This window comes from Neofelis nebulosa, chromosome 11 (genome assembly GCF_028018385.1).
Source record: "Neofelis nebulosa isolate mNeoNeb1 chromosome 11, mNeoNeb1.pri, whole genome shotgun sequence".
Taxonomy (NCBI): Eukaryota; Metazoa; Chordata; class Mammalia; order Carnivora; family Felidae; genus Neofelis; species Neofelis nebulosa.
Genome location: NC_080792.1, coordinates 23,669,571 through 23,741,659, shown reverse-complemented (window position 1 = coordinate 23,741,659; position 72,089 = coordinate 23,669,571). Strand labels below are relative to the sequence as shown.

Sequence of the window (72,089 nt, the reverse complement as noted above, 5' to 3'; positions counted from 1 at the left end):
AGCCTCTCGAGGAGGGCCTCCTGCTGCCCCAGTCCGGGGACTTCCTTTTCAAGTACATCTTAGAAAGCAGTACAGGCTTCTCAGCAGGATCTGGGGCCATGGGACCGGGAAGAGTTTCTTTTGCCCAGTCCTTGCTCTCAAACCTTCTTTGCACCGTTTGGGGGCAGAAGGTGATTCCACCCAAACCAGATGCTGCCACTGAAGCCACCTGCTAGTAAGCAGAGGAGTCAGCTTTATAAATTCCAAATAGTTAGGCTTGGATGTTCCAAACTGGAATCTCTGAGAGTCCATTGGGAAGTCCCCTTCCAGCAAGGCATCTCTTCGTATCAGAGCCTGCAACTTAACACTCTGGAAGGCAATGAGGTTGCCTGTAGTTCTATCTGCACATGATTCCTAGTTAGCAACTAGGCAGGAAAGTGACTGAGGCAGGAAATTATTTCCTTCTCTCTCTCTCTCTCTCTCTCTCTCTCTCTCTCTCTGCATGTGTGTGTCTCTCCCCTGGGTTATAATAGGCAAATGGAACTTGGTCCCTTATTTGTAAAGTAAGGGAACTGAAGATGATCTCCTGGCTTTAAAAAGTCTTGTGCTTCTATTTTTACTGTTTTCATCCATATGCCCTCTTCCATGGGCCCAGGGCTGCCCATCCCTTGGAATGTGTTTCTGCCCCAACAAGAAGTACATGAGCAAGAAACTTGCCTCATATCAGATTTACCACAGAACATGACTAGACACAAACACCTGAAGCAATGTTCTACACCGCTCTTATGGGCTTCCTAACCTCCTTCCCTGCATTCGGATACCCGCATTCTCCCCAACTTGTGCCAGTTTTCCTGCATTTCTGACCACTCCTCTGCTTTGGCCTCTGGTGACTGCATATCCTTACTTGTGCCAGACACTGGGAATTTGTAATCGCACTGGGAATATTCCCCAGCCCACATGTACCATCCTCTACAAAGATGCTTCAGTACACGCATGACAGCTCAGACTCTTCAGTACATACTCTGCAGTACATTCCATGACAACAGCAAATTCTGGGCTCTCCTTGAGGGGCTTTGCCTGCTTTTAGCACTTTCCTGGGTCTGGTATCTCATTCCTGACTCTTCCTCCTCGAGTAAATTCCCTCTCCCAAATTCCCTCTCCCCAGATCACAGGTGCGTTTTCTGGGCCTGGGACCGATCTCCATTGAAGTTAGTTGGCTATAGGGATGGGGGTAGTTTGTCAAACTGACGAAGAGTGGAAAGTCCAGTTCATTAGTAATGGCTAGGGTGGATGAATGAGGAGTCCGTTCAAAGTGACAGTGTGGTGTGCAGCAGGCCGACATCTAGAGTCTGTATAAAGGAGACCAGGGGCAGGCAGGAAGAGACACTCTGGTTGGTCTTGCAGAGGCAGGACCCCAGTTTTGGTAAAAACACACGCGAGAATGCTAGGGCTGGAACGTGTGCACAGGGGCATAAGGTTTGAACCTTCTTCCAAGGAGTCTTGTTCAATAAGGCTTAATTTTAGAAGATTAGATTGTAGTAGGCCAGTTATAAAAATCTGGCGATATGATGAGAACTGCCTTAGTAGCTGCAATAGATGAATTGTGTCCCCCCAAAATATGTGTTGAAGACTAACCCCTGGTATCTACGAAGGTGATCTTATCTGGAAATAGTGTCTTTTATAGATGTTATCTACAAGTTTGGGAACAGTTCCACTTGATGAAGGTGGGCCTTAAATCCAATATGACTTGATGTCCGTATAAGAAGACAGAAATTTGGACACAGATGCAGGGAAGAAGTCCACGTGAAGGCAGAAGCTGTGGTTGGAGTCATGTGCCTACTAGGCAAGGATTGTCAGAAACCACCAGAAACTGGGAAAGAGTCATGGAACAAAATGTCTCTTATAGTCCTCAGAAACAACTGGCTTTAATTTCAGACTTATAGCCTTTAGAACTATGAGAGAATGAATGTATATTGGTTTTGGCTGCCCAGTTTATAGTAATTGGTAATGACGTTCCTAGGAAACAAACATAGTAAGCAAGCCAATCTAATGGAGAACCGCAGAAGTGCTGGTCTGGTCCTTCTTCTATTTCTCTGCATGAGGATAGGATTGGTTTTAAAGACTGGCTAAGGGTTGACCCAAGGGTGTGATGATCTTCAAATATTAGGGGCAATGTGTCTCAACTGATATGCATGGCTGGGTGTTATGAAGCTGAGTGCAGTGTGTTGGTACATATCATAATTACCAAGACATTCTTACCGAATATATATATGTGCATGAATTAATTACCAAGATGGGATGAGTTTGTGAATGGGCTGGAGCAACTGGACACACTGTTTCTCTATCCCCTTCCCTGTCCTTTTAAGACATGGAATAGCAACTCCCCGACCTCCCTCCCCAACTCCCTGACTTGTCCTCATCACTCAGGTTGAGAAACATTATGTTACTGGGATATACCAGGGGCAAAGAGACGAGGAGATCACTGTGTAGTTTATCTGGCACCCTGTCTTATTAGGGAAATGCTAGATGATGTAAGAAATGAACCCTAAAATGTTAGTCTCTTACATAATAAAAGTGCTTTCCTCACTAAGGTGATAATTGAATATAGCTCTTCCTCGACAGCAGGCTGATCTTTTTCACACAGTGATTCAGGAACTCAGTCTATTTCCGTCTTGTGGCGACATCCGCCATGGCTTTGGAGTTCTCTGCTCTAGTCTTCTGGGGAGAGGGGGTTTGTGAGAGTCCCGTGTACTTCTCAAAAATGATGGTCTGTAAGTGAAAAATATCACATCCTTCATATTCTGTTGAAAAGGCAGCCACATGGCCCCACCTGAAAGCAAGTGGGGTTGTACTAGGAAATGTATTATTTGGCTATGAGTCTGTCTTCTGGCAACATTCCTCTTACAGATGGGCACAAATTTTTGGTGGTCAGCTATCCATCTCTGTTATGGTCCTTCTCATCACATCATAGATCTCAGAAATTTCCTTTTACTTTTAAAAAAAAATTTTTTTTACACATTTATTTGTTATTGAGAGGCAGAGAGAGACAGAGCATGAACATGGGAGGGGCAGAGAGAGGAGGAGACACAGAATCTGAAGCGGGCTCCAGGCTCTGAGCTGTCAGCACAGAGCCTGACGCAGGGATCGAAATCACAAACCGCAAGATCATGACCTGAGCCGAAGTCGGACGCTTAACCGACTGAGCCACCCAGGCGCCCCTCCTTTTACTTTTTGTGTGATTTCTTACATAGTAAATTATAAAATTGGCAGTTAGCTACAGTAAAAAAGAGACACAAGTGATACAGTAAGAATAAGATCTGTGTTTGAATCCTGGTTCCAACTTTTAATAATTGTGTAGATCTTGGGCAGTTTACCTAAATTCTCTGAGCCTTTCTTAGTTTCTAGACTTGTAAAATAGAGATAATAATATATCTTTCTAAGTTTAATGATTGGAGATGACATATGTAAAGGATTGGCATGTAGTAAGTACTTATTAAATGGTGGCTTTTATTGTAATTTCAATAAAATCACTGCCCTTGGATTTTTATCAGTCAACATGTTACTGTGAAACTCACAGTTTTTCTAAGTTTGAGATTTTCTCCTGTAACCTAAATTAGTTTCCACTTAGTCATAGAAGGTCAGAGTTCAAAGGCCCTTGGAGATCATCTTGTTTGATTTCTGGGGACTTTGAATGGCTTATTCAAGGTCACAGGGGTAATTAGTAGCAGAGATAAGATGAAACTTTAATTCTTTTTACTTGTATTTCAGTGTTCTCTCCAAGACTTCCTATTAAGTACACCGAAAATTGAGCATACCAGAACTGTAGTTTCCAAGTGGGAGCTTTTGAATGACCCATTTGTCTGGTTTCGTTGGGTATGAGTCTGGGATAACTGTAATTTTCCTGAATTCCCTGTCATTTTTAGTATTATCATACAATAATTATCTTCCAATAATGAATTTTGTTGTTTCCAGAGTGGTTACTTTGACCTAGTCTTTGAATTGTGACTTTCAATTTATTTTATCCTGAAAAAAAGGGTACAAAAAGTAGATTCTCTAATATACCATATTTTAAACCTCTATTTTTCTTCTTACTCTTCCCTTTCCAAATCATTGAGTGTTCTTTCTTCCAATGGTTTTCTGGTGATTAAGAACATACCATTCCTGTATACTTGTCTGTGGGGGTGTTTTCCCATTCAGTAAAAACATTATAATATTCTATAATGGAAACACCAAACAACTCAGCAACACTGTTTTCAGAGAACCGAATTTCTGATGAACATTAATAATAAAGATACAGACCTCCAGCTCTTACTGAATGGCATGGGTTAAATGTCAATAGAACAAATAGTCGTTCCTGGGCATTGTAGCATATGACCTTGATCCAGCACTGTCCTTTCTTTTTTTCTCTAAGGGGTAGTCTATGCCAGCCTGAGGAGGAAGGGCTTACTAATTAGAAATCTGATCTTACTGCCTTGTGTATTCTGAGCAGTCTTCTACTGTGTCTCTACCATGCAAGACAACCAGATGAGGGTCCTTTCCCACCTCACCAGACTTCCCCAGATCAAAATCTCTAGGCTGCGAAAAGACAAAAAAGAGTCTTAGCAGTACACGTCTAGAGGGCTAGAATGTCAGAGACTGAATCTGTCTGCAGCAGAATTGATTTTTCTATACCATACTTCCGAAGGCTAGTTCAGGCTTAGACCTTGGAGTAGAGGATATGCCATGAATGTTCCCTCTCCTATCTTTGCTTCTTCCCTGTTTTCCTGTATTTTGTCCTTTTAAACTCATCAAACTGGGTCTCTCCACCCTCAGCTTTTGTGAGAAAGGCCTTTTTCCTCCCACTTTGCCCCCGGAAGCAAAGGTGGGATCTTTGTTTCCTCAATTTCTTGTAAAATGAAATGCTCCATTCTTTAGCCAGATTTTAATAGTGTGCTCCTTGACTTAACTGTAATCGTTTGGGAAGAGTGAATTCTAGTCTCCACAGCTACCTCTCATTTCCTTATTGTTTACCCATAAAGCAAGTACATTGGACCAAAGTGAGTGTTCTGAAAGACAACATAGTTTAATATCACATGAGGAAAGAAGAATTCTAGGGCAAATGCGGAGTTAACCTCCCTTGTTCTGAAATATTAAACGCTTGCATTATTGTATTATAGAGACTTCGACACTCCCCACCCCCCACCCCCGCCCCCACCCCCTGCCAGCAGGCCCAACTGGCTCTTTTCTAAGGGCCTTCCCACTTGATGTACTACAATGATGTCTGGCCTGTTCATGTTGTGTTCCAGAAAGTGAGGCACTATTCCTAACTATTCTCTTCTATTCAAATACGCCTGTGTCCTCAAATATGGGGAGCAATGTCCAGGCTGTTTCCACTTCATTTTCCTGCAAAATAATACAAAGAAGTATAAGATTAATAACATAAGTTTATAATTAGATTGGGGAGATGTGCTAGTGATGACTCTTACTGTTGCAAGTGACAGAAAGTCAACTGAGACTAACTGAGAAGAAACAAAGGATTAATTCATGTAAAAGTTAAGTTCCAGGGGAATACATTTAGCTCCAGGTATGGCTGGATCCAGAGGTATCAAGAAGTATCCGCTCTTCCCACAGCTCAGCTCTACTCACCTCACTTTGGTATGCTTCACATGTTAGCATCATGGCTGCTGGCTGTCCCAGGGCTACACTGTTGTTACAGTCCTGAACTCTCTGGGAAAATGGCTCCAGAAGTGATCCTATCTTAGGTTACTTTTAATTGCAGAAACACTCACTGAGAAGGGAAGTAATTTCACTGATTAGCCAAATCTGGGTCTTCTGTCCACACTTGGGTGGTGGTGGTGGGGTGTGAGGTTAGTCCCACCCCAACCATAGGGATGGAGCAGAACAACCTTAGAATGGAAGACAGGATCTTCCTCACAGGAAGGAGGAATGCTTTGCAGATAGCAAATCTCACACTTCCCCTCTAGGAAGTATGGCATTCTAGTGGGAAATAATGAAACGATACCAGACCATGAGTAATTACATACCAAAATGCCAAATCTATTGGATAGGGTGATCCTAAAAAGAGGGAAATCAGAGAACGTTTCACACAGAGGTGTTCTTTGACCTGGATTTCAGTGAAAACTTTCAAACAGATAATGGTTAATAAAGGAAATAAAGACATAGGCAGGAAAACAGAATGGGGAAGTCTGAGACAGCAAGAATTCATGTCAAGGCAATAGCACAGCTCATCCAAAACAAAGGTTGGTCTAAAACCTGCAACTCCTGACATTCAGAGTTGATTTTTCAGCAAATTTACCTATGATGCTTTACTTCTCAGTGTTCCTGTGGCTTCCCCCAGGACTGAATCAAAGCACTGTGTGTATCTGGGGAATTTGAGACCCGTCAAACAGTGGAGGTTTTGGTGCCTGGAGATAAAGGCAGAGATCGGACTAGCTTTCTCTATCAGCAAAGCAGGGGACTGCCTGGGAGGAATGAAGGAGCCTTTCTCCTCAAACCTCTTCTTTACCTGATGGTGGATGTCTGCATCAAGGAGATAATGAAATGGCTCATGTGATCATTCCTGGAGAGAGAGAGAGAGAGAGAGAGAGAGAGAGAGAGAGAGAGGTTTTGTGACAAATTCTTTCTATGATGTTTATGAATGAGATAAGAACCTTGGGAGGTCAGATCAGGTGAGTAAGGTCCTGGTATTAAATAAATGCTAGAACTGAATGTTGGGGGTCTTAGGAAGTGGGAGAATGAGTTCAGAAATAGGAGAAAGGCTTAATCTGGGACGAACTACCCACTTTTACAGAGCAGTGAGCTGGTGCTGGTGATGCGCAGAGAAGTGTTGGGTGCTGATAAAGCCAAATCCTTCTGCTTTGTGTTATGGTAGAAATGACACCTCGGGTGACTCTTACTCTTGAAAGCAGTGTAAATATTTATTTGCAGGCACATCACATCTTATATGCTGTGAGTGAGTGAAGGGGTGGGTGTTTTTTGTGTGTTGTATTATCTCAAGAACTGTGTGACCTTTTGCTCTCAGTCACGTCCTGCCTGGGGAGGAGTGTCACAGTCTCATGACTGTGTTCTCACTCTTGTCTGCAGCACATGGCTCAGCAGGTGAATGGAATGAGAAGATTGCTCTGCAGAATGGAAGGGCAGCTTTGACTCCCTGGCCTCCTTTTGATAGATCATGAGAAAGGCTTTGCTCTTGGGGAGTTGCAGCTTACTCTGGGCTGCACTCCCATGTTTATTTTGGGAGCAATGGAGATGCAGAACCCAGCATGACACTTGCATGACAATTTATTTTTAAAGGAGTTATAAATATGTAATTCCTTCAGCAATAAATCAAAGCTCTTTGGGTATATTTTATAATCAGCTACCAGCATCCTCTTTCTTTGTGAAATAAGTAAGCTAGATTACATTTTAATGCAATTTGCATTGATGATTTCATTTTCATTTAATTATCAGCATTTTTTTTGCTGGCATGTAAGACATGCTCCCAACAGTCGTCTGTTTCAAACCCGTGCTATGAGGTCCATTACTGGGACCCCAGAGTGAGTGCTCTGCATTGGGGCTGGCTCAGAGTTAGTGTTCTCTTTCTCACTTCCTAAGACATTTATTTCCAGTTCTCCTTAATATAAGCCTTCCTTTCTAATATCATAAACAGAAACCCTGGTAGAGCAGAAAGGAAAAAAGACAGAATGATGGAAGTGGGTATATTTTGAGCAGTTTTCTGTGGTGGAGAGTATGGATTTGAGAATAAATGTGTGTGGTGGGTTCAATTCCAAGATCAATCACTTACTGCTCAAGTTGGGCACATTACTTGTTTTCTAAGTCAGAGCTTCCTTATTTATAAAATGAAGATAATGCTTTCTTCCTCATGGGGCTGTCATCAAACTGAAAAGACACTATGTAAAGCACCAGGCAGGTAGTAGTCACTTAATAAGTGTTAGTTCCCTTCTTTACTTAAAGCAGAGATAGAAATCATCCAACCCATGAAAAAGGTCAAACATTTATTTTATTTTGGGGAGTAGCTGTATCAGTCAGGATAGGCTCGATTATGCTTCAGCAACAATCTCAAAATCTCAGTGATTTACAAAAACAAAAGCTTACTTTTATTCATGCTACAGGTTCATTGAAGGTCAGTTGCATCGTTATTCTTTGCCGTGGGATCCAGGAGTATGGAGCAGCCTCTTTCTGGGACATTCTAATCGTGGTGACAGAGGGGAAAAAGCTAATGAATTATGAGCTGCTTTGATTCAGAGTGCTACAAAACATTTTGCCCACATTTCATTGGCCAAATCAAGTCAAATGGTGGACCATGATGTTGATGCTGGTATAGAGAAGTAGAATTCTTTACCCCTGTGTGTTTGATGGAGCTGACTTGTTGAAAGCATAAGCTAAATCCAATGTCTGAACCAGAATGTTGTATGAGAATCATCCATATACACAACAGAGTCCTAATGAATCGAAACCTTTTGGTAAGCCCCTGAATACACATTTTTTGCTACTTATCACAGGTAATTCTGCTTTGCACTGTCTGGTTATTAGCCACTGTGCTAAAATGTTAAGGTTGATATAAAAATTAAGAATATTAGTAAGATAATTAGCTTTCAAGGGAAGTGTTAAAAAGAGTTAACTTTGCCTTTTTTTGCTAAGTCTTATAAGTCTTTCTTTCTTCATTCTTTTCCCTGTTATTCTTTTATTGAATTGTTCCATGGCCTCCTTATTTATAATTTAGGAAGCAGGTGAGTTCAATACTTTCTCTTTCTCCAAGGGAAATAAAGAACTAGGTTGCTTTTTATTTGTTTGTGGCCCTCCATTGATTTTTCAGTGGGTCAGTGGTTCACAACAGAAAGCAGCATCACCACCTTTGACTTACATCTTTCAGAGATTCATGAAGATGGATATTGAGGAAGAGGCAGACCTTGATTATCCTTGTGCTTTGGGTACTATCTACCTTCTGCTGTACAGATAGTTTTCAGTTAACATTTTATTGTTTTTGTCAGTCAATCGAGAATATTGGATTTGCCTTTCCAGCATACTCCTGTTTTCTTTGGTGCAAAACAAGGCAATGAAAGAAAACCACTGGGGATGGGTGTGTGAGGGAGGAAGTCATAAGAAAGCAAAAGGGCAAGGGGGCATGTCTAGATTGAGCACTCTTATTCCAGATTGCCTTTTGGATGATGATGTGTTTCAGTCTTTATTAATCACATCCTCTAGTTCCAGATGTTCCTCGGACCAAAAAAAAAAAAAAAAAAAAAAAGGGTCCTGAGCCAGCACCTCTCCAGATACTACTGGAAAAGGACCCAACCTATGTGCCAGCCCTTGTAGGTGTTTAGTGAAGGTATCTTACTAAGGGGACGGAGCTGGCAACAACAATGTCCTTGGGTCTGAAAACACACTGAAGCACAAGACTGCAAAGAACTCTCAGTGCGATGATTGGAGTCATTGTGGCTCCCTCCCAATATTATGCTTGCTCTTGGGTTTGGGTTGTTCCTCCCATTTCAGAAAATGGAAAACTGGATTGCATAAAGTTCATGCAAGTGTTCAGATACCCTTAGAAGTTAGTGCACACCAGTTGCAGGACCTTGATGTAGCATTACTTAAAAAAAATTTTTTTTAACATTTATTCATTTTTGAGAGTGAGAGAGACAGAGCATGAGTAGGGAAGGGGCAGAGAGAGAGGGAGACACAGAATCGGGAGCAGGCTCCAGGCTCTGAGCTGTCAGCACAGAGCCCGACACGGGACTTGAATTCAGGAACCACAAGATCACGACCTGAGCTAAAGTCAGACCCTTAACCTACTGAGCCACCCAGGCACCCTAGCATTACTTTTTTCTTTGTTCTTGTTTTTCACAATTGTCTCTGTGGTCAAACGCCTAGGGAGTGCCTGACAGGGCTGACCTGTGTGTTGGCAGAAGCTCCATGCACTGAGGTGTCAGAACCACAAAGAAGCCCCCCAGCTCCCCGTGCACACTGCCAAGTGAGTCGCTGAAGTCACTGGCAGCCAGAATTCCCCTGGCTGAAATACGCTTCAGCTTAAGGTTTCAATTTTTGTTGAAATGTCTCTAGGAGGAGTCAAATCTCATTTTATGTGGCGTGTGTGTGTGTGTGTGTGTGTGCGCGCGCGCTTTTCGTGAAAATAAAATGTCCTGTGGATTGTAATACTGCTTTACCAGTGCTTGCTGAGTTTTCTTCTGGGAGTGTGACATAAGTGGCTAGCTCCTCTTCTATAATATAGATTCATCGCTGAAAGTAGCTGCTGGAGGTCTACCCTCTAACACACTCTCTTGTATCTAAGTGCGTATCGTGTGACTGGGTTCTAGCCATTAAAACGTGATTGGAAACTGCAGAGTACCACGCACTGGTTCCCAGTGCCTGAGGAGGACTCCAGCTACATGGAGGATAGCAAAGATCATCACAAAGCCAGCTGCCAGCAATAGGAGCCCAAACACTTCTGAGCACCGCTTCTTGGAGTCAGAATCACTGAGGAATACACAACACATTGGCTGCTAGGAAAGACTCACTGATCATGGGGACTGATGCCCACAATCGAAGCTGATCTTGCCCTGTCTCTTCTCTCTGTGAGCAAAGCACTCCATTCAGTGCTGGTATGGATGACAGAAGGAAAAAGGGAAGCTGGTTCTCTAGCTGATGGCATATGTGCATCAAAGGAGTTGAAGCTTTTGAAAGAAGAAGGAGGCAAATAATTTGAGAGCAGCAATGTGGAGCAAGGAGTGATCTCCCCAGTGTTCAAGCCTGTGGGACATAAGATCTAGGAGGGAAAATAGCAACAGCTTGAGGGTGTGGTAGAGAAGGAAGATTTAGATCAGGGCAATAACGAAAAGGAAATTAGGAGGTGAGAATGTGGTCCATACAGTGTCCGTCTAGTTCCCTGTATTTTTATCCGGAGAATAATTTGAATTGGGGAGTTCTGTACTGCGTGATTCCCATATCAGGAGGTACTTCCCCCCTACCACAAACATGGAAGGACTTTTGGAGGTCTGGGCAGCTGGTAGGCCCCTAAAGAGCGCAGGCCTACTCGATCTAATTGTGCCTCTCTGGTTAGGTTTCTCTTGAAGCATTTTGATATTTGTAAAGAAAATTTGTGTGTACACAATAATTTCATACATTAAAAACTGAAAACATATATATTTCATCTACTTGTTTTTTTAAATGTTTATTTATTTTTGACAGAGAGAGGGAGACAGAGCACGAGTGGGGGAGGGGCAGGGAGAGAGGGAGACACAGAATCGGAAGAGGGCTCCAGGCTCTGAGCTGTCAGCACAGAGCCTGACGTGGGGCTCGAACTCACAGACTGTGAGATCATGACCTGAGCTGAAGTTGGACTCACAGACTGTGAGATCATGACCTGAGCTGAAGTCGGACGCTTAACCGACAGAGCCACCCAGGCGCCCCTATATTTCATCTACTTCTGTAGGCTGGTTTGGGAGCCTAGCTATACAATGAAAACAAAGTGTGTGTGTGTGTGTGTGTGTGTAGTACATAGTAGATGGCCACATGGGTGTGGTTGTTGAGTCTGCATCTAGGCTCCAATATTTAGTAGCAGTAAAACTTTGTACAAAAAAATTAACCTCTGTGATCTGTTTTTTGTATCTATAACATAATGTTGATAATCCCATGCACTTGGAAAGGCTGTTGTGAGGATTAAGTGACATAATCCATACAAAGCACATGACATAGCATCTGGCACCGAGTGAACATATTATTGTTGTTATTCCGTTATTACTTTGAAAGGAAATTCTGCGTTGCAAATATTATGCCAAATAAACCTTGCCATGTAGCTCTAAAGTTAGCAAGTATCTGTTTGTATTTAAGAAAAGCAGACCTATAGTGTCTTTGTAGTCAGGGAATTGCTGTACCTAATCAGGGCGTATTGATTAGAGGGTATGGCCCGAGCTCTGAGAAGCCTTAGCAACCCTGTTTATAAATGGACAGTGAGGCATGAAGTGGTAAAATGTTTTATGGGAAAAACCCATGAAAACTTCAAGCCTTCTATAATACTGATTAAGAATAATTTAAATCATTCATATTTTATTGGAAAATATCAGTGGCTATGAGTTAATCAATTTCAAATAGATTTTATTTGTGTAAAATTGGCATTTTAGAAAGTGAATGTATTGTTCACAGTTACCTCTTCCAATGTGAAATTATTGCAATATTAGTAGTAAATGCACTCTGATTGAACCTATATCATTAATCAAATATTCCCCAATTGAACTCCTAATCATGTTTTTAAGATTAAATAAAAAGACCCAGAGGATGCTGGTTGCTTTTCAAGGCCTCAGTCAAGGATGAGGAAATGGTGACCGTAGAGGACATTTGCTAATTTTTGGCTGCCTCCTCTTATGTTGCAGGAGTGGTGGTAGGATGCAGAATCCTCCTTTTACTAGAGAAGGTGCTAGATGCTGAAAGGCTAGATGCTTTCCTAGTCTCCCCTGCAGCTAGAGTGGGTGTGTGACTAAGGTTCAATCAATCAGACACCACCACCCCAGACTTTGAATTGTTGCTAATGAGTCAGAAGGAGGCAGTGGAGAATCCATTCTGGAGGCAGAGGTAACAGTGGAACTCCGGGTCTAAGACTGGTGGTAGCGGCAGGGCAGGTGTCATCAGTGTTCTTCAGCTGGAGTAGAGTTGTCACTGTCAGTGAGTCATAAGTAGGATGACCACATATCCCAGTTTTCCTGGGACAGTCCCAGTTTATGCCCGGGAATCTCTTCATGCTCCCACCACCAAATACACTAGCCTTCTCACCTATTACCCATTTACTTAGCCGTCCTTCCCTGTATAATAGACTGTCCATATGCTCCGTGAATCCAGACCCTTCACGTGTGCATTGGATTCCACCCCCTCATCCACAGTCAACAGTGTTGCTCCTTCAATTGCATCCACTTGCTTCAGCATCATCAACATATTCCTTCCATTGGATCATTCCTGCCCTTGTATGCTATGCTTTCTGCCATGACATGAAAGGGCCAAAATGAGTGTGTGTGTGTGTGTGTGTGTGTGTGTACAGGCAAGAGTTATCTATGAATATCAGTATTTATTCTCCAAGGCCTTAATTGTAAAATCAGTACAAATAAACAGATATTTGTTTATAATCTATAAAATGAATATATATATATATATATATATATATATAGTAGGGAATAATGAAGTTTTAAAGCAATGTAAATGCTTATCACAGTCCTAGGTTATCCAGAGAAGTTCTGGTATTAAAGACTTTTACTCACTATCTGCATAACTACATCCATCCCCGCCAGCCTGAGTAATCAATTTTAGGTTCAAAAATAGTTAAATCACATAAGAACTAATGCAGTTCATTTGGGAGTATCATGCATAAAATGCTAAGAATTAAAGATGCAACATGAAGAGACAGTACCACCTGAATGGCTAAGACTTGAGTTAGAAAATTCTGGTTCTCCTGGAGAGGCTGAGATTCTCCTGTCCAGTCCTGAGGGTAGCCAGTGCTAAGCAGTGGGTGGTTTTGATTAAAGGGCTGTGGTGTGGTTAAAATTGTTCTGCACTGTAGGCAGGCATCAGCTTTGTTAGAAGCTGACATTGGTCCTCCGAAGTGGCTGCACCATTTTACACTCCCGCGAGCAAAGGAAGAGAGTTTCACTTGTCCTACCTCCTTGTCAGCACTTGTATTGTCAGCCTTTATGATTTTAGCCATTCGGATGGATATGTGGCAGGATCTTATTGTGGTTTTGATTTGCAATTCCCCGAGGAGCAGTTACATTGAGTATCTTCTTCGTAGGTTTACTGGTCTTTTGTATAGCTTCTTTGGTGAAGTGCCTGTTAAAATCTTTTGCCTATTTTTTGATTGGGTTGTTTGTCTTCTTACTATTGATTTGCAGGGGCTCTTTATATATCCTCGATACACATCCTTCATCACATATAAGCCAGGAACACTTCTGAAGGCAAATAACGGAACTTGACTCATGGTAATGCAAGCAATAGCAGCATCAATTATCTGACAAAGCAAAAAGTCTAGAGGCAGGCGGTGTGTGCCTTACTGAACGGATCTGTCATCCTTAGCAGGTTGGCTCCTCATGCCTAAGCTTGTAACAACTTGGTTGCAAAATGGCTGCCACTGCTTCAAGCACCATGCCTGCCTTGGAAGGCAGGGAACAGTGGGAGCACCCAGCGAGGCAATATGAAGAGGTCCTTATATCTCCTTCTTTCAATGGAGAGAAAAATTGTTTCTCAGAAGTTCTCTCAAGCTTCTATTTATTTCTTATTGGCCATAACTAAGTATTTGACATACATACCAGCAAAAGGGAAAATAAGCATTAGACAATGGTATGCTACCCTATAGCCATGACTGGATCAGCCCCGATCATGATTTGTGCCCTGGGGCTGGGCACACTGCATGAACACAGGCACTGTTAGTTAGAAGAGAGGAATAGCTTTTGAGTAGGCACCTAAGGTGTCACTATTAAAACAAAGCTATATGTTCCTGTAGTGAGGGATCCTTTGGAAAATTCTGAGAGACCTTGGTAAGCTTATAGACAACATAGTGTCAGAAAAAAAATTAGAAAGCCAAAAAATTAGAAAACCAAGTCTTTTGACTTAAATGCACAAAACAACAGTAACAACACAAACTCTCATTAAATATCTGATCTCAGAGAAGCCCTATTGGCATGAAGAGCTGAATCAGGTTGTTAGTTGTGGTCATATTTTATTGCTGCAAGAGGAAGACTGGATTCATCACTACATTGTCCAGGGGAACAAGGCCCACTGAGGTCTAATAGGAGTGCTGAGAGCAAGTAGGGGTTAAGGGTCCATGCCTTTGTCTCAGTTTCCTCTGAAAGTAGACCCTGAGGCAAGGACATTTTAGGAAGTGTATTTGGGAAGTGATCCCAGGAAGGAGTGAGGGACTGGGAAAGTGTAATATAGAAAAGGGAAGGCAATGTAAAAGCACAGTAAACATTGGTCATTTCTGTGGGTGGCTGGCCCTTGATTGGCTAGGAGTCTCTGAGGAACTATATAGAATACATGGCAGAATTGGTCTCTAAGTGTGGCCCTGGAACTGACTGCACTGACATCACCTTGACTGTGTTATTCATGCAAATCCATTTCCCCAGGTCTCCCAAGGTTCTGAATCAGAATGTTTAGTGGGGAGGGGGCCAGGATATTGTACTAATAAACTCTTCAGGTGACTCTTATGCATGTTCACATTTGAGAACCAGAGGTCTGCTGTACAGAGAGAACACTTATCAGTCAGCTCACATCCCCCAGTGGACAAATCGTGAGGGGTTAAGTCCCTTCTACTTTAAGGTTGCTCACGTGCTCATGCGTCCTTTACCATCTGTCAGAGAAGCCCATGGTAGAAAGTAGAGGTTTTCAGTACAGCTGAGGCAAAGTCTGTCTCGAACGTTCATAGGGTGCTGGTTTCCAGCAATTGCTGGAGCAGAAGGGTTCCAAGAGAATGTGACACAAGAGATGTCTGATCCAGGAGAGGAGAACAACAAGAGGCCAGTTTAGATCATGACAGCTCTTTCAATACCTGAACTTCATGGAGGAGGCCAGGAAATCGCTCTTGAAAGCATTAAGCTCTTTACAAAGGGCCTTAAACTCCTAGAAGGAAATATACCACGTAATTGCATAGGACTTGAGTGTACAGAAAACATTAACAAGACACATGAGAAACAGTAGCTATTTGTACTGTAGTATATCCTCTGGGCAGTGGAGTGTTTCTGTCTGTTGAAAGTGACCTCAGTGGCGTTTCCCTATTGGGATCAAGTTAAAGAAAATGGCTTTTTCACTTTATTGGGGAAGAGCTTCTTCTAAACAGAAGATACTCATCAGTCTTCCCTTGATTTCTTTGGGAATTTAAATCTGTGTAGATTTGTATTTTCTTTCCTTTCACCCCAGGAGAACATCTACTTTATTTATTTATTTATTTATTTATTTATTTATTGCCAGCCACTAGTTCCCTTCCAGTTTTTTACTTTCTCTGTGGACTCTAAAAATGTCACTGGTGGTCATGATCTGATTTAGGTAATTTGAAGAAAAGAGGAAAAAAAGCTTGTTGAGACTAGAATGAATGTGGGCTGGTGGGTCAGGGATGACTAATTTAGGCGCGGAGTGGAGAGTCATCCTACAAGTCCTTTGTACGTGACGTTTGATTCAACACAAGAAACTTCAGATTTTGACTCAGAAATACCACTAAACTGGAGAGGCAATAATATGAGCTACAAAGATTGAGAGAGAACATATTTTCAGTATTATTCTGCTGCGGGTGGGAGGTACTTTAAAACTCAATTTAAAAAGTTACAGCCATGGCAATTTGGAATTTAATAGTTCATGTGTGTAGAGATTTCCCTGGGGAAAAATGGCCACCTTTTCCCTATTTTCACCCCTTTAGATGTTTCATGCCAGTGCGTGTCTCCTAAATACCAAGTATATCTGGTGATGACACTTAGTGCATTCCTATTGGTGAGGACTGAAAAATTCCACCACACAGGTCATGGCATGGATTGACTTAATGTCTGAGAAAGAGTGATTTTCTAGCCTCCTTTGAAATAAGAGATAGTAGGATTCCAGAAAGAAACAATTCTCCATTGGAGGAAAACTCTTAGATACATTTTCCTAAAATGTACCTTTTATCATGTTCCTACTCAGTTCTAGAATCTACATCACTCATAGAATAGCCCAGATGCCAGTTTAGGCCTCTTCTCTCAGGATCTAGGCAAAATTAATCCCAAACTTTGCAAATTGTAGGGCTCTAGTAATGCCCATGGCCTTTGAATGTACGCATAGGATGGGATTGTCCAATCAGACTCATGCCAATCAGAGGTCTTACCCAGTATTCAGTTGTACTAATTCGTTTCCAGGATACAGAAAATCAATAGGTCAGAGTCTTTCCTTTCCTGGCTGAAGAAGTCTGTCCAGCCCAGAATAGATAAGGTCTCTGAGTGAGAGTGACAGGGATCCTCTCACAGAAATATCCCCATTTTTACCTGCAGAGAAAGGTTCAGCTCAAGTGCCAATCTCTAGGGGCCAGGCCTCACACCTGGGTTCTACTTAGTATTGGTGATCTTTAGCGAGGACATCCTGCTAAGGGCACTGCTAAAGAGTGATGAAATCTCCTTCCCAGCTCTGTTTGTGCTGAGTTTTCAACTTCTCTTTGGGATGCTCTTGCATCCATTACTGTTCCCCTTCTCTCGCTGGCCTCCATGAAGAGGGCAACATCACTTAGAGTTGTAGTCAGAGAGGAGTCTCGTCTTGTATGTTCCTTTTATCACAACTGAGGCACATCACTTCTCAAAATGGACCATTTATTCACAAATGAAACAAACAAGGACACACAGGGGAAATACTAGAAACCAGAAAACAGGTTTGCAAATGCAGGTTTCTGAAACTGCCTTTTCTAGCTCACTTTCAAGCTCCAAGTCTCTTTTATGTCCCCAGTCCTATCCTAGGAAATGGAGTTCACCACCATCTAGACGCCAAGGCTGCCTCCCCGCTCAGTGCCATCTTGTCTCCAAATTCAAGGATCCATCAAATGGCTTGCAGATCTAATAATGTGGGTTCTGTCTGCTGCCTGGGCCCCTTGATCCCTCAGAGTCAAGGAAGCAGTCTCCCACCCTGCTGTTATCTGTCTAGGATTATGTGGTCACAAGGAAGTTCTATCTCTAAAGAGCATTCCCTTTTCCCTATTTACGGCAGATCTGTTGAGACTAAAGCAATGAATGACCTTAACATTCCAATGCCACACTCCCTGTATTCAGGATATCTCTTGGAACCTAAAAGAAGCCCAACAGTTTTATGCTAAAATAAAAATAAAAAAACAAGAATATTACTCAAACACCCAGAGCTACAGTGAAAGAGAATTTATCTGAAGATCCAAACATTATAACCTCTGAAAAATAAAATTGTTCTAAAAGAATTAAAAGTGATTTTCTCTATTTGAAATTATATCGTTGTCATAACTCAAGATTCATTTTGTAGTCTAGTCCCCCAGGCTGTGATTGATCAGTCTACGGTTCCACGGTTGTTCAACCTGACAGATGTTTTGGCAGGCAAACGCTCTTTTTGAATTACAGTTGTGAAAATATAATTTATCCTTTTTATTCCTTTGTTCTATGCAAAAAGTAAATCTCAAAACTGGACTGGATCTCAGCTCTGTTTGGTTCCAAGTTTGGCTTAAAGTGTAGTTAAATTGAAAGTGCTACCAAAAGAGACCAGTCTATGAGATAATGAACAAATACCCTGGACACTTTGGAGATGGTTAGTAAGTCTGAACAGTCACTTACTCCCCCGTGTTAATTCATCTATTTTACCCTTTCTTTATAGTGAGTTAGAAGGAAGAGAGGACAGTGACACAGAAAGGACTGAGGGCCATTAACCTGATTGCTCCCTTGTTGATGCTGTCACCACAAGTTATCATTATGACCTTAATCTGCAATCACATCACAAATGTAGAGTTGCATTGGTCCCTCAAAATATTCTTGATATAGTTTTAACACTTCTCTCTTTCCCTTAGTGGGTTCAGAAAGCAAGTTTTTCCCTTTCAAATTCGTGACTGAGGGTGATGAAGAAGTGAATTCTGATTTCTTACCAGCATCTCAACCAGGGAATAGGATTTCTAGTAATAACATTGCTTTTATTTAGATCCTAGCAGATCTTGTAGGTTTTGACAGAACATGATTTTATGCTGAGAATTTCCTATAACTATATGAGGCTGGGTCTGCTCTAGGAGACACACAGCTTGGTCTCCCGGGTGGGGGGTGGGGCATGCAGGGGAAAACGCCAATAGTGAGAGTCTCAGACACTCCAGAGCATAGGCCCCAAGATTCCCAGCCCATAAAAGTATTAGAAGCCATAAATCCTATTGGTGAAACCTCATCACTGTTCAGTTCCCTGTGGAAAAGAAGGCAGGACCTCAGCCATCTGGGAGTGGGACAAAAACTCTGTCTTGGAAAGCACTGGTGGGGTAAGGTATTTCTGCAGAGACCCCAGATGATGTCAGGGATGCCGGGCTTATTCAGAATTTGCAATTAGGATTCTGTCCCATTCATTTCCTGGTCAACCACAACCAGGACTCAATCCATCAGAACAGTTAGAGATTCCAGACTGGGTGGGTGGGACAGGGCACATGAGGGGAACAGAGCTAAGCTTCCTGTTGACTGATGTCTATGATGGATGCATGGGACCTAAAGGTAGATTGGAGAGATGGAGGTGATAATGGCAAATTGGCACTTTTCTGGGCCCATACCAGGAAGCTTCTCTCCTATAGTGCCTGAGGAGAAATGACTGTGGCCTCAGCAAATACTTGAATTCTACAATAAATTTAATATAAACAGAAAAAATTACTTGTACACCATTTTTTGTTTAACTTCTTGGCAAACATAACATTTATTTTTGAGCATCATTTTTACCAATTTTGTGAGTCTCCAAAAGTTTATGTTTTCAAACTCAGGGATTCTCTTAAAAATTATACATTAATTTTCAACTTCTGAAAGTTTAGTTCTGAGAAAAAAGTGAACATACTAAGGATCAAGGGAGAAAAAAAAGGAACAAAAAGGGACAGCAAAATAGGTGAAGGGAATTAAAAGGTACAAACTTCCGGTTAAAAATAAGTCATGAGTATGAAAAGTACAATGTAGGAAATATAGTCAATAATATTGTAGTAACTTTGTAAGGTGGCAGATGGAAACTATGCTTCTGGTAAGCATTTCGTAGTGTATTAATTGTCGAATCACAATGTTGTACACCTGAAACTAATATATTATTGTATGTCAACTACATCTAAAATAAAATTTTTTTTTTTAATTTAAAGGGGGTAGCAACATGTTAAATCCAAGACCAGTAATATGGGTCCTGTTGTGAGGGTATATTTTCACTCTCAATGACTCTCAGGAGGCAGTGTTTACAAGTAAAAAGAATTCTGCGCTTTAAGTCCATTGGTTGTGTCATGCCTTCCTAACCAATTGTGTGATCTATCATTTTATGAGTCTTAACTTCTTTGTTTGTGAAATGATGGGACTACAGGAACACCTTTCTCTTTTTCACATACAAAAATCCAGACAATTCCTTTTGGATTTAAAATTACAACATAAAATTTGAAAAGGTACTATGTTTAATTTTGTTTAAATACTTAGTTGTATTTAACCCATCAATTTAATTTCCATTGAGCAAAACTTCTTAGCTAGGATATGTCCTTTTGATTTCACGTAACCCTTGACTTGGATAGTATCTGATCAGGCATGATGCTTTGCCATGTGAATGGAGGTGAAACTGTGGAGTCATTAGCTGCTTAGGACTTTCTTAAAGCTAGCCAAACAGTCTAGTCCTGTTCTTTTGCCCAAAGCCTTGTATACCCCAAGTGGCTCTTGTGTTAGGTATCAGCTTCTAGAATTCATCTCTTGTGACAATGAAAGCCAGGATAGCCAGACACTTGTGTCATTCTTTCCCACTTACTGGTTTAACCTGTGATGACACTGGGGCAAGGGCATATCTTCCAGAGGAGATGCACCATGTTGGAAGATAAATCAACAGATTAGATTTGTGACATGTACTCCTCCCAGAGGAGAGAACATTGCCCTATTTTCTTCCATAATATCATTTACCAATGGCAAGAAACCAGGTAGGCTTTTTTGAGAAGTGTGATTTTCAGAAACAGTTAGAGGAGAGAGACCTTGGCTGGAAGTTAGATCAGATCCCATCCTGATTGATGGATCAACTTGAAAAAACCCCTTCTCGTGCCTGTGCCCAAGGTGGTATGTTTGTTTTCCCATCAAGTAAATGAGGAATGAAGAGTATTTCAACATTTTCCTAACTAGAACAACATTTTCCAAAGAGTGTTATGCTTGAAGAGCTGTAAGTTGTTGCAAGAAAAAAAGACTTCCATGGCTAAATGGGAAATGGTGCATGAAACACTATTGACAGTTTGGGGTGTTTTTGTTTGTTTATTTTTTATTTTATTTTATTATTTTATTTTATTTTATTTTACAACTGATCTCTACTATGCAGATGTGCTTTTGACCCTCTAATAAGGGAGTTAAAATTAAGCTTTCCCCAAATTTAGTTGAAAACTATTTTTTTTTTCTTTTGGAAGAGCATCTTATGACATTAGTGTTCACCAAACTTCTTTCAGCTTTGTGAATACCATCATAAAAGAGTGCACTAATTATTATAGAAGAAGGATAAGAATGTCCATTAAACCCAATTCCCTTAGGACCCCAATGAAGATCTTCATTTTTGGGAATCCATTCTGTATTTTACTGTTTTCCAAGAGGAATCTTCTACTCCTCTCAATGGAGAGACCAACTGAAAAGAAAATTATCAAATAAAGTGCTTCCAAATAATTTGACGCAAGTTTCTTTGACTTCTATTGACTCCCTCACTTTCATATAATGATTTTCCCTCCATTTTCTGAACTACAGCCTAAGGTAAAAGTCAGTACATGAAAATCTGAACACATGAAAAATTAAAAATTAGAGAAAAGCTATTCATACAACAGAATTATTCATTTAAAAATGATTTTTCTGAGTCTATTTTAAAGAGAAAGAAAGTTGTAGACGCTGAAGGAAATTCAATGGTCTGACAATTTTCTCTAAGTTCTATAATATTTGTTTTTTAGTAACCTTAACCTTTAAAAGTATTTTTTTTTTGATGCCTGTGTTTACCCTGCCATTAAGATTGAGAACTTGAGTCCCTTCCCTCACTCCACTGGACATGAATGGGTTGATTTAGCATATCTAAACTTAGAAATGGCACACCTCCTCTCTCATTCTGCCTAGTGGCTCATTCCCAGAACTTCCTGCTAGTCAGGGAGGACTTACTCACTAGCAGGGGACTGCTGGTATTAACAAGATAGATAAGCTCCCAGCTGTAACCTCATTGTCCATTTTTCTAGTCTTACTTGTAGCTTGGAGACTTATTGTGGAAATTATCTTCCTCCATAGAAAATAAGTCTTTGGATATCATTTTTATGGCATGCATCTGAAATATGTGTTCTATTTTGCCAGCTGTTCAAGTTGCTGAGACTTCTCCTCCCTTGGTTGGGAAAAGGGTTTCTACTTTAGATAGTTACAGTAAATCAAAGTGTATACGAACTTGATTTTGAAGGGGTTTCCTGCCTTGTTAACCCAATCATTATGAAGACAAAGGAACAGTTGGATTGTTGCTATGTTGGCAAAAAGCATTAGTTTTCTTGTGAGGGTGATTTGCCAGTTCAGGCATAATTAGGCCACTTAAATGCTTATCTTTGCTAGTCAATGGACTGGGAAGTCTTTATCCTTATCATGAGTGATGTAGTTGAAAGACAGTCTCAACTCTAAATGGAGATGTTCTTTCAGTGCAAGGTAGTTTCTACTGGATTGCTGGACATTTTAATCTCCAGACCTAACCAACAGTCTTGTTTACATGCCCCTGGAAGACCATCACCTCTAAAATATTTCTTCAGCTCCTCATTAAGTAGAACTTCATATCCTTGATGACTCTGTTTTTGGATGGTAGATGGGTGATCAATGCCCTTTTGTAAACTTATAAATTCAGGGGGGAGGAGGGGCTGATTAAAATACTAAACCCTGACAGTGAATATTCTTTTCCAGAGCATCTTATGTTAGCTGTTTGAAAAAAGAGAATATAGTATATAGTAAGGGGTGGGGAGGAGACCAAGACATCCATGCATCTCACACACCCACGCTTTGTAGCTCAGGTTTGATGGGAGACACATGTGATGAAAGATGGGTATGTTTGGCTGATTTCTCCTATGATGATGAAGCCTAATGACCTGTGCTTGGGGAGCTGGGGATTCCAATCCTGATCCAGGCTCTGTTTCTCAAACCAGCCCTGTGATCACGGGGATCAGTCAATCTTTCAGTTCTCTCATAGCAAAGTGGGGATTTATCTCGGCCTCGCTTGGATACGCATAATACTGGGAGGTATTCTATTGAGATAATGAGCTTGAAAGTTAGACTATGATGATTTATATGGTCAAGGGGCATAGCTTTTTCTCTGCTTCTTTTATATTCTGCTTGACTTAATGTGGGAAGAGCATGGATATTAGAATTGGACCCACCTGAATTTGAATTCTGGTTTTGCTAATTACTCAGTTTCCTCATCTATAAAATAGAGATAGTGACATCTATTGCATAGGGTTATCTTGAAGATTTGACTGATTCTGCTGCTTGTAATTGTATTACCTGGCATTGTGACAAGCAATCTTTTCCTAATATCTTTTCCTCCCTGTGTGAGTCAGTGGCAGATGCACCTTCATCAACTCTTTTATAGGTCACTTATGGCACTTAGTTGTTGGGTTGTTGCTTTGTAAGAAAATGTTGAATTGTGACATGTCCACATTTCCTGCTGCTCTGTTTCTATGCTCTCTAGCATATAATTACTTCTTTATATAATCTTTTTGAAGACATTTTAAGCAATAATTAATAATCCAAGTTTAAGTTAAATTTTACTGTAGGTTAAAACCATAATGAGATACCAACAGAATATAAAAAAACCATCCAAACAAAAAACCAGAAGAAAACAACCCAAGAAACACCAAAATGCCAAATCATACCCCCCCCCACACACACACAGACACAATAAAAACAAAATAACCAACCAAACAAACAAACCAAAAACCAAAAACCAAAAACAAATCTGGTGATACCAGGTCCTGACAAGGATGTTGAATAACTGGAATTCTTATACACTGCTGGTGGGAATGTAAATTAACACCACCATTTTGGCAATATCTAGGAAAGCTGAACATATGCTTACATTATGGTCCATAAATAGATGCATATTTGCACCAAAAATGTACAAGGATGTTCTTGGCAGCTTTATTTATAATACCCAGAAATTGGTAGCAGAATCAGCTGTGGTGTATTTATACGGTGGAGCACTATATAGCAATAAGGGGGCAGTAGGAAACTTCCATGGTATTGGTGATGTTTTCCATCCAGTTGTATGGGGGTATTTATTTTTTAAAAAAAATATCAAGCTGTATACTTGGGATCTTTGCATATATTTTAGACTTCAGTTAAAAAATTTACTAAATAAATAAATAAATCATAAATATCTATGTCATTTTAAAGAATTCAATGCCAGATGACTGGAAACTTTCTACAATCCATAATCAAAATAGACTTCATAATTTAAGAAATCTTAAAATATAGACAAAAGAAAAATGCAACTTAAAATTTAGTACTCATGTATTCAAGCATTTATATATTGTTTTTTAGTGAGGAATAATTTGCAAATAAAAAATGCATAGATTTTAAGTGTATAATTTAATACATCTTGATACATGTATACATTAAAGTAACTATCACCGTATAAAATAGAACATTTCCATCACTACCTCAAGTTTCTTGTGCTTCTTTCCAGCCAATAGTCTAGGAAGCCAGCTATTCTTACTTATAGCACATTAGGTTAGTTGTGCTTGTCTTTGAATATGTTATACATAGAATAATGCAGTATGTATACTCTTGTGTCTGGCCTCTTTACCTGACATCATGTTTCTGATATTCATCCAAATTGTTGAATGTACCAATGGTTAATTTTTTATTTTATTAATATACCATGATTTATTTTTCCATTTCCCTGTTTAAAAAAATTTTTTTAAATGTTTATTTAGTTTTGAGAGAGACAGAGATAGAATGCGAGTGGGTTAGGGGCAGAGAGAGAAGGAGACACAGAATCTGAGGCAGACTCCAGGCTCCAAGCCATTGAGCACAAAGCCCGACACACGGCTCCAACCCACGAGCCGTGAGATCATGACCTGAGCCGAAGAGCCACCCAGGTGCTCCTCATTTCCCTGTTTTTAGATATTTGGTTCCCCCCCCACCCCAGTTTGGAATTATTTATGAATAAAATTGCAGTCAACATTTTGCATAATTTTTTTCTTGAAATATGTGTACTGTCTAAGAAATCCTTGCTTATCCCCAGGTCATAAAGATAGTTTCCTTTAAAAGCTTTGTTTTTTCTCTTATGTTTGTGTGTTTGATATACCTCAAATTAATTTTTATGTATAGTGTGAGGCAGGGATTAAGTTTCTTTTTTCCTATGGTTTATCAGTTCCAGCCCAATTTTCTGAAAAACAAAACAAAACAAAACAAAACTTGCTTTCTCTATTTGATTACTTTACATCATCTGTTGAAAATCAACCGCCTGTAGATGTGAACATCTATTTCAGGACTTTCTATTCAGTTTCACTGATCTCCTTACTCTTATGTTCATAAATTACTGTTTTAATAACTGTAACTGTGAAATAAGTATTAAAATCATGTAGTGAGTATTTATTTGTTTTTATCTTTAGATAATACCGATGCATTTGTGAACCTCTTTACAATGGAGATAAATGTCATCTAGTGTCCTAGATGGTAACTTGATTTTATGATAGATGAGGGAAAAAAAGCACTCAGATTTCAGAAACCTTTCAAGTAATGGACCCTAAAATATAGAAGTATCTTTGCTGTGCAAAAAAAAAATTTTACCACTGCCTTATCAACAGTAGTTTGTGAATTCCTTATGGCTCTATTGACCTTTCTGCCCTTATCATGAAGGTGGTGCCGAGTGTAAATCTGATAATATTACATAGTGGCTTTGGGGATATAGTAATTGAGGCATGTGCTTTTATTTACATTTTGGTCTCCAATATCCCTTTTAGCACACTTGATTGCCCCAGATATCCCCCTTTCTCTCTTTTCTCCTTTTCTATTTTTTAATGCTTCACATTCTTCTGGGTTTTTGTGTGTATGTTGGTTTGTTTGTTTTGGGAAAGGATGGGTATGCTGTAATCTCAGCCCAGAGCAAATACAGATTGACCTTAAAGTAACTAGGTGGTCTCATTTCCTTTTTGTGAATGATTGGTTGGGAATGTGGCACAATTATGGACAATGAGAGGTGGTGCAGGATAACTTTGGAGCTCTTGTGAAAAATTTTCTGGCTGGTAAAAGGAAACCAGGGATTAGGGGCAAGGTGACAGTTTCTCTCCTCATGCTCTTGCTGTGGAATGTTGTTGTGTTGATCTGTGATATCTGGAACTGTTGTAACCATCTTATGACCATGAAGAAAGCTATAAGCTGACTTGCTGAATTAGGCAGAATGAAGAGAAGAACGAAAACTGAGTCCTCAAAGAAATGAGGGAGCTAAAAACAATGTCCTAATATATCCCTACCTAGTCTTCCAGCTATGAAATTTAAAAAACTGTGTCTGTTGTTCATACCATTTGAGTTCGGTTTTCTGTCATTTGTTTCCTAATGTATGCTACCTGTTAAAAGCACAGTGCATCTTAGCAGCTCTTTAATGTGCTGAGAACTCATAATGAGAAAATTAAGTAAACATGGCATTAGAGTGAGAACCATGATTTATTGATGAGTTTTAGTCCCTCAAAATGTGTGATTCGAAGGGGAGGGCACTTACTTTTTATAAAGTATGATAAAATTGGATGGCCTCGATATTGCTGTGTCTTGAGATACAGTTACTCATGACTCAGGTAACTGCCAATGAATAGAATACAATGTTGGGAGTAGAAGGAGCAAAACCAACTGTAGACTTTGGGAGAAAGTCCATAATCATACACATCCCTGCCTGAAGAACCACTGGGCTTTAGAGACTTGAGTAAGGCCTAAGCTTATAAGAGGGATCAAGTAACTCAGCTAAGAAGACTGAAAGTAAGACAGGATCAGACAGTAGATCTCTTGTGTACGGGGAGCTTAGTAGGGCAGGCAAGTTGGGATATGGAGCTGCCATTGCAAAAAGAACTCTTACTAGTTGTCTGTATCAAAGAGTGGGGTGGGACAGCGGCTGTGGTATTGGTTAACTTCTTTGTTGCAGTGATTAAGGTCAGACTAGTTTTCCTGCCTTGGATGAAAAAACCCGAAATCATTAGAAGCAAGCCAACCTCAAAATCTATAGCTGCTTTATTTTGAAATGAAGTCATTATTTCAAGTTAAAAGTACATAAAGAATTCCTGAAGGGTTTCAAAGGCAGAGAATTTCAATTCTGGTGGGGTGGAAATCATAGGTAGTCCTTCAGGTTTCAATTTTATCAGAGATGATGCTCCATAATTTGAACTTTTGATGCTGAAAATTGAACTGATAATGAAATTCTTCATTCATTCAACCACTGCTGCCTTATTGGCATGATTATTATTAGCAGGTTATCTCGTCCATGTTGGAGGAGGTTGAGAGGCTTGCCCAAGGTACACAACCATAATCCTAGAAACTACCTTTTACCAAATAGCCTGTGCATGGTAGGGAATGGGGTCTTCCACTGGCATGAGTCATGGTCTTTTCCATTCCAAGCAGAGTCTTTTTTTTTTTTTTTTTTTGCTGAGTTTCTACTTTTTAAATTTTTTTCCAATGGGAAGGGGTCAATATGCCTGTCATAGAAGGGATGGCTGCATGGAGTTCATAGACTGAATTGCTTGGGTTCCTGCTCACCTTTGTACACAGGCAGGGTTAGGAATTTATTGGGAGACCTATGTTTCTTGCTAACTTGTTAACATGACACTTTGCTTCATTAATACATTTACATGTTTGCAGGAGTCTGGAAAAATAATGTGTAAAACAACTCATGTTTACCCTACTATGGGGTGAATTGATTTGTGTGTGTGTGTGTTTAAAGTAATGCATCATTAGCTCATTTAAAAACTATAGACTAAGGAAAAAAACCCACACCAAATATTTCCCGTTTTCAATTTAACACTAGAGGTTTTTGTGTTGTTAGGTTTACAGTGTGTGTGTGTGTGTGTGTGTGTGTGTGTATCTGTGTGTGTCTGTATGTGTCTGTGTAAGGAGTATAGCCCTTGAATAAGGATTTTTCTACTATCTTTGAGCATATTTTTTAACTTGAGAAAAAATGCTATTGGTTTTATAAAAAAAAATTCAGGCCAGCATCTAACTAATCTTAGAAAATTGCACAAGAGTTCAACCCTAAAGTATACGTGGATCATACTGAAGTAGATGCTCAGAGCCTTTCCTGACATGTTACTGAATCACTAATGGAATAACAAGTTAACTTATGCTGCATATTCATAATGTTGAACGATAAGTACTTTTTTTGCCCTTATTGTAAATTTGAAGCACTTCTGATCTAATTCTATCGCATATGAGAGGAAATGAGAATTGTTATTCAATACTGTTATGTGACAGAGGTGAAAATATTGAAGCATTGGTACTATGGCCTTTTCCCTTCTTCACTCTTAGGGAAACAAGTTTGTCTTCATGACTCTGTGCTCATCATGGTAGTGGGAAGAGGTGCAAATGGAGAAATCAAGAGATTGGACTGGTGATGATCATAGGTACTATGGATGAAGAAAGATGGCAGACAGGAGTCAGGGAAGAATGAAGTTCTTAGGGGTTTATGGGAAAGAGAAGAGAGATTCTGGGGAACAGAGGCCACAGTGAATGGGATACTGATAAATAGAAAAAGTGTAGTATTTAGTATGTCTTTCTTTGTGTCAGTTTATTTCTACTTTCTGAAATCTTCAGAATGGATCTGGTCACAATTGCCTTTTGCCACTGAGAACAACAGGAGATGGTCCAGTTTTACATTATGTATGATTATTTATTCCACTTTATGCAAAATGTTTCCACCACTTTCAAGCTTCCAGATTGGTTATTGAAAGGTTTCTTGAAATTATTCCTTGGTCTTGTTCAGCTATCAGGTAGAAAGTCCTGTAGCTTAGTGAAGGTCTATGAGAGGGCATGCAGCCTGGATCTGGCCAACTGGACACAAGAGAACTCTGTTGGTGGTGTCTGGAAAAGATGTTTCCCTTACATTGGGAGCATGTCACAAAGAGATCTCTCTCTGTCCTGGCCACCATTTGCTCTAGTTTTTTGGTGGCTTTTTTATGGCTCATGACCATGAAGTGGCATCCTAGGGATGAAAGGTCAGCCAAGGGAGGGCAGAAAGGAAGGATGGAGAGATTTGGGTCCTTTAGGACACTGTTGAACCATTGAACTTGTTCTATGTTGCCTACCTTTGGGGGTACTTGTTCAAGTCTTATAAGCCACCACATCTAAATGGTATCCTTTTCTATATTCCTAGCTTTTGTTAATCAATAGTAAATATCCTCTGACATTTAACTCTTTTCTTACATGCAGCCTAAAGCATTACTAACTGGCACATAGCACATTGAAAACGTTTGCCAGCTGTAAGCACTTCTTCATAAAGTTCAACGAAACAAAACAAATAAATTGGAAGTTAGAGCACATAAAAACCTGCAGTCGTCATCTGTATCATCTGATTCCAAATGTCTGTGTTTATCAGAACCATTTGGCCTCATTGACTGACTTCATCATAAGTAAATGTCATAATTAAACTAAAATTGTAAACAACCATTAATAACATCGTGCAATCGGTCTGTCTTATATATCCGTATTCCAACCAAGGTTTTATCTGAAAAAAAGCTAAAATAATTGAAAAACCACAGCAAAAGCCAAAGGGAAGCAGGGTAGTTGAATGTTGGCATTTGTGTATATGTACACGTATTAATCACCACATTCATCTGATCATTTAAATTTATTAAGCCCCTGTTATGTGGGATCCACCATTCTGAGGGCTAGAGATACAAGGCTAAATTTGACACACATTAGGACGTGTACAAGATTTTTTTAGTGGTGTCACCACTTGAGCACAGACTCAGGATGAAAACTATGTAGTTGTTCTTGAATCCTGTCTTTTGCACATGCTCCACATGCAATACATCAGCAGGTTACTTTCCCTCCGCCTGGGCAACACTTCCTGGCCTCAACACCTCCCCACCTCTCACTCCGGCTCCTCTAGCTCTAGCTCATGCCACCAGCACCTTCCACCTGTCCTGCTTTGCAGGTTGTGGGTTCTTCTCTATAGGGTAACAAGAGGGAGGTTTTGTTGTTTTTTTTAACATAAAAGAGATCATGATGTTCCTTTCTTTTCAGCTCTCCCATGGCTTTGCATCACTATTAAAAAAATCCAAAATCCTGTTCTCACACAGGATGCTTTATGATAGAGCACTAGTTCCCTCTCAACATAATTTCTACCCCGCTATCCCTCATTCATTCCTATCGAGGTATTCTGGCCCCCACCACTGTTGTAAACACCACGTATGTTCCCTTCTCAGTAACCTTGTATGCATGGCTCACTTCATTTACGTCTCTGCTCAAAGTCATCCCAGGAGGACTGTCCTCAGCTCCTATATATTCTTCTCGATCTCCTTACACTGCAGTGTGTATTTATTCATTTATGGTCTATCCTCACTTTAACATCAGCTCCATGAGGGCCAGGGCTTTGCTGTTGTAATGAATCCCAATGAATGAACGAGGGAGTGAATGAACACACAAACTATGGGCAAGTTGCTTTTTCTTTCTCATCCTGATTCTGTGTGACTGCTGATGTCTTCTTGGCCATTTTCGTCCACTCTCTGTGCCTCTCTGTTTGCATTTGTGAAATGAAGGGAGGTGTCAAGCCTGGGAGTGGGGAGATTTTCAAGGACAGACCTGTTGGCTTCCTCCCTTCCACACTGTTTTGGCAGCTTGGTACTTTGTTTATATACCAGAGAAGCCTGTTGCCAGGCAGGATAGGAAGCTGGACTAGGGGAAGGTGATGACTAACACAGGCGTCTCTCCCCTCACCCCTGGAAAGAAAAGCCAGCTCAGGCCACAGGGGCAAACACACATGAAGTCAGCAACGCTCTCCTCTGGGTTTGCATCTTTCCTACACCTTACCCCCCTGTTGCCACTCCCCCTACCAGAAACTTGATGGAATCCTGAAATCCTGAAATTCTAAGAAAGTGAATTAGAAAATTTAACATATCCACAGGTATTCAGCATATAGTTAATCCTCTTCCAAGTGTCTTGGGAAACACTGCTTCCAAGAGCAGTCTCCTTGGACTCTAACACTTCTGTCCAACTCCGACTCTTTTCTAGCTGTGTGAGCCTGGGCAGGTGTCTCTACTTTTCTGAGCCTCAGTTCTTTCATCTGCAACCTGGGGACAGTAGACCCGCATCACGTTGAGATGGCAGTTAGATGAGGTGACGTGCAGAAGGCACCTAGCACAATGGCGTCAGAGTAGAAAAAGATGGTAGCAAGCAGGCAGTGGACAACTCACGGGTACCTTGGCTGACTCTGCCTTTCTAGCATCCTTTCAATTCACTCTTTCTATATTTCTGTTCAAATAAATGGCCCATCTTGCATCTAAGCATGGAACTGGGAGCTGCTAGAAATGAGGCTGAGACAAATGGACAACAGTGAAAACATTAATACATCCATAAACCTGGGCCCATTTCAGCAGTGACCACAACCCGTATATTGTTTGCAGTGCCCATACCCACGGGCTAGAGGAGCTCTGAACCCATGGCCGGGTTTCCTTCTCCCCTTGCCCACTGTGATTTCCCTCCAGGAAGAAGGTCTGGTCTGGACTGCGTGTCCCTAACTGGAACCCCCAGCCTGACTCTGGGGGAGGTGGCTCCCTCCTCTTCCTTGCTGCTGACTCCCCTCCTTCCCTGCAGGGTCTGGGAGGGGATGGGGAATCCAGCTCACTCGTGATGATGACATGTGTCAGACCTGTGGGAAATGGGACACACTGTGAGTGTGTCCTTTGTGCAGCTCAGCTCAACCTTACCTTTCATGTTTTGAGCTCTGTTGAGGGAGTGTGGGGGTGGGGTGGGAGGGGGGACAGCCCAGGGACACATGGAATCTAGCCAACCCCTCTACTTGATTATAGAGTTTGTCAGCAACAGAAAACCTGTGTGGAAAGGCCAGGAATCCACAGCTTCCTGTCTGTGGGTGGACAAAAGCGTTTTGTTTACCTGGGAGAACTAGTCTTAGAGCCCCTGGCAACAGAAGTTTTGGAGTGGAGTTACTCTGAGATGTCCAATTCAAGCTAAGAGCTGGGAAGGCCCTGGATCTACCAGAGAAGGGGAGGCAGGCCTCTGGGCCAGGATGAGGGATTGGGATTCCACCCAAAGGGAGAAAGGAGAAAAGCCAAAAGGAGAGTCTCCTGTGTCCTGACATGTCAAACTCATTTCCATCTTAGAACCTTTGCAAGTTCTTTCCCTGGAATGTTCTCTCTCCTACATCTGTATGGCTTCTTTGTCATCTTGTTCAGGGCTTGTCCAAAGGACACACTATCTGGGAGGCCTTCCTGGAGCTCCTGTCTCTCAGAATGCTGAAATATTGTCTCCGGACATTCTACTTGGTTTATTCAACTTGCCTATGAAGTTCTAAGTTAATATTTGACAAATATAAGAGTGAATATTTTACCAGGAGTTCCCCAACTGCTGAATGTATTTCTTGGTGGTAAATTTCCAGGATATAAGATAGCTGTCTGAATTCAGAATAAACCTTAATAACTAAGCAATTCATTGGCTGAACCTCTCGTTTGGCCCAAAGGAAAACTACTCAGATGAGGACTGACAAGAGTGGCCTCCTCTTGCAGTGAACTGATGCTATTCACCTTCAGGTGTTTGAGGATTTCCTCTCACTTCCTCCAGGTCTATGGAGTTAAACACAGGCTGCTGTCTTTGTAGAGTCATTATGAATCCAGGGTGAAAGGAATCACAATTATGATTTCCCTTATACTTTAAACCTCCTTCTCCAAACAAAATGATGAAGACCATTTTTACTGGGACAAGAGGCACTTTTTTTTCCTTTTAAACTACAGGCATATAGCAAGCTTAGGTAGAATGGAAACATTTTGCTTTAGTTATGTATGTGTATTTTTAACTAAAGAATTTAAAAAAAGAAATGCTGTAGAAATGTCAATCGTTGTGTCTGTACATTGTATCACAGTCGGGCAATTCCTAACTAATTGAATTGATCACTGTGAGATTGTTCCACTTTGTTGGAGAGAAAAAGCAGGCAAACGGGCCATATCTAGTTCATTCATGGATCCTGTTTATTGAGCTGTAATCGTCTCAACCACAGAGCCAGGAACCTCGTAGTTTATTCATCCACTCTCGAAATATTTACTCATCGCCTACCATGTGCCAAGGTTTTCCAAAGGATTCAGCAGTGACAAATGAGACCAGCATGTGTGCCCTCGTGGAACTTTCGTTCTAGTCGGGGAGACAGACAATATCAAAATAAATGAAGTATAGTGTATGTCGTACTGTGGAAAAAAGGCAGAAGAGGGAAATGGGGGATGTAGTAGAAAATGGGATTGTCAGGGTGGCTCTCGAGTGACATTTGAGCAAAGGTTAAGGGAAGTCAGAGGGCTAACTGGTGGAGGGGCATGATAAGTGGAGGAAATGGCCCGGGGGAGGGCCTAAGCACGTTTGAAGAACAGCAAGGAAATTGCTGTGTCTGGACCACAGCTAGCAAGGGAGCAGGATAGAAAGTGAGCCAGAGAGGAAAGGGGGTTCCATTGGAAGGTGAAGCCAATCCAGGGTTTCACTGAGGAGTGACATGACAGGCCCGCAGTGTGAAAGCATTCCTGAATTGAATTCTTTGACAGCCTGTGTTATTTTGGTCACAACATCCAAATCCAAAAAAAAAAAAAAAAAAAAGCTGCAGACCAAGTCATCCCTGGGTACAGTGTGGAGCCTGATGCAAATCTCTACATGTGCTGCTAACACCCACCACCCTGGAAAAGCTTCTATTTTACCTCAGGAATGCTAAAGGTCAAAAGCAAGAACAATAGAGTTATGAGCTCTGGAACAATTTTGGCTCCACAAGGTCAAGATTCTTCACCCCCCACTTTTGCATGTCTGGTTGAAGGCAGGGGGTGATACTAGGAAGTAGGGCAGGGAGGCTTAGCCTGGGATATTCATGCCAATGGCCTGATGGTATATTCCTGGTCAGAGCAAACCTCATCTAGAGAATCTTATGCTAAGATTTCCTGAATCATTCTTCTCTTCTAAGTGTTTGGTATTAATGCACTTGTTCATTTCATGGTTCACGATCTGCTATTTCTGTAAAACCAGGGGCACTTTGTCTAACAGGATTTTTTTTAAAGCTATTTTAAGGTTTGAGAAACAGCCTGGGAGATGTTTGGAAGCAAAATTTTAATATTGGAATCACTGGGTTTTTGATTTGTCATGAAGACAAAAAGATAATGAGTCCTGGCCAGGTCTTTCTGACAAGTGGGATGGGCAGGAAGACCTATTTGGAAGGCCTCCGTGAGGCAGAGGAAGAAGGTATCTGAAGGCTTCGGGAGATAGGAATGCTAGAGTAGGTGTATAATATGACACCACCTCACCCATCTCCTGACTGTATTCTCCCCGAGGGTCCAGGGGGTAATCCTTTCACCAAACTTGGGCGAGATGCATTTGTCGGGGGAGAGGCCCAATATCCTTGAAAAGCACCGTGGTGGCTCTTCTCTATGGGCCAAGAGTGACGGTGGGGGCTGCTATCTTTAGACTAGACTCCCTGACTTAAGTGGGGATGATGGAACCTGGGAGCAAGAGGTGGTATTTAACTGCCAAAGACAAGGTGGGTGAGGTTGCTGAAAGATTAGCAGAGCCAAAGCAGTAACCAGAATAGTATAACCATGAGAACGTTGCTTTGCCCAGGTAGTTGATAGTGATATTCCTTGGGCTGAAACAGATGGGCAGGCTACTAAAGGCTTACATGATTTGCATGAATGGAAAAACTCTAGATGTGGTAAAGGTCAATAGAAGGTCATGGACCCGAAACCAATTCCCAGACTTGGGCTAGTTCTTAGACCCAGAGTCCCTTGAGTGATAGGGAGGAAAAGTCCCATTGAGGAAATCCTGCTGCACAGCCAACAGTGTACATTGTCAGTCTTCCTCCCAACCTTCCCTAAAGAGCCCACGGCTGCTCATCAGGGTGACGGTGCATGAGGAAAGGGATGGAACCAGACTTTTGGAAACTAGTGTAGCCTGTAGACCCAAAGTGCCACTACCATCCACCAATCAGATGATCGATGGATCTTGGTTCTGGTCCACCTCAAAGTCCCCAAACCCACCGTGTGGTTATTTCTGCGGTTCCGAAAATCATAGCTGGAAAAAATATATTACCAAGTGGCAGCACCCCCACATTGGTTAGCATTGGTTAGATGAGGAAGCATCTCTTCTTTCAGGTTCCTGAAGGCTCAGTTTGCCCAGCGCTCGGAACACTTCCCATCCATAGACAGTTACTCCCAGATGGTTGTCCCTTGGGGCAGTGTCTGCATGGGGTGACAACTCTGGCTGGTGGCTGGTGAGGTCTAGCATGCTGCATTTGCTGAGCATGACCTAGTAAACTGTAGCAGACCGTGAAGGACAGGGAAGAGAAAACAGGTCTCAGTTCTGCCGTGACTTTCCTGTGTGTTGCTGGGCAGGTCACTTTATCTTTCTGAGCCTTGGTTTTCTCATCTTTAAGAAGAAAGGTTGGGCTAGAAGCTAGTGATTCTCAGCCTCGGTTGCATATTAGAATCACTCAGGGAACTTAAACATTACTAATACCTAGGCTCTATACTAGAGACTTTGATTCATTGGTTTGGAGTAGGGACCTAGCACTGACATTTTGAACGTCTCCTCCAGGCAATTCAAATGTGCAGGCTGCTCGAGCTCATCCTGAAGGCCCCTCCCTTCCAGCTCTGACAGGAAAAGCCTCCACAACATTCTTCACCAAGGGAGAGAAAGAGACTCTGACATATTTGAAGTCACAGCTCTAGAGGGCTTTTGAAGGAGAAAAACTTGAAAACCCCTATTCCCCAAATTAAAATCTGTAGTATTTCTCCTTTGAGGGAGAAGAACTTTGACTGGCTAGACTACAGAGAGGCTGGGTTGGGGAATAGCCCAAATATTTGTTCCAGCCATTTCAATGACATTTTGGAGGGCTGATCAAAGATCTGTCTACTGTTTTTCGCGTGTGTCCTAGACACGGGCCAAAATCTGTCCTTATGTTTAATATCTGCCTTGTCATACCACGGTTATTATGTAGATTCAGAAAGAGACCCACACTTTCGCTTACCGAGGGCTGCTCTCACTTCTGTGTCTTATTCCTATCTTCATCTCTGGCCTGCCTTTGAAAAAGGGTTGCTCCTATTCTGTGAATAGTAGTATTGGTTTTAGTTCATGAGCCTGACTCAACCACAAACTAACTGAGTGACCTTGAAGAGGTAGGTATCTTTTTCTCCCTGGGCCCATGTTTCCTTATTATTTATTTATTTATAAATTTTATTTATTTATTTTGAGATAGAGAGGGGGAGAAGAAGCAGGTGAGGGGCAGGGAGAAGAAGAGACAGAATCCCAAGCAGGCCCTGTGCCATCAGTGCAGAGCCCGATGTGGGGCTCAAAACCATGAACGGTGAGATCATGACCTGAGCTGAGATCAACAGTGGTATGCTTAACTGGCTGAGCCACCCAGGCACCCCAAATTTCCTTATCTTTTAAATGCTTAGCTCTAAAGCATCTCATGGATGAAATGCTCTATACTTTCGTGTTTCATGGATGAAGTGCTCTATGCTTTCCTGTTTTGTTTCGGGTCTCTATTCTATTTTGACTTTGATTTTGTGTGTGGTGTAAAGAAAATCATCCAGTTTCATTATTTCACCTGTAGCTGTCCAGTTTTCCCAGCCCCGTTTATTGAAAAGACTGCTTTTTCCCTCTCGTATATTCTGAAATGCTCTATGCTAATGTAATTTTATGAAACCTGGCTTATCCATCCAGAATTTTAAGCTGAGCTACTTACCTAAAGCAAAACGGACTCCAAGTGGTTGCAAAACGATTGTGCTCATTGATAGCCAAGGTGGACTTGTGAAGAGCATCTTACCAACTTGGTCAACCTCAAAAGAACGGTGGCCTTTTCCATGGGTCACTTAACGACAGATAAACCCAGCTTCAAAGCACTTAGAGCAAGGGCTGCTAGATGGCGCTGTTTCCCCAGATTTCCAAGGCATCAAGGTTTAGCAGATGGCTCTTGTAGGAGAATTAACAATTAATGTCCACTGTATCAGCCTGAACTGGCAGAATATGCTATACTCCAGAAACTACGGAGAACTGAGCTTTGTCAAAGACATTCTTCTGCCAGCCTGGTCCTCTGCCGGCCAAAAATGTAATCATACATATAGCCCATCCCATCCACAAATTGGTCCCACAAATTAGGGACATTAATAACAAGAGTAAAGAGGAAATATCAAAATGAATAATTCTTATACTAATTTTCTCAGAATTATTATTTTATTTTGGAGGTTTTATTCCACATATAAGAGAAAATAATCATCCCTGGGCTAGAACTTGATTGTAAGGTAAAACCAATTCTGATGTGAGTTCACTGTCTCACAGCTTGAAAAAGGAAAGCACCAAGTGAGTGAGTATCTGCTCCGAATTTGTATGGTTGCTTCTAGGGTATTGCAAACAGGGATGTAAGGGCTATAGTGTCAGGTAGAAAAGATTTCTTGGTTTTCCTGACCTTTACTTTACTAGGCCATTTGAGTTAAGGCCATTTGAGTTAAGGATTTAAGCACTACAGATATCACTGTCTTCACCCAAAGGCAAAGATGTTCTCTGTCACACAAGGAGTTAGGGAAGTCCAAAAGAGGGAAGGACAAAGAGGTCATTTGGTCCATCCTTAGCTCTGCTCCTTGTAATTTTTTCTCCCTTAACGTTCGTCACCTTCATCACCAGTATTTCCAATGATGCCCGGCTGGGTTCCTGAATGGCAAACTCCTTTTGGTAACAGAACTTTGGGGGAGGAGGGTGGCACATTTTCTGCTTCCCTGCATCTTTTCTTGTAGATATGGCCATATCGAGGGGCAGGGGGTGGTGCCACGGCCGTGTGGATCAGACAGGGCAGCTCTCCCTGGCAGGCAGTGGCCTCACTCTGCAATCTAAAACGTGCACCTTCCGCAGAGGTCCCCCTCCCGTTACTGCCTGGCCCTGACTTCTCCTTTGCCCAGAAACCACAAGCTGTCAAAATGAAATCATTTACTGCTCCATTCTCCCTCTGTCACGCCGTTCACAGATCACTTTTGCAGGCAGGGGAGATGGAAAGAATGAAACCCACGCATTTTCTTCATGTTTCCCTTCTAGTTTAATTCTGCCTTTTGTGAATGCATGATGTGCATTGTTTAGATTTAGAAAAATGTTCCCAGTGCCAACTCCTCTGGTGTGTGTCTCAAAAAATCATTTTCAATCAACAGCATCAACAACTCGGACTCCAGGCTGGCAATTGTGGGGGGAGGGCTTGGGGGTTTGTACCACTGGGAAGCAGAGCATCTCCCCTCCTGGCAGGGAAAAGCGAGGCCCCTTGACCTGAGGCACCAATTACTATTTTAACCACCCTCCCCCCACAGCCCCAGAGGCAGCTGGAAAGGAAACCACACACTGGGAGTTCCCACAGAGTCTTGCTGGCTCCCTAAGGCTTCCAGGCATTTGCCCATCTGGTGAGGCCTCCAGAGCAGGGGGCCTAATTAGGCGTCATCTGGCCACCTGAGAAGGCTTGGTGGACCTTCCCCCCACTTCCCCCTCCTCCAGGCAGGACTCCACTCTCCCAGCTGCGGATCTCTGGAGCTTGTTTGGTTGAGCAGCTGCTCAGGCTAATTATTGGATAGCAAGGTCCCCAAGTGGCTGCCTCAGACTGGAAGGGGGCAGGCAGAGAGAGGGCTGAGGGACATAAAGGGACAAGGAGGGGAACAATATGAGGGGTGGGCAGAGAGGGGATAGAGGGAGAAGAAACAGAGAACAGAGTTGGATGAACAGTGCAGTTCAAATCTCCCGAGCTGGAAGATGAGGAGGGGTCTCCTGACCTGCAGCAGGACGGTGGATCCCAAAGGGGGGCCCATCCGTGAGACAACCTGCTGTGCCCTCTCCACTCCCCTACTCCCACCTCCCACCTCTCCTTCCCCACCTCCCACCTCCCCACATCCCACCTCCCACCTCCTCACCTCCCACCACATCACAATATTCTATATTCCTGCCCTTTGCTTCCCTTTTAGCACCAGCCTCTACCCAGCCTTGCTCCTTCAGTCCAGGTACTAACCAACTGTGTTTTCTTAGGAGAACATGGCCTTGGAGCCCTAATTTTGGGGATAAGCTTTTGGAAGAGGATGTTGTTTAACTCCCAATTATTCTTTGCTCTTGTTGGACTTTTTGGCACACAATGTGTCCATGTCTTAAGGTATTTTGCACCCTGATGGCCCTAAACCATGGCAGGTGTCTGGTGCCTTAGCCAATAGGTGAGCCAGACTCCGCCCACCCATCATCAGACATTTTCCCTTTGTCTTCTGGGCAATCACCCTGTGACATGAGAGGAATGGGAAGAATATCGGGAAAAATTAAGGGGAAGCAGAATGGAAAGTAGAATTAGCTACAAGGTATTGTGTTGGCAGAAGATGCAACCTCCAAGCCACTGATGTCCCACCGTCGGCTTGAACCATCACTTGCTAGAAAACCGAGCTGAGCCACTGACACACTTAATTCCATGGATTTCCTCTCTTGTAAAGTAGAATCCTTTGAAGCAATAATGTTGTGGTGAGTCAGAGGAGCATCCCTGGACTAGGTCAAAACTCACTCTAGTTTAATTTCTGGCCGTTATATCTGGGGTATGTGATCATGGGTAAAACATGGCATTTTCCTCTCTCTTCCAATATTCTCATTGGAAAATATAAGAGAATGATTCTTTTAGTGTGCTACAAGTTACCATTTTCTGAGCATATTAGAAGTTAGAATTTTACGTTTCTGTATTTGGTTTAACAGGGCTCAAGAGGGAATGGCTTTCTCCTCTCCTGTCCCCAAACAGCCACAGTACAATTGAAGGCAGTTTTGCTCCAGAAAGGAAAACGAGTGTATGGAGAACAGCCATTTTGAGACTCGTGCTACGTGCCCCAGACCTCAGAAGGGTGGGCTGTACAAGATGTACACAGATTAAGGACAGTTGAAGCAAGAATTGGACGGATGGTGGGGTTTTCAGGGTGGTGGGAAGATAGTCGCAGGATTTTGAAGTCTTGTCTGGTTCCCTTATAACTGTCCGTCCATCCCTTGTGAACCCAGGGCTGGTGTGGGAAGCCTCAGACTACAGTAGAAGGATTCTGAGATGTGAATTCATCAAACAATATTCGCAAGCATGAGCCATTCTCTTCAGAACACTAGAATCATTTGATTCCATTAGTCATAGGCTGTGGTCAGCTTTGGCCCTTCCAAAGGGCCTCTGGGTGTAAATCCCAGATACACAGAGGGGATCCAGGGACGTAAGCAAATGAGAAGAATCCTTTTACTAAAGGGTGTCAGCTCTCAGCTGGGTATAGACTGGTGGGAAGTATAATTTCTTCAGCCCTAGAGTAAGAGACATTGCTTTAAATTACTCTGGGGGCCACGGTAATTCCTAGAGGTTAACAGTTACTATTTTCTGCAGGCCGCTAAGCATTCTAGCTTTGTTCTCAAGCTCCGATAGAAAATTACCAAATCCTTAATTGAAGCCTACAGATTCTGCAGGGAGATTTTAGGGCCTTGAGAATTGATTTGGCCCAGCCCTGTCACTCTGGTGGGCACCTCTCTGGTGTCTCGGAGACATGAAACGAACCCTCTGCTTGACTAACCCCCCCAAAAAGCTGCCCAGTGCATTCCGTTGTGGGCAGTTCAGGTGTTTAGAGGACCATGTCTTACTTTCAACTGAAAGCTGCTTCCTTAAAACTCCTGCTCACTAATCCTGCTTCTGCCCTCTGGAACTACACGGGATAAATATAATCCCCTTTTCAGATGAAAGCTCTTCAGATAGGAGAAGCTGGTTATCACATTCCCTAAAGTCTTCCTTTACACAAGGCACCCGTTCTAAGTATGAAATGGTGTGAAACTCCTCACCAGCCTGCTGCGAACCTCACCGTGTGCATCTATCAGGATCCAGAAAGGAAGGTAGAAACACTCGCAACATTTCCAGTAGAGACAAAGTCATACGGGAGCTTTCTACGTAGCTGTGGAAGGGCAAAGGGAACAAAAAGGCAAATGTGACAGAGATGTTAGTAACTGCGGGAAGCAGCTACCACCCGAAGAGCCAGAGGGTAAAGAAGGGGAGTGTCCCTGAGCCCAGAAGCACGGGAGGCCACCCACAGGACAGTGGCAGTCCATGAAGGGTGGAACCTCTGAGGGGCACAGTGCCACTGATGCTGGGGCCACCAGCACTGTGTTGGCACTCTCATGCAGCCTGCAGTCAACTAAGCCCCTACTTCCATGAAGCAGGTGAGATCAAACCCGAATTTTGCCAAAATGACTGTTTGACTGAAGATCAGGTCTCCAGTGGATCTATTTTTTTCTTTCTTTCTCAGCAGACTGCCCCTATCGTCTGGTGACTGTGCCCTTTTTTTTTCCCTTGGGAAACCTCCCTCCTGCATGCATGTGGCTGGGCTGTCAGTCACATGTGACCCCCAACAGCCCAATCCCAGGAGGGGACGGCACAGGAGACAAGCTTTGCAACTTGGGCAGAGATGCCGAGGGACATGTGGTCGGTGGGACGGAAGCGTTGATGGCACTTCCCTACAGAAGCAGTGTTTGGGTTTTCTCCTGACATCCCTGCAGCTGCTCTGATTCTCGGTTTTTCCAAGACTCTGTTGTTCACCCCCCCTCCTTTTTTTACTATTATTGCAAGCGCTTCCCAGTATCCCTCCTATAAAGTACTTTCTAGCTCAGGTTACTCAGGGTCTATTTCAGTTGCTCACAACCAAAGAACCTGGAATGCTGTGTATCTTTACCCGTATTTCCTATAGACAGGAAGAAGCCATCTGGCGTGGTGGAGAGCTATCAAATACTGACTCTGAAGCCAGCACATCAGCAATTCTCCTAACTTTCTGTCTTCACAAATATTAGAAGCCCAGGGAATTACTGCCAACCAGAAAGTAAACTCCTCTGGGTGTGCTGAAGAAAGCTATCCTTATTGCTCTGGAGTTTCAAAATCTGTGATGCAGATGAATGTATGGGAATCGGGTCTGGAAAAAACATTTTGATGTGACAACTTTGATATGATCATATCAAAATGGGAACATCAAAATATTAAAAAAAATCTTCTTGTTTCCTAGAAATGTGAACAATGGACACCTCAAAGCCTCATCCCATCCCTGGGTCTGACCTTACTATGCCTCTAAAATTCACTCAGAAATGGGATGAAGGTCAGGAAGTCAGTGTGTATATAATTATATTAACTGGCACTTTAGGAAAATTTCTTTAAAAAATTAAATAGTTTTACATGGCTGTCAAAATATCTTCAGAGCATTGCATCAAAAGACCATGTATTTGATTTCCATATATCCATACAAGTCATTAAAAAGGTACCAATATATACATTTTTTCAAGAAGAGCAACCTCCCCCCACCCCCATCATCACATGCTACTTTTCAGATGGGCAGAACTGAGTTTATCAGTAACATATATACTCAGTAACTCAACTAGTTAAGAAAACTCTTCTTCATGTAATTGCCATTCATTTCATGCTTATCCACATTGTCCATAGGGATAGTTTGACTATGACTTCTTGAGATCTTGACCCAGGAAAATGTTGCCTTCCCTTATAACTTCTTAGCATAGAAACAAGGTTAGTTGGGTAAAGCTTGTTTTGTAAAAATCAGAGAGGTACAAGTAGTTATGTTTAATAATTATATTTTAAATACTAAAAAATATTTACTCTTTTAAAAATTGGCTAGGTCCTGGGGCACCTGGGTGGCTCAGTCGGTTAAGCTTCCAACGTCAGCTCAGGTCATGATCTCCGGCTGGTGGGTTCAAGCCCTTCGTCGGGCTCTGTGCTGATGACTCGGAGCCTGGAGCCTGCTTTGGGTTATGTGTCTCCCTGTCTTTCTGCCCCTCCTCTACTCATGCTCTTTCTCTCTCTCTCTCAAAAATAAATAGACATTAAAAAACTTGGCCAGGACCTGGTTTCCAGTAAGGAAGACATAGGAAGAGAGACCCTTGAAAGACTACTGACTGGCTTCCCTTCCCACTGGGCTGCCCTTCCCAGCACTTGAAGCTACCACCAGGCTTGATTCCTGAGGGGTCTGGCCACACAGCCATTCACCCTCAGGTGTGTTCACCTTTGCTAAGGGGGGTGGGGGGGCTGACAATATGATGAAGTACTCTATGAGTTTTATACTTATTACCTTAAACTTTTAAAGAAAAAAGAGTTTCCAGAAAATATTAAGAAAACCATTCATCTTTGGACAGCTGACTCTGAATTTGTTGGATTTTGGAGTGTAACATTTGGAGGTGGAGTGAATAAAGTATTTCATGTTTGGAAGTATGATAGTTTTTTTTTTTTTTAACTCTCTCTTTTTAAAATAGGCTTCCGTGCCCAGTGCAGAGCCCAGTACAAGGCTTGAACTCTCCACACTGGGATCAAGACCTGAACTGAGATCAAGAGTTGGATGCTTCACCGACCGAACCACCCAGATGCCTTGGAAGTATGATAGTTTTGTTCATGGAACTGAAGTTCAGAAAGGCTTGACCAAAAATAAGGATGGCCAGGAACAGCTTCTCATTCCAAAGTTGGCTCTCATTGATTAACAAGAGTTTGAGGTTACTTATGTCATACCATGGTCCAAAAAACCTCCAAAGGAGTGAGTCCAAGAGCTGGTTATTTTCCAGATGAAACCTGATGCCAACTCTGTGGGGTGATGCACTAAAAATGGCAATTGATACCCTTGTAGATTTAGGCTATGTAAAACCAGTTGGCATTCTCCACCCAGAATATGGAGCAGCCAGCAGAGTTCCTGTTCTTCACTGAAATACGAGTACAGATGGTCGTGTAGCTGGGAGACATCAGTCTCTTGAGGACCCCAGACTTGTGGTGGTTGTTTGGAAAGATGTCAACTACCATGTGTCACAGCAAAGTATGCTTCTGATGCCCATGTCATTTCACTGTTGAAATAGTTTTCTACTGAAATATGAGGCATTTCATGAACTGCCCTAAAATGCGTCTGCTATGGGGCTTTGATTCTCCCAGTAGATTCTCACTGTAGCTTGAAGGAGGTGATAAGTTAATTAGCTATGTCCCTTGCATTTTTGAAAGCCACCTCTGTCTTTTGTCACCACCACTTCAGGAGATAGTTCTGTCCCTTTCCTCCAGCATGGAGCCCGAGGTGGGGCTCTATGTCACCACTGTGAGATCATGACCTGAGCTGAAATCAAGAGTCAGTCGCTCAACCGACTAAGCCACCAGGTACTCCAATTATTACTTCATTTTAGATCACTACTTAACAAAGATACTTGGGACACGTTTTTGTTTTAAGGAGATCTTTATGGTTATGGATATGCTTGCCATAATGAAAGTCTACATATCCATAAAAAAATTATTCTCAGGTCTGGATAATTTTCACCTTTCTGTAATCCACCCATTTACTTTACTTTTCTTTTTTTTTTTTTTTAAATTGGAGCATGTTCCTATTCCTCAAAATCCCCTCCAATACTCCATCGCTCCCTGCAGCTGCTTATACCCCACACCTTCCTCTGTGGAGTGGGATGTCATTCTCCAGAACACATTTGAGTGGCAAGGTGTTTTCTTGTCTCCTTGCCTATTACAGGTTTCAGTTTCCTACTAACCGTATTTGTTCTAGCCTTCCCAGTTTGAAGATCACTTTCCTCGATAGAGAAAGCAGTATAGGAGTTGAATTGCCTTGCTTTTCTCTGTTAGCTTTCAACATGACATCACTTGCCCCTAAGAGGCTCTTCATTCCTCATTCTTCCTGCTCTGAGCCCAGCCAAAAGCCCCCTTTTAGTGCCCTTACACTGAATTTTTTTTTTTAACGTTTATTTATTTTTGAGACAGAGAGAGACAGAGCATGAACGGGGGAGGGTCACAGAGAGAGGGAGACACAGAATCCGAAACAGGCTCCAGGCTCTTAGCCGTCGGCACAGAGCCTGACGCGGGGCTCGAACTCACGGACCGCGAGATCGTGACCTGAGCCGAAGTCGGACGCTTAACCGACCAAGCCACCCAGGCGCCCCTACACTGAATTTTTAAGCCTTGGGGCAATTTGGACTCTGTTTTTCCTAGGATCATTATGACTGGCTAATATTCCTTGGTGATAAGTGTATAAGTGCTTCTTTTCATATTTCAGGTGTTTCTTTTTAAAATCTGTAATCATTAGAAAGCTCTCTGCATTGTTTGTTTTTATTTGCTTTTGGTTTCTTTTTTGTCAAAGACACTTCCCCTTATTTCTTCTTGATCTATGTCATTTGTTGTTATGGTCTGAATGTTTATGTTGCCCTAAAATTCATAGACTGAAATCTAATCCCCAGTGTAATGGTATTTGGAGATGGAGCCTTTGGGAGGTGATTTGGTCCAGAGGGAAGAGCCTTCATGAATGGGATTAGTAGCCTGATAAAAAAGGTGAAGGAGCTCTCTCACTCTTTCTCTGTGCCACGTGTGGATGCAAGGAGAAGTTGGCAGTGTGCAACTCAGAAGGGGTTTTTCCCAAGAATCCCACCCATGCTGACCCTGACCTCTGACTTCCAGCCTTCGGAACTGTGAGAAATAGATTTCTGTTGTGTATAAGCCCCCCAGTCTGTGATACTTTGTTACAGCAGCCCAAATGGACTAAGACAAATGTTAGTGTTCAGGTAGAAGTTTTTCCTGTGAAACTTCTTTCTTCTTTTAGCCATTTTAACTTTTAGAATGTTGCCAAGGAGTCATTCCTACCTTTTCTCTGAACTTTTACAAATTATTTTTTTCCCTAAAATCTAGAATTTATGTATAATTATGGCCAATGGTTATGTTGGGGAACAAGAATGTCCTGTTCCCTTCAAGGTCCTTCTAGCCAGACTTAGAATCAAATTGACATGAGACAGGTTAACATGGGAAAATCAAATTTAAGAGTGTATGTACAAGGAATCTACGCAGACATGGAAATCCCAAAGGCAGGAAAAATAAGGTATATATGTCATTCTGGACTAAGGAGAAGGGGTAGGGGTCTGGGACTTCTTTTGAAAGAAGGGATGCAATTCACAGGAAGATGAAAAAGAATAAAGGTTTGGGAAACAAGTATTTTCTGGGCTACTCAGAAACAGCGGGGCATAGAGGACTTTACCCAAACAGGTCTTGTTAGGTTCCTCCCTGTCTGCCATACCTAGTTTATATCATAATGTAGCTATCTATCATGATAGTTCTCTTCCTATAAATTCTTTTTAGGCACATGAGTGAGAAGTAAAGAGCTTTTCTTTTATTTGCTGGGTTTTGATTGCTTTTTAACTCAAAATAATCTTTATGCCAAAGTGGCCCATCTTGGGGTGGCCTGCCCTTGGACCCCAACAATTCCTTCATTCTTTGGCTGTTAATAGTTCCACAAGGATGATAGTCACTTTATCTGGCTATTTATTTGACTACACTAGGGTTAGTGCCTAAGGGTTGGGCCTAAGGCTTAGGAAGAAGGCTCAAACAGTAGCTGCAAAACCAGGGGCTTCTGAATTTGGCAGATCTGGATTCAAACCTCCACAGACCCTCTGATGATCTTAAACAATCCACTTGACCTGTCTGACTCATAAGGTTAAAAATTGAGTCAATTATACAACTTTGCAGGGATGTTTTTAAAATCATAAAGAATGTAAAATTTGCTCAGTGAATGGTAGCTATTGTTATTACTGCCTGAAAAATACAAAGAGAATTCTGAACACCGCTGGGGACAAAAGGTCCTTAACATACAAGGGTAGGCCCATAATGTTAGCAGCAGACCTGTCCACTCAGTAATGTTTATGATCTTTTGGAATACATTCCTGCTCCAGCATATGTGCTGATATATGTTCGTGAGCTTTCTGTCCTCGCTCCAGGCCATCTTGGCGACTGCTCTTGATTGGGGTCTTCTGGCACCCAAGACAGGAGGGTCGTAGCCCCGCAAAGAAGATGAAAAAGTCACTGGAGACAATCAACCCTAGGCTCCAACTTGTTATGAAAAGTAGAAAGTGTGCTCTGGGGTACAAGCAGACTCTGAAAATGATCAGACATGGCAAAGTGAAACTGATCCTCCTTGCCAACAACTGCCCAGGCTTGAGGAAATCTGAAATAGAATATTGTACCATGTTGGCCAAAAGTGGTGTCCATCACTACAGTGGCAATAAAATTGAATTGGGCACAACATGTGGGAGATACTACAGAGTATGCACACAGGTTGTCATTGATCCAGGTGATTCTAATGTCATGAGAAGCCTGCAGACTGGGAAAGGTACATCACGCAAACATTTTTCTTTACTAAAACTGGCCAGAGCTTGTTAAAAGGAAAAAAGTGTGTGTGAGTTGGTAGTGCAGCATAAATAAGTAAAGCTACAATAGGTATCATTAGGGTCAAAATATAGACATATTGGTGGCAACAAGCATACTGATTGAGCACACAGTTTCCGAAGCTAAACTGAATGCTTAAAGTCCTTCTGGGCCACATATTAGCTTTGTGATCTTGGGCAAATGGCTGGGATATTTTGTGTTCCCATTTCTAACTCACTGATCTGTTACAAAGATTTAAATGTATAAATACATGTAATTGTTTAGAATGTCACCTGGCACATGGCACTTAATGATGTTAGCTCTTATTACCTTGCTGAGGACGGCATTATGTGAAGACAGAGCTGAGAATGCCAGAAGCAATAGCATTCCCATGTCAACCAGAGAATCTGCAACAACACTGAGAAATCCTCAGAGATAAACAGGGCTAAGGAAATGAACAAAAGGAAGGTACTGAAACATGTTCACAAGAAAGCTTAGGTTGATAAGTCCTTCCATTGGGAAACATATAGGCATGTCTGGAGGTAATGGTTTCAGTCATGATGTTGTACGAGGTTAGTTCATAAGGGCAGCTGAACATTTACCATCAATTTGGGGGTATCTCTTGCTGAATAATTACAGCCTCCATCTGAGTGGGCTGTCCAAGTGCCCCCTACCCTTTTAGGGGAGTAGAGGTGTGCACCATTCTCCAAGATGGGTTGTAGGTGAACCCATGGGTAGGCAGTTATATATCTTTACAAATCCTTCTCCTCCTCTTTGTTTTTTTGGCAGTCAGTCAATCAAGCTTTAAAAAGATGGGCCCTCAAAGGCTACATGGTGGGATTAAAGTCAGGGATAGTAGCAAAGAAGAGAAGCATTTGAAACAAGGTCAGTGCCCTTCAGGATTATTTTTTAGACTCTAAGCAAACAAAACACTGCTCAGAGCTAAAATGAACGTGTTTTCAAATGCGAGAAACTCTTCTTAAGCTTCCAACTTTGGCTCAGGTCATGTTCCTATGGTTTGTGAGTTCGAACCCCACTTTGGGCTATGTGTTGACAGCTCAGAGCCTGGAGCCTGCTTCAGATTCTGTGTCTCCCTCTCTCTCTGCCCCTCTCCAACTCATGCCCTCTCTCTCTCTCTCTCAAAAATAAACATAAAAATATTTTTTTAATACTGGGCATGGTAATAATAACATGTAACCCCAAGTGTGTTTATAAGGAGTAAGTGAGTTAATACAGCGCCTGGCACACAGTGAGCACTCAGCCTGGTTAGCTTAATCTTTAGGTAGATTTCCCCTAGAAAGCCATTGGCCCTGGACTCTTATTTTTGGGGAGATTTTTAATTACTGATTCAATTTATTTACTGGTAATGGGCCTGTTGAAATTTTCTATTTCTTTCTGTTTCAGTTTTGACAGTTTATCTGTTTCTAGGAATTTGCGCATTTCTTCCAGATTGCCCAATTTGTTGGCATATAATTGCTTATAATATTCTTTTATTATTGTTTGTATTTCTGCGATACTGGTTGTGATCTCTCTTCTTTCATTCATGATTTTAGTTATTTGGGTCCTTTCCTTTTTCTTTTTGATTAATCTGGCTAGGGTTTTGCCAATTTTGTTAATTCTTTCAAAGAACCAGCTCCTGGTTTTGTTGATCTGTTTTACTGTTGTTGTTTTTTTATTTCGATATCATTGATTTGTGCTCTAATCTTTATTATTTCCCTTCTTATGCTGGTTTTGGGCTCCATTTGATGGTCTTTTTCCAGCTCCTTTAGGTGTAACATTAAGTTATGTATTTAAGACCTTTCTTCCTTCTTTAGGAAGGCCTGGATTGCTATAGACTTTCCTCTTATGGCTGCCTTTGCTGCATCCCAGAGGTTTTGGACTGTCACGTTTTCATTTTCATTGGCTTCCATGTTCTTTTTAATTTCCACTTTAATTTCTTGGTTATATCATTCATTCTTTAGTAGGATGTTCTTTAATCTCCAAGTATTCATGGTCTTTCCAATTTTTTTCTTGTGGTTGATTTCAAGTTTCATATGCATGGTACGATCTCCATCTTTCTGTACTTGTTAAGGGCTGATTTGTGATCCAGTATGTGATCTATTCTGGAGAATGTTCCATGTGCACTTGAGAAGAATGTGTATTCTGCTACTTCAGGATGAGATGTTCTGAATATATCTGTTAAGGCCATCTGGTCCAATGTGTCATTCAAAGTTACTGTTGCCTTGTTGATTTTCTGCTTAGATGATCTGTTCATCGCTGTAAGTGAAGAATTGAAGCCCCCTACTATTGTGGTATTGTTATCAATGAGTTTCTTTATGTTTGAAAGCTGTTAAGTAACTAACTGGTGGTTATAAACTGAGAAACATTTCTTTGTTCAGGAATTCCTCTCTCCACCTTCCATAAATATTCTTGTTTATCAAAAGTTAAGTTTGAGGTAGAGTTTTGAGAGATTCTAGTCTACCTATACCTATTTGAATTAATTCAAAATTCTACTGACTCCTCAGAGTTGATTCAAAACACCATTTCCTCTAGGAAGCCTCTCCAACTACTCCCAGTTATATAGTGAGTCTCACTCATGGCTGCTCAGTGCACATGTGGCCCAAACTTCATATGCTGTCAATTGGCTGACATCACATTTTTTATTTCCTTCTCCTGTTTCATCTGAATAAATCTTTTGTTCTGAAGTGTATTTCCAGATAATTGAAGACAGTATATTTTCAGCATTTTTCAAAAGTATAATGAATGAATTTATTTCTTTTTTATAATAGAAGTCTGGCATACAAAGGGCAAACTGGGTGGTGACATTTAGAAATCATCATCAAAAAAGAGTTGAGTTAGGGGCACCTGGGGGGCTCAGTCAGTTAAATGTCTGGCTCTTGGTTTGGGCTCAGGTCATGATCTCACAGTTTGTGGGTTTGAGCCCCCGTCAGACTCTGTGCTGACAGCAGAGATTTGCTCCTCTCTCTGTCCCTCCCCTGCTTGTGCTCTCTCTCTCTCAAAATAAATAAATAAACATGGAAAAAAAAAAAAGAGTCGAGTTAGTTTGCTTGTGTTTAAGGTCTGGTTGCTCTTATTTTGCTCTATGACCCTATGTGAGTTCTCTAAACTCTCCAAACCTTGATTTCTTCATCTGTAATAGAATCATTGAGAACCAAATGGCATAAGCCACATGCCTGAACCAAATCGGGTTCTGGACAAATGTTGGTTTATAACCAGTGTCAGTGGATCTTCTCCTCTCGATCAATGAGACAACTTTGACTTCCATCCATCCCCTTGCGTCCTGATCAATTGACAGCCCAAGTGAGTGATGACTTTCGGAGAGCTTTTTCTGTCAGTCCTGGCTTTTGGTTGAACTCCCAGGAACTTTTTATGGCCATTTTCAACTCTTAGCAGTTCTTAAGCTATATAATGATAAATATATCCCGAATGCTTAGTAAGAATGCAAATTCCGGGCGCCTGGGTGGCGCAGTCGGTTAGGCGTCCGACTTCAGCCAGGTCACGATCTCGCGGTCCGTGAGTTCGAGCCCCGCGTCAGGCTCCGGGCTGACGGCTCGGAGCCTGGAGCCTGTTTCCGATTCTGTGTCTCCCTCTCTCTTTGCCCCTCCCCCGTTCATGCTCTGTCTCTCTCTGTCCCAAAAAAAAAACAAAAAAAACAAACAAACAAACAAAAAAAAAACGTTGAAAAGAATGCAAATTCCAGGACCACAGCCTGGATGATCTTGATTCCTTAAAGCCAGGAGGGGCTCAGGATTCCGCATTTTCAGCATGCACTGAGTGATTGCAGGTGATTCCCATGCAAGTGCTGTAGGAAACACACTTTGAGAAATTTCTAGCGAGGTTTCTAGGCCCTAGAAATAAACTCCTCATCTGTGGATCCAAAAAAGCCTCTAAGCAAGGGTGCATGCACAGACTTTAGGGACTCCGTGAGCTCTCTGAAATTGAAGGCAAGTCACATGTATATACATTTCTTTGGGGAGATGTTTGACTTTAGCTTTCATTTTATATACTTTCATAAACCCTCTATCCCAGTGTTCCCTCTAAACTAAAACAAAACAAAAAAACCTTAAGAGCTATATCTTCATGCTCCAGGCCATTTTCCACCCAGCCCTCAGAGTCTATCTGTCTCTAATAGCCAACCGGACATGGACAGAGCTATGTCAGCAATTAGTCTACCCACCGCCCCCAACGCCTACAGAGTGCTCCCACACCAAACTCTCATTGTTTTTTATGGCCAACAGGTGGGTCCTCCTCGCCAGGCACAGCTGCATGCCATGGGCAGGAGTGGAGCCTGCAGATGTGACTTATGTGGCTTATCTTCAGCAGCTTACACCCCTGCTGAGCACAAGTCTTGGAGAAAGCCTGCTATGGCCTCTGTGTGGGTGCCCAGTGAAGGCAAGCCCTTGTCTGGGTTTAAAATTGTCTGCCGAGGTCCAATGTTAGGAGTTCTGTGTTTTGCAGGTTGCTCGTGGAGTATCTCCACAGGAATCCAAATTATCTATGCTGGGGAAGGTTTGAACCTCTGTGACAACCTGGTTACTCTCTCTCTCTCTCTCTCTCTCTCTCTGGGAAACTTGGCCACACTGAAGCTCCCTCGGGCACTGAGCCTAACCCAAGGTAAGATTTCCCTTTCTCCTTACCTGGGAACACAGTCCAAACAAATCAGCTCCCTGGAAGATGGTGGAGAGCTTGCTCTCTGCTTGTACCCATAGTCCCTTTGATTCCATTTTCTCTGCTGTACGCCTGTGGGGTAAGAGCTGCCTGGACCAGTATTCATTTAAGTGCCTTGTCTCCTAAGCTCTTCTTTTATTAGAGAAACATCAAAGATCCTCTCTTCACTACCAGTACCACTAATGCCTCATTCGCCTTTCATGGGAATCCTGTTTCCCCTCTAATGGCCATTGATATGTACTGGGCTTTGGGACATCTACAAATGGCTCAGGTTATTTGCTGGTGATGCATGTATGTGTTCTTCCTCTAAATATCTTCTGTCCCAATCTTTAGAGCTGATTACCTCTGGGTTTCATTTTGTGAAACGTGGTGCTGGAGTGTGAGAGGGCACAGAGGAAGGCGACAGGATGCTGGTGTGGCCAAGCAGCTTTACCTGATGTCTCTTGTGATCTCTGAGCCACCCAAAGGCCTCCTTGGTCCTTTTTTTTGTCCTTTCCTCCCATGACAAAGCTTTCCTGGAGAAGTCCAGCATTGATTCCTATGCTGCTGGTAAAAATGTCACCCTAGGTCTGGAGATGAAGTGCCTTTTGTATTCACTTCCATGCCTTCCATGGCTCTGTTCTCCTGCCTGGTAGCTTATTCTGTATGAAGAGCTTAGCAGCAATGGGCTCTGGAAGAGAGCAGGCAAATATGGTGATATAAAATGCTAACAACAGCAGATGGCAGGAAAATTTCCTTTAAATTCAGATGAGCAGTTGCTTCTTCTGGTGGGCTTTTATTATTAAATTTATTTCCATCATTTGGCTAGATAGGTCTCTCCTTGTGCTCGCTTATCATGTGCTGAAATCATCTTGCTTTTAATATCGGAAACAAGGAGCTGTTCGTTATACCAATTATAAATATATCCATATGGTCCCATGTGTAATCGTCAACTCAGTAACACAGATGTAGCCTTCATATTTGGAGGGAGTAAATGTTCACCTTATCCTAGAGAAAATGGTAAGCTTCTAAGCTTTTAGGTGCCTACCAACCTTTTTCTTTAGGATAAAGTGAGACTTTCTGGGAGCCAAAAATTATTGATCCTTTAATTGATTTCAAATACCTTATCTTTATCTTAGCCCCAGAGGTCCTGACTCTAATCTCTGTCTTATAACTGTTGAAACTTAGTGCTCTGATATTAAGCCATCTGTGCTCTCTCTGTGAATTTGTGATTTTTTTCATTTCCGATATCTATTAGGAGGAACCAAAGCTCATCAAGTTCTTTGGAAATTGAATTAAAGTGATTCTTTTACCGTTTGTCCTCCCTGCCAAAATAAAATTCTTTATCGCTGTTATAGGCAACATCTCCCTTATCACCCATTGCCTTCCTGCTCCATAGTTATATTACCATCAATGTTGTTTAATTTCATATGTAGCCAAATTGGCATCAGCTTATATATATATTTTTACAATTTCCAGGTCAGGAATCCTAGAATTCCAAGGACAGAAAAGGAAATCCAGAGATCATATAATTCAGTCCTCTAGTTTTCCAAAGAAATGTTCAAGTCATATGGAAGGAATTTATTTTCAAGCAACACATTCTCTGCAACGAGATGGCTACAGAAAGGCTAAGGGATACCAATGGGGCGTTAAAATGAAATGCCTCCTGTTTTTTCACAGGATCTCTAGGTAGTAGTAAGGGACCTTCAGTGCCAGGGGAAGACCATCACAGGCAATTTTGTGAACCCAGTGATAAACCTCCTATTGAAGAGAGATGTGCAGTGAACCTGATTATTTCTCAAAGAACTGTCATTTTCCCAAGAGCTGGCATTTTCAACCTCTTGAAGAACACCAACCACTGTTATCACAGCTCTAACTTGAGCAATCAATCAGGGGTTTGAAACATTAAACTCGAATACATAATTTTAAAGGGGATAATTTTAGCAAGATTCACCCTGAACTGAAACAGCTCCAGTCAGCCCTTCTCCAACAAGAGGGTCACTGCTTGCTTTTCTTGGCACTGACAATTCCCTCCCTAATTCTCCCCATCTTCCTTTCCAACCAGAGGAAATGAGGTGCCAGGCCATGGATTTATGAGATCCCTGAGAAGAATACCCAGAAACTTTGAAAAAGAGGCAAATATAGTCTACTCAGGAGAACTCCCAAGAGGAAGAACTGACTCTTGTTGCACTGCTAAGCAAGCTGCACTTGCCAGGGTAAGAATGACACCAGTGGAAAAGGCTGTCTGAAACTTATCTCTGACCCTATCCGATATCACAAATGATACAAATTCTGTTTTGGAAACCCAACAAACCAGTTTAAATTTAAATTCTTAACTGATGTTCTCATGGCTAATCACATAGCCCTTATTTCTTCTTAGCTAGCCAAGGGGAAATTTATGCTATAGCAAACACATTGTGTGTGTGTGTGTGTGTGTGTGTGTGTGTGTGTGCGCGCGCGCACCTAAATAGAAGCCTGTAATTAGTCTAGAAAAGAAAGCACCATTTGGATCTCAAGAAGAGACCATTTGGAATTTGGAACATGTTTTCACTGCCTGGATTTGGTAATCTAAGTCCCTGTCTTCAGGGTCTCTTATAAGAAGGGATACCCATTTTTGTTTCTGTTTCTGGTAACTGCCTGTGTTGCAGTTGGCTGATGCCTCCTGTCCAGAGTTATAAATGCCACTGTGAGGCCATTGTCTTGTCAGATGTTAAGCTACTTGTTCTGCAACAAAAGGAACAGCACCAGCAGTAAACCCCAGGCCCACCATAGACTAGTTCCTGTGGTCTGTTCAACCTCCTGATCAGCAAAAGCTCGGCAATGGTGGCAATCTGAATATCTTAGATGAGTGTCCTGCAGCCTAACTTTATCTGTCCTTGGCCAAAAGGGGTAGCTGAGGAAGGAAAGCAGCTCTGACAGCCAGGAATTCACCTGGCTCTGTCAGTGGGGCAGTGGCATCACGAGGTGCTTCCTGTCAATTAGAGCTAGGCTTTGGTGTTCCCCCTTTTAATTATAGACCATTTCAAAGAACAGCAATGCCAGGCAAGGCCACTCAGAAAAGGCACAAACAAGATCATTCTGTAATCATGTCTGAACACAGACAAAAACATAAACATTGTCTCCACCACAGAATGACCCTCATCCTGGATAATATAAGCAAGGATTTGTCTTTACTAATCCCAGCTTCAAGCTCACTCCATCCTTATGGCCTTCTAGGTAAGAAAAATAGTCACCCAACCGTAGAATTACCCTACTTCCTGACAGCATCCAAAGTAGAGCAAACCACATTTCCCTGTGAAATGAGCAACCTGCCCACCAGAAGCCCAAATTCCCTAGTCCCTTCTAACACCCTCTTACTGAGGTACCCTACCACTCCCCATCATGTGCATTCTCTCCTGTTGCAAAAGCTCAGTTCCCTGACCTTTGTTCAGCTGCAGATGTGTTCATGGTGGTCTTTGGATGAAGGGCTCCTCTTGTGCTATTTCACATCTCAGTAAACATCCTCACTCAAGCATTCTGCTAAAATAGATCATGGGTATCCCCATGGGATCATGAAGTCATACCTGACATCTTCCTGTAACCCCATCCTGCATCGATCACAAATCCTGATCATTTTTACCTCATAATAGCTCTCATAACCCTTTCCTTCTCTACATCTTCAAAGTAACCTCTGTTTTCCAGGTGACAAACATCTCTCCCCTCACCTACTGCCCACCACGAGTCTCTAACCTAGTCTTCCTGCTGCTCCCTTCACTTTCTCCAATCTGTATCCCATACTGCAGCTGGAGTAATTTTTTTCTAATTAGAAACCTTACAGAGCCAGTGTCATGTTGAAAGCACTATGCTTCCTAAAGCCTCAGTTACTGACAATGGCCATGAGGGCCATAAGAAGTCTGACCCATTCTTACCTCTTTAGCCTCATCTCATGTTATTTCCCACTTTTCTGATCTAGCCACATTGGCCTTCTCTCATTTTGTTGAACACCATATATTTCCTGCTACCACAGGGGATTTGTATATACCATCTCTCTGGAAGTTCACTCCCTTTCTCCTTCACTCTTCACCGTTCAGATCTCAGTTCAACTGTGTCTTGGGCTAACCTCCTCTGACCACCCTAAGTCAGTTCATGTTATTTATATCTCATACCACATACCTCTCTCTGTGGTAGCAGAGTTGAAATTTTATTTTTATTGATGTCATTCTTTGATTGATACCTATCTCCTCCAAAGATGCCTTACACTCAGTAAGTGCTTAATATTTGTGGAATGAGTGACAAGTTTCTGCTCTGCCACTGGTGAGCTGCCTCATTTCGAACATGTCATTTAACCTTATTAACTACCTTATCTGGTTGAGCTGCCCTAACAAAGGTCTGCAGAATGAATGGCTTAAACAAGACACTTATTTTCTCACAGTTGTGGAGACTGAAAGTCTAAGATCAAGAGGTCGTCAGAGTTGGTTTCTGGTGAGAGCTCTTTTCCTGCCTTGCAGATAGCCACCTTCTTGCTGTGTTCTTACATGGTCTTTTCTCTGTGAAAAGAGAGAGAGACAGAGAGAGAGAGAGAGAGAAAAATGGATCATGGATCTTTGGTGTCTCTTTCTCTTCTTATAAGGATGCCAGTCTGCTTGGATTAGAACCCCACCCTTATGACCTTATTTAACCTAAATTACCTTCCTAAAGGTATCTCCAAATACAGTCACAGTGAGTGCTTCAATATGTGCCTTTTGGAGGGCACACAATTCAGTCCATAACTTTAATCCTTAGATTTCTTACCTGTATAGAGATGAATAATTGTCCCTAGGAGATGTTATGAAGGTAAAATGCGACAGTGTATGTGAAAGTTCCCCAAGACATACAAAGTTCTAACCCAAGGAGGGTGGTAGGAGTCTACTCTTTGGTTAAGAAAGATTGTGGTTAATGTCTTCTCAAGGTAGACAAAGTTTATAGATAAGAAAGCCTATACTGGTGTGGGGGTGGGAATTGTTTTAGCTTAACATCAGAAACATAATAGGTAGAGTCATGGTGTTCAATAAAGGGCCGGGCTTCTTGGAAATTGTGAGTCCTCATGCCTGGATTGCTTCTGTAGGACACTCAGTGGAATGGGAGACTGGACCAGGAGTCTTCTTCATTCTCTTCCAAGTTCAAGCTTGTCTTTTGTGCTGTGCTTCATGTTGCCTAGGAATGGGTCCGGAACTAATTTTCTCTGACTATGCATGTTAAGAAGTCAGCAAACTTCTGAAAAAGGGCCACATAGTAAATATATATATTTTAGGATTTGCAGGCTATGTGGCTCCTTTTTCTAGACTCAACTCTGTATTGAGTTGTAGCAGGAAAGCAGCCTTAGACATTATGTTTATGAATGTGTATGGCTGGGTAAATAAAACTTTACTTATGGATACTGAAATTCAAATTTTATCTGATTTTCATGTGTCATGAAGTATTATTTTTCTTTTGGTTTTTCCCTCCCCTATCCACTAAAAACTGTAAAAACTTTTCTTCTCTGGTGAACCTATAAAAACAAGCAGTGGGCTGGTTTGTCAACTTGTGATCTATATCATTAACTCAGAATCTGAAAAGCCATTAACTTCCTGGCTATTCTTAGACCACCAAGGCACACTGATTTTCAGGCCTGGTTGGAAAAACCTACTCTTCTCTAATTTGACTCACTGGCTAGACAGAACATTTACTTTATTGTTTCCATAAGTTTCATTTTACTGCTGGCTGTGAAAAAATTACTTATCCATTTGCCAGGTTATAACAGCTGACGCTAAGTCTCTTAAGCCAAACCTGGCCTTTTCCACACTCCCTGTGCTTCTGGCCAGCCTTAATCTCGCCATATTCTCCAAGCCCCTTAGCTGCTGCCAATGCCAAGCCCCCCAACCTGTAAACCAGCCTCTTCCAATAAGTATTTCCAATCTCTAGATTTTAAAAATACCCTGATGCCATATTTAGATTCAATTACAAAGCACAGACATGCATAGAAAAGAAGAGAAGGGTAAAAAGTGACTGATGTTTCACCAGCAGCTCTTAGGCTACTTGGCAAGAATGCTCCATCCTATTTAAGAACCATGGGTAAACGACACTGTCATATTTTCCCAAATATCCTGAAATTAGAATGTACAAAGGCTTCTTCAAATGCCCAACCAGACACAATTCATCCATTAATGTTATTAGTGCTGGCATATTATTTGGTGATCAAGACATGTATGGAAACTTACGCTTTGAATTTCCTCTTGGTTGCTGACCACTTAGCTCTTGCACTCAAGCCTTCCTCTCCTTAATAGATATGAAACTGTTAGGGGGGTGTCATAGGTGCCCTAGCAGCAGCCACCTACGGCCCATGATGTATGTTCTGTCATGGGAAATAGTGTAGGATTGCTTCTGGCTGGCCAATGCTAAATGGATTATTCTGACCATAGAGCTTGGCTTTGCAATTTTAGTCTTGGGGCTAGTCTCAAAGAAATTACCAAGTTCATTTATTGATTGATATTTATTGGTAATTTCCCATGTTCAGTGTTGTGCAAAATGCCCAATTAGATGGCTGCATGCCCACATCCTGATTTTAAAGGTGCCAATTTGTGTTGCAAACCTGTGTGTGTGCCTGTCTCAGGTATTATAGTTATTACAATCACCTAGGGAGCTTCTCAGACAATTCTTTTCTAGTCACATTTCCATGATCCATTCATTCATCCCATCCGGCATTAATTCTGCTTTACATACTGTGTGCATTCTTTCAACAGATATTTTGATCATGCACCAAGTATAAGGAAAATATTTGACATTGAGGGTAAAAAAAGATGCACAGACACAGGCCCTTTAAGAAAATACCATGCACATTTAGTTGTGGAGGAGTTAGGCATTTTTTAAAAGACGTTAATTCATTGTGAAAAATGGCAGAGTAGAAGTATGGAAAGAGATTCAAGTTTGGAGGCAAAGCAGGTTATGGAAAACTGAGTTGTGAAGGATCAGTGGTCTACTGGGGAGAAAATGGGAAAGAGCATTCTAGGCAGAGCAGACAGGACAGGCTTTTACCATCCAAGAGGTGCTTTTCTCCTACCCAAGCCCAATGATGTCTTCCCTTCACCCATAATCCACTTGCCTCTGTCTGCTACTCCCCTTCTTTGTAAATATATTTTTGTGATCCCTTACTAGCTAGGCTAGCATATAATGAACCTGAGTGAGTAGCTAGTGGAAGACGGGTGTTATAGGGAAGGACTTGAAGGCCAAGCATTTTCAACTTTTGGTCTCAGGTTTCTGAGCAGAGAAGCAAGTTGATGTAAGCAATATTGCAGAATAATTTTCATGGCCATGGTATGTAACGTGAATTGGAGGGAGGAGGCTGGATTTGGGATGTCCCCTAGGAGACTTTGTTGGGGATGGACTTTCTGCTTCCCAAAGCACAGCACAGGCCGTTCACTGAGTGATGGATGGGCCTAGAGATGGGCCCTCTGGGCCCTGGTGGACAGAGTGCATCTGCAGAAGTGACAGAGAACAAGGCAGAGCCTTGGAGGAAAGCTTTAACTTGCGGCTCACTCAGCCCTCCTGGGAAGAGCCTGGAATTATTTAGCAATCAGGGAAATTTGGCCAACGTGGCAGATGGGCAGGAGCAACACTTGTGCTTGGCCTCAGGTTGAAAATGAGGTAGGCTGCCATCACGCTGAGCAGGGACGGGAAAGCAGAGGCCCACAGGAAGGATGCAGTGAAAGCTGCCAAGGTGCATGTCAAGCAGGACTAACAGAGTTCCAGGAGCCGGAGCCAGGAGGAAGTGATAAGTAGATACAAGGTTCCCCGCAGAACGCTGGCAGGTAGAAGAGTGTTATCAGGAAATATCCTCTTCTCACCATAGAGGGAAATTTGTTACTTGCCAGGACCAAATATTTCAAAAGCTGTTTCCCTTGAAGGCATAATCAAAATTAAGATGTCAAGTGATGGCAACGGTGTAACACTGCCGTTGAAAAGATAAATAAATTGTAGAATTGTTTTTAGATCCCTGGGAGACAGTGTGAAGAAGTGGGGGCAGCACACCCGGCTCATAGCCCAGTTAATCCCCCCAAATTGCCAGGATCTAGGGCAGGCCGTAGAATTTGCCAGACATGTTTCCTAATGCATAAAAGAGGGAGGAGGGGTGCCTAAATAAACCATTTATTTCATAGCACAGTTCAACACATTATGGCTGCATGTGTGTGTTTTATTTTATTTTATTTATTTATTTTTTAATGTTTATTTCTGAGACAGAGAGAGACAGAGCATGAATGGGGAGGGTCACAGAGAGAGGGAGACACAGAATCTGAAGCAGGCTCCAGGCTATGAGCTGTCAGCACAGAGCCCGATGCGGGGCTTGAACTCACGGACCGTGAGATCCTGACCTGAGCCGAAGTCGGACGCTTAACCGACTGAGCCACCCAGGCACCACTGCATGTGTGTGTTTTAAAGAAATTATCAACTTCGAAATGATGGGAAAATCCAAATCATTGTTAGTAGGAAAAAAAAAATTAGCACAACTCATTTGGAAAGCAATTTGGCAATCTATGTCAAGAGCCTTGAAAATGTTCATACCCATCAATAATTTCTCTCCTAGAAAACTACTCTAAAAAGTGGTCTGAAATTCAGAAAGAAAAAAAAGTTCACTGTACTATAATTTTTTAATAGTGAAAAGTTATCCTGGATTAGGGGGGATGTTTAGTTGATAGTCTATACAATGGATCTTTTTTAGTCATTAAAAAATGATTATTGAGCATATGAAAGGACAATTTTAAGTCATTTAAATAGTAAACAAGGAAATTATTGAACTAAATAGGGAAATGTTTATATTATAATATTAACTTTAAAACGAACAGAATCCTAAGTTATATAAAGACTATTATCTCAATTATGTAAAAAGTCATAAGCATATTGGAAGAAAATATTCATTTTAAATGTTTTGGGATTATTGATTGTATTTCTTTTCTCTTTGTTCTCTTCTAATATTCTATAATAAACTTGCATTACTTTCATTATAATAAAGACGGAAATAACTCAAGTTTATGATTATTAGTTGGTAGTATATATTAAGCTGTCAGAAAAAAACGGAAATAACCACAATTATAGAACTTCAGTGGTTATACAATATGAAATGATGTACTATGGAACTCGGTGGTAGATGTGTTAGTGCAAAGGTCTCTGAACTCACAGTCAAAGCTCAAAATCAAAGTGTGGTTCTTACAGTTCTTGACTGGAGGGCTTGTAAGTGAGTGAGTTCCATGTCTGAATCTCAGAAGTATTATCTGTAAAATAGAAATTCAAAAAATATTCGTTGAATGCTTACCACGTGCAGGTATTTGTGAAATGTAGTCATGATACAGAATTACAGAAAACATGATTCGTGCCAATAAAGGATTCATAAATTAAGGGGCATCTTCACTGAGTCTAAGCTTGAACAGTAAGGGGGAATTAGTTAAATAAAGACTTTATAGATAGGAGGAACAGCAAACCCACTTTTGGGGACCTACTAAAGTGTTTCATGCAGGGAAGTGACAGGCAACATGCCATAACAGAAGACCACAGTCTTGGCGTCATAGGTCTATATTCAAATCCTGACTTTGTCTCTTACTGGCTGTGGGGCCTTGAGCAAGTTACTCAATCTTTCTGTGCATCATTTTTCTTCACTTTATTTATTTGTTTTCTTAAAGTTTATTAATTTTGAGAGAGAGAGAGAGACAGAGAGAGAACGCATGCTTATGCTTGAACAGGAGAGGAGCAGAGAGAAGGACAGAATCCCAAACAGGTTCCATGCTGTTAACATGGAGTCCTACACAGGGCTTGATCTCATGAACCGTGAGATCATGACCGGAACTGAAATCAAGAGTGTGACGCTTAACCTACCTAGCCACCCAGGCACCCCTCATTTTCCTTCACTTTAAAATGGAGGTGATATTAGCTATGTCTCATGAATGCTGTGATATTCAGCGGCAACTTTTATAAAGTGACAAAGCAGTGATCCATCTCTTCAAAGGATATAAAGTGAAACCACAAGTGGTGACAGATACTGAGAAGAATAAATAATAAACCAGACCAACCCCTTCCCTTGCTCTTCTATCTAGAATAAACAATACTCTTATTGCCATTATCAATATTAGTAATGTAATTATTGGAAAGAAGTTCTCAACACTTTCTATGTGCCATCAGTTTTCATTACTCCGGTGATTGTCAACCCGTGGGCACATCAGATCATAATCTCAGACACCATGATATAGATGATGGAAGATGTCCCTCTTAGATAACCTGTTCAGCCTCTTCCTCCTCGCTACTCCCATGAGTCTCACTGAGGGGAGAACAGATGTCCTGTTGACGAAGTGGGATGGGGAGGATGAACTACTGCAGCGGCCTCTGGGAAATGGGACTCTCCCAACCCCCACTAGCCAAGGGTGTCACCCAGCCCAAATGGGAGAGATGAAGGAGGGGAAAGAGCCAAATGCAGACTCCTTCCAGAGGGCTCCTTAGAGACCCGGGGAGGGATTATGGCAAATGTTTCAGCAGCCACAGGGGAAGGGAAGGGAGAGGAGAAGGGCGGGTGAGGGGAGAGCCTGGTTAATTACGGAACAGATGCCCAGCAGCACCTTGGGGTGAATGCATTAGGACAGGAGCTATCATTTCACTCACACCCTGGCATCTATTCACAGACTCCTTGGCATCCAGCTGAGGCTGGTTTCTTGTGGGTTTTGCCTCAGTTGGAGAAATCTGCAAGTTCAAAGCCTTCTCCTTACTTCCAAATGGGATTTCTCTCCTGCCTTCTTTCCCTTCCTTCCCCACTCCGCCTCCCCATCTTAACTCTCCGTGCATCCCATGGTGCCTCATCTGCCTGCAGACAACTTTAATTGCTTTGCATGAACTGGTGCAGGAAAGCTAGCTGTAGACCTTCAGGCAAACAGAAGGAGGGGGCTTCCAAGCCTGCTCCGGTTTCCTCGCCACTTTGCCCTCCTTTCCCACCTGCCCGTGGCCTGTGCCAAGTGCACCCAGGAGGCCCATTACAGACTGTGCCTCTGAGGGAGGTCTTCAGAACTCTGCTCTAGACCTGCTGCTCCTGCCTGGAGCCCAGAGAAACAAAACCAGTGGTTCCGACATAAAGACCGTGTGCCCAGCACTGCCCTTTGTTACCGCAATATTGTGCACTTTGCACCCCTGTCCCGGTGGTCTGGGCTTGAGGGAAAAGGTGGCAGGGCCCACGTGGGGGTAGAAAACAGGGACTTGGGCTGCCCTGGGTTCTCCTCCCATGTCTTCGTTGCCATTCCCCGCACACCCCAACTCTCCAGGGCTGCCAACTGGAGATAAAACCTGGAAATCAAAAGAGAGGAATGACTTGGATTTCACCCTCTCTCCTCGTCCCAGAATTTTCAAGTATGACTCACCTCCCCAGGGACCGACTCCAGCTACCTCTGTTGTGAAAAATGTTCTAACTCCCTCTGCCTCCTCTGTGCCTCAGTTAGCACTTGCTTTTCTGCGAACATGGGAGGATCCCTTCTCTCTCTGGCTAGATCGTCAGCTTCTGGAGAAACTACTGCCCACTTCAAAGCCATTCTGATTCAATCTGGTGAAACGCATGGTGGAAATGGTAATCTTTTCACAGCACCTGTCCTGATGTGTATATGCTCACCCTGTGTGTAACATTTGTGGGTAGTAAAGTAAAATGCCACTGGGATGAGGCATGTCTGTAACCTCTCGCTTTGGTATTGAAAGCTGGATGGAGAGATAAGCAGGTCCTACTTTTATTGTATCCACAGCTCCCGATTCAGTGATAATGTTTCCTACATAAATGAGATGATTGAATACTTGGAGTCATTTAAACCAGATAGCACAAATGAACTCACTGGAAATGAGGTACTTCATGCATCATTGGCTTTATCGTTGTTATGCTGTCATTATTCTCATAATTTCAAGATGTGGGTTGTCAATTAGATTTGGGAGTGACCTTTGAGGGCACGTAGTCCAATGTCCTCCTCAAAAGACAGCCCTCAGCTTACTAAAAGCCGAGGTAAGATGCTAAGTCTGTGAAGGCAGAAACCTATAAGGAATGTGAAATTGGTGTGAGGCATTTGCCATGCTGTGGAGAAAGCCCGGGGTCTGAAATAATGGGCTCTGTCTGGCCCCGCACTCGGAGATCTATAACCTTTCATAAGACCATTTAAAGCAGAAGCTGCAAATTGGCTCCTCAAGGTTTGTCTGCCACCTCCCAAGTTTCGCCTGTGTAGAATTTATTAATTTTTTATATGAGTGAACATTTAAAAAGCAGGAGAGTTTAGCTAAAACAAATCAGATTTTTTTTTTTTTTTTTTTTTGCTTTTCTTTAAAAAGTAGAAGATTTGTGGGGCACCCGGGTGGCTCAGTCTGTTGAGCATCTGACTTTGGTTCAGGTCATGATCTTGTGGTTCATGATGTCAAGCCCCACTTTGGGTTCACTGCTGTCAGTCTGGAGCCCACTGGGATCCTCTGTCCCCTTCTCCCTGCTCACTCCCTGCTTGCACTGTCTCTCTCTCTCTCCTTCTCAAAATAAACATTTTTTTAAAGTAGAATATTTTAAAACAATGACTTTGCAATTACTTGGAAACAATTAGCCTGAAGAGTTTACTTTAGATCCGGGGTGAGCTCCAAATTTGGTACAGTCCTCACCATTCCCTATTACCTCCCTGACCCTAAGGCTAGGTGCCAATTGCCACCTATACTTATTTTTATTATTATTTTTTTAATGTTTATTTTTGAGAGAGAAAGAGAGCATGAGCGGTGAGGGGCAGAGAGAGAGGGAGACACAGAATTCAAAGCAGGCTCCAGGCTCCAAGCTGCCAGCACAGAGCCTGACACAAAGCTCAAACTCATGAGCCGCGAGACCATGACCTGTGCCGAAGTCGGACGCTTAACTGACTGAGCCACCCAGCTGCCCCTACTTATACTTATTTTTAAATAATTTCTTCTTCTGTCCTTCCTTCTTTTATTTCTTTCTCTTTCTTGTTTTTCTTTCTCTTAGCAAAAATGGGACAAGAAAAGGTAGATGAACATTATTTATCCTTCAAAATATTACCCTATCAATCTTGTGCTTTCCTTCCATAACATTTGTATTCCCATTACTTGTTTTATGCTTGTCTCTCCTCTGGACTATGCGTTCCAAACAGTCAGGAACTACGTGTCTTGCTCATGGCTGTGCCTAGCCCTCCGCCTGACAGAGTTCACATTCAATATATATTGTCAGGTAGACATCAAATTTCTCTTATTCTTCTCTTCACAAGTACAGTAGTGAGATACCTCCTCAGCCAGAATTGACCAAAATCTTGCCACAAGTTGAGTGGGCTCTAAATATTCAATGATATAAAATGCGAGTCATATCATTGGGAGATAGTGAAAACAGTATTTTTTAGTTGGTCTGTGCTGTCACAAGGAGCTAACCACGGAAAGATTAAATGGTCATATATCTGTCACTTCCCCACTGTCTCTCCCCACTGGAAGATAAGAAGCCTACTCGCCCCTGTTTGGGAATGAGAACTGGCACAGCACGGGGGCCAACAGTCATTCGAGATGTCCAAATACCCATTACTACAGTGATACTTTCTTGGGGCCCGTAATCAAGGGGTTTCACTGGATACTGAAGTTCTTGCTGGTAGTTATGCAATAAAAATCTTGTGTCGTGACTGGCTGACCAAGGTGCTCATACAAGTAGCCCAGTCCTTGGTATCATTTTGTTGTTTTCTCTCTCACTTACTTTTAAGCCTTAAGAGACAGTGCTTTGTCTCCAGCCCAAGCAGAGTGCTGCCTACAGCAGGAACACTTGCTTCTCCAGAAGAGTTTTTCTCTGCCTGATCCTCATCTCCAGCTCTGAGCCCTGAGGGAGCCACCTTCCTACAGGGGCCTCAAGACACACCAAGCAGAAACTCAAGTAGGGAAGAGAGTGATCAGCTTTCTCTCAGGGTTTGTGTCGAAGTTGTATGATAGGAAGGCTCACTCCTTCATTCGGGGTTTGACGAGTCACGATTCCTGGGGGCTTGTCTTAGGATATACTACCATCTATCATTCCTTCCCCCAAATGATCCTCTGGCCCTTGTACCTGCTCATTCTCTCCTCCCTTTGGACTTTGCTGAACACGGGGCAGGGAACCTGGCGAGAGCACGTGAGGGTCACTCACTGCCGACCCCCAGGTCCTGACTCCTTCCCAGCACCTGACTGAGGCTGCTTGCACACATGTATGTTGCATGTGTTCAGCGTCTGCTTGCCACCCAGCCTTATCTCCTTTGTCTGATCACAGAGCCTATTCAAAGTTGGGTCCTCCATTACACAAAACCAAAGGGAAAGTGATTGCATTTATTTTGGCTCTCAGCTTTACCCTTTCTTTAAATTATTTTTCTTTCTTTTGCCTATCCTTTACGCCCTTCTTAAACACAGCATCTGGGTGGCATTTAAGCGAGTCAGTGCTGAGGCCAAAGGTGGCCAGTGTCTCGTAAGGGCTGGCAGTAGGCTTGCGGGAAACCATGGCGGTGACTGACAGGGCAAATGCATGCACTTAAGGAACAGTGCACTGCTTTAGTGATTCTGATGATTCTACCTACTTTTCTAGTACCAGAAGCAGTGATTGTTCATCCAGAGAGAGCAAATGGGCCAATTTTGATAATCCAAGCTACCCAGCAGGCTTCACTGGTTTCTATAAGCAGTCAGTAGAAATCCCACCATGCTAGGCTGCTGGCAGGTTTTTCCTAGGATTCAGAAGTCACCTGGGGGTCATGTCTAATCCTTTCTGATATAGAATATGCCTTCTACTCTCCCTCTAGTGCTCCCTCACTTCCCCAGATCCTACCCTGTCAAGAACTGCCTGTTTCAATTGTGGCTTTATCAAACCACACACTGATGCATTTAGTACCTTATTCTTGTCAAAACCTTTCACAAAACCACTGCCTCAGCTACCTTGAGTCTGTTCCCACTGAGCACATCCCTTCATTAATGCCCCATTTCTCTGATGCGATCCCCCCTGCCCTGCTTTCTTCATCTGTTTAATTTGTTTGCTGTGCACTTTGAACCCTTCCCTTGGAAGACATGACATAACACCATCTATTTCTATTTAAACTGTTATTCAGGACATGTTTGAAATGTGCATTATTCATGTATTATTCATGGGCATTATTGGAGATCAGTGTGCAAATCAGCTTTATTGGGCACCCCAGAGACTGCAGCAGAGTCCTGCGTACTTATAAATTGCATAGTATCATTTCCTGAAAAGCGGGCCTGCTCTGCCTTCTGGGGGAAAATGACAGTTTCATGGAACTGCCGAGAACAATCATGCCTTTGAAAGAGATCATGCGGCCATTTCATTTGCCATTTAATGCACATACTTTAGCCAGGCCAGAGAGGTCCTCAGCCAGGTTTGATTTGTATGGTTTTGAAACATTATTCAGACCCAGACTTTGGCCAGCACCTGGCAAAAATCATGGTAGAGTTGTGGGTGTAAAAAAAAATCATCAGTTTGTTTTGTTTAGCAGGGAATGGAAAGGCTATTATAGAAAACTTTCCCAAACCAAGGACACCCACAAGTAGCAAAAGGGACAGACATGTGAAAGTTTGGCAAGTGTAACTTTGGTGCCCTGCTTCCTTTCTAAGTCTGTCCTCTCTGTTCAAAGTTCCCTTCATGCTCCGAGGACCTCTTGTCTTGGAGAAAGTGATCCGTGCACTGGGTTGTAGAAGTTGAACAGATTGCCCCTCCCAGGAATATATATTGTTAGAAAGACTAATGTGGAGCTCCAATATGGATATTTCTGTTGATAGAGATAGAGGATTACAGTTCTTGGGTTAGGAGACTTTGGGGGGCAAGATGGCTTTCCTAGAGTCTCTCTAAATTATGTTGCACATATGATTTGGATCCCTTCTACATTTTGAGAAAGCGACCACTTCCCATCCAATGGGTAACACAGGCTCTGTGCCATACAAAGTCAACTAGACCCTCTGGTCCCATTTTCTCTGCAGTAGTATTCTACATAGTCCCCAGGGGTAAAGTAGGGTTTTTGGAAAGCACTCACTCTTTGGATCTTCTGTACAGATATGCACTAGACAAACTTTTTTTTATATATGAGTGGGTTTGATTCTAAAGACCATTGAAGTTGATTTGTTCCAAGGGTCCAAAGTGGCATAATAAAAGCAGCTGCCTATGCCACTGAGGGGAGATGGGCAGAGTTCACACACCTCTGCCACAGGTTCTGGCTTTGTTCCATCTATAGAAGTTCTTATGTGGAGAGTTTTAGATACTAGAGGGAAAAAAATGAATGGCTCCCTTAAAGATGTAAAGGCGAAATATATTTTTGTGTGCATTTAGCTCCTCACACTAGTATTTCAAGTTGTCAGAGCCCAGTGAACCTAAAACTTTTGGTTCATTAATTCATTAATTAAATTAAAACATTGTAAATATTTATTCTGTGCCACACTCTGCTAGGTGCATGGGATAAAACAAATGAAGGATAGAGGCCCTATTGGAAGTATGTGTTTACCCCTCCCCACACATACGTGTACACACATTTGCAGAGCATTAGTCCAACAGTTATGATTCAGTGGAATGAGGGCAAGAGTAGAAAGAAGGTGGGAGTGTTTGGGGATTGAGGTAAATAAAAGCAGCCAACTCAATACTGGACAGGATGGCTGGGGAGATAGGACAGAGGGACTGATGCTTGATTTAGGTTGGGAAGGATGATGGCAATCTTTTTAGGGAGAGAGAGAAAATAGGGTGGTCAAAGCAGAAGAAGCACTTGTGTAAAGGCACAAAAAGCAAGAGGGAATGAGGCTGCTTATGGAAACGAAGTGGTTCTGCAGCTGGGAGGTCTGAAGCACTATCAGGACTCTGGCAGGGGAGAAGTTTGGAGAAGAAAATTGGATCCCAGTGGGAGGTTCCAGACATTCCATGTCGAGGAGTTGGGATCATATCCTTAAAGTGATGGAAAATGGCTGCAGACTTCAAACAAGACTGCACGCCTTGGTAAGATCACCATGATGGTAGTGGAGGCTGGATTAGAAGAGAGATGAGAATCAGGGGGCCAATTATGGTCCAGGTAGAAAAGGCTCAGCAAAGATGGTGACAAACAGGGATAGAAAGGAGATGGACCGGGGCGCCTGGGTGGCTCCGTCAGTTAAGCATCCAGCTCTTGATTTTGGTTCAGGTCATGATCTCACCGTTCGTGGGCTTGAACCCTGCATTGAGTTCTGTGCTGGCAGTGTGGGGCCTGCTTAAGATTCTCTTTCTCTTTCTCTCTCTGCCCCTTCCCCACTCTCAAAAATAAATAAATAAATAAATAAATAAATAAATAAATAAATAAATAGGAAAGGAGATGGACCACAGTGTCACTGAGGAAAGTCACTGCAGATGATTGACATGACATTGGAGACCAGATGGTTCTCAGGCTTCAATCTGGTGATGGGATGGTTAGTGGACCATTCCCTGAGATGAGGAAGTTGAAGAGGGTCCTCCTTTGGGAGAGAGACTCATATTAGAAGAATATGTATCACCTCAGGGAACTATGTTAAAAACCAGAATTGGCTTGTATTAAGAAAAGAGAATTTTTAAATATATAAACATGCAATTCCCAACAGTGAATGCAAATTCTATGTTCAACGGAGTAGTGCTCTTCAGGCATCGTCTCTCTCCACGGGGGACAAAGACCACTGGTATTTAGGATGATGACCTTGAGGCCTTGTGAGTCATTATCAAGCCTGGAAGATTCAATTATTTTCATTAAGGCAGGAAACTGAACTCTGGCATTTGTATTTGAGTTTCTTCCAACTCTGCATGCTGCCCACTTTGGAAACAATTTGAGATAGTTTATAGATTTGGACTGTTCAAGATAAGATTTTTTTTTTTTTTTTTCAACGTTTTTTTTTTTTTTTTTTTTTAATTTATTTTTGGGACAGAGAGAGACAGAGCATGAATGGGGGAGGGGCAGAGAGAGAGGGAGACACAGAATCGGAAACAGGCTCCAGGCTCCGAGCCATCAGACCAGAGCCTGACGCGGGGCTTGAACTCACGGACCGCGAGATCGTGACCTGGCTGAAGTCGGACGCTTAACCGACTGCGCCACCCAGGCGCCCCCAAGATAAGATGTTTTTGAGGAAAGCAGAAGGAGTGGAAGCTTTTCAGGCACTGGAGTTGAACACACACCACCATTTGATGATACACTATCACAAAACAAAAATTTTGCATTTTTTCCACTGAGGTAAAAAAATAATTAGACTGATTCCTTTTTCATAGTATAAAGAATGTGCTTTCATCAGTTGTAAAAGGTATTTCTTCACTAAAATTTAAATATGATCCACTAATAATTATTTCCAGTAAGGTGACCCCAGTCTTGATGCCATTCCAAGATTTAAGTGGGGACCTTTTGTCTTCATCCCCAAGGCCAGAGAGACATCCTTTAAACAATCTCTAAGTTTCTTTTCCTTCTCCTCCATGCCCTGACCCCTATCCCACATGCTTGGACCAATGCTATCTCCATGGCCCTTCTCCCCTTCATGTCCTGTCCTCTGTGACACCTCCTTTGTATACCCTGTTCACTTATCTACGCACAGATGACACCCTAATTTACATTTCCAGCCCTAACTTCCTCCCTGATTCATACACCCACTGCTCTACTCAACATCTCCATGGCTGGCACAAGTCATTACTATTTGTCACCTGCATTATTAAAACAAACAAACAAACAAAAAAACACCTCTACCACGTCCTTTGCTCCTACCCCTGTCACCTGCAGAATGTTCAGAGCAGACAGAGTGATCCTACTACTACATAAGTTAGACCACACCCATCCTCTGCTTGGAACTTCCCAGCAGATACTGTCATACTCACAATAAATCTGAAGTCCTCATAATGGCCACATGGCCCCTTAACCTGGTCTCTGGCCCCTTTACTTGATGCATTTCCTACCAGTCTCTCCTTCATAGCCACACTAGCTTCCTTTCTTCCTTAGATTCCATCCCTATCTTGTATCACACAGGGGTTCCCTGCCCTTTCCTCCAATTGTGGCTCATATTGCTCTCCCCTGGGTCCTTCTGTCTGCCGAAAGCTTCCTCTTACTTTGTTTTATTTTTTTAATACTAATTTATTATTGAGAGAGAGAGCATACAAGTTGGGGAGGGCAGAGGGAGACAGAGAATCTGAAGCAAGCTCCTCACTGTCAGTGCAAAGTCTAATGGGGGGCTTGAACCCATGAATTAGGAGATCTTGACTGAGCCAAAGTCAGATACTCAAGCAACTGAACCACCCCAGCTTCCTCTTACTTTAAAGCTCAATTCAGGCTCACCTCCTCCATGAAGACTCCCTGATGTTATTTTTTTGACGGCTCTACTCAATTCCTCACTCCCCCAAAACAAGCTGGGACTCTTAGCTGAGTGATAGGGCTAGTCTGGTGCTAGCTAGCCAGTGGGATGATACCTTCCCTAAGGCTGAGGACCATATCTTAGTTTCTATCTCCTGTGTTTGCATTTGCCTGTGTATCAGGCAGAAGAACTGATGGATATGTCTTTGAAAGTAGTTCTGATGACTACTTAGCAAGAGGAGGAATGAATTAGTGAAGCATGCAGTAGCATGGATGGATTTCAAATGCTTCATGTGAAAAAGCCACACCCCAAAAGGATAGTGTATGATTCCATATCTATGATATTCTGGAAAAATCAAAACAACAGGGATGTAGGGTAGACCAGTGGTTGCCAAGGGCTGAGGGTGAGGAAGGTGTTGACCACAGAGGGACAGCATGAAGGAATTTTGGGGGGTGGTGGATCTGTTCTGTATCAACTATGGTTGTGAACCTATGATTCCATGCATTTGTCAACATTCATGGAAACCATATGACAGGAACAATGAATTTTACCCTTTGTATGCTGAAAATAAATTTACAGGAAAAAAAAAATCAGAACCAGACCAACACATTTAACTGTTTAATAACTATTTCTATTACTAATGGGAAAAAAGCCTGCTTTGTAGAAAATGAGGAATATATCAATGCCAAAAAAATAATTTACTTATGGTGTATTATCTAAGCAAAACACAAGATTGGTTCCAAAAATATTTCCCAGTTTGTGAAATATCCAATTGTATTTATACTTTGTAGGGACAGCAATTTATCTTTAAAAAAAACAGAAGAGAAAATTATGAAAATAATGCAACTGTGTGCTAATTATTTAAAACAATCCAAAATGAAACGACTATTGTATTATAGTTTAAAAAATGTTCTGGGGGCGCCTGGGTGGCGCAGTTGGTTAAGCGTCCGACTTCAGCCAGGTCACGATCTCGCGGTCCGTGAGTTCGAGCCCCGCGTCAGGTTCTGGGCTGATGGCTCGGAGCCTGGAGCCTGTTTCCGATTCTGTGTCTCCCTCTCTCTCTGCCCCTCCCCCATTCATGCTCTGTCTCTCTCTGTCCCAAAAATAAA

General features: G+C 42.2%; 1 protein-coding gene and 1 pseudogene across 1 annotated transcript; both read left to right on the top strand.

Moving 5' to 3' along the window:
- Window positions 1–33,539: 33,539 nt before the first annotated feature.
- LOC131489576 (protein NipSnap homolog 3A-like) lies at window positions 33,540–43,713 on the top strand (annotated as a pseudogene).
- Window positions 43,714–46,500: 2,787 nt separating this feature from the next.
- On the top strand, window positions 46,501–54,438 carry LOC131489575 (large ribosomal subunit protein eL30-like). The gene is made up of 4 exons (XM_058691607.1): window positions 46,501–46,526; window positions 46,611–47,002; window positions 51,170–51,275; window positions 54,333–54,438. Exons 1-4 carry the CDS (start codon window positions 46,501–46,503, stop codon window positions 54,436–54,438), a joined length of 630 nt encoding a protein of 209 aa, XP_058547590.1.
- Window positions 54,439–72,089: the final 17,651 nt, after the last annotated feature.

Coding starts and splice junctions, on each gene's coding strand:
- LOC131489575 (XM_058691607.1), top strand. CDS start 46,501: ATGTTAGCAGCAGACCTGTCCACTCA. Junction 47,003..51,169: donor AAGCCTGCAGACTGGGAAAG/GTACATCACGCA, acceptor TGTCTCTAATAG/CCAACCGGACATGGACAGAG. Junction 51,276..54,332: donor TTGTTTTTTATGGCCAACAG/GTGGGTCCTCCT, acceptor CCTGTGTTGCAG/TTGGCTGATGCCTCCTGTCC.